This window comes from Dysidea avara, chromosome 14 (genome assembly GCF_963678975.1).
Source record: "Dysidea avara chromosome 14, odDysAvar1.4, whole genome shotgun sequence".
NCBI classification, from domain to species: domain Eukaryota; kingdom Metazoa; phylum Porifera; class Demospongiae; order Dictyoceratida; family Dysideidae; genus Dysidea; species Dysidea avara.
Genome location: NC_089285.1, coordinates 1,001,721 through 1,060,630, shown reverse-complemented (window position 1 = coordinate 1,060,630; position 58,910 = coordinate 1,001,721). Strand labels below are relative to the sequence as shown.

Sequence of the window (58,910 nt, the reverse complement as noted above, 5' to 3'; positions counted from 1 at the left end):
TTTCCGCTTCGCAAACTTGTATATATACCAGTATACGACTATATTTGCTTCGAAATCACCATCAGCCACTCTGGACATCAGTAGACAATCGTGCCCTGAGTGCAAATGAAGAACAGAGTCCACGTCCTGTATCCCTTGCAAGCGCACCGAAATTTATTTTAGTTGGATACGCGCTCCTCAACAATAAAATTCTGGTCCGGTCCGGTCCAGTCCGTTCCGGGTTTTAACGAAGGCCAGTAGTTCTTCCACATCCCTCTGCTTGTCAATTGAAAGATGAGCCAACTTTGACTGCGGGTTTGCTAGGATTTTTGAGTTAAGCAGCCTAGGGCTAGTCTCTATGGCCTCCGTGCACACAGCCATTGCCATGCATACAGTATTGTCTAAGGCTTCCTGTGGTTCAGGGTCCCTAGTTTGGTATAATTTAATCATGTTGATGTGACACAACCTTTTCTCCTTCCGTCTGTCAGGGGTGCACACCACATAATCCACATCATTGATTTTCTTCTCAATAGTGTAAGGTCCACTGTACTTGGCCTGTAAAGGGTGCCCCGGAATAGGTAAGAGAATCAGAACCTTGTCACCAACGTTGAAAGAGTGTTTCCGAGCTTTTTTATCATACCAGGTCTTCATCTTGGATTGGGAAGCCTTCAGATTATCTCTGGCCAGTTCCCCAGCCTTGCTCATTCGTTCACGAAGCTTAGACACTTGTTCCAAGAGGTTCACCTCATTATCTTCAAATAGCCAACTATCCTTAAGGAGTCTAAGGGGGCCACGCACTTCTCTGCCAAATACCAACTCGAAGGGGCTAAAACCTAATGATTCCTGCACGGCCTCTCGAGCTGCGAACAGAAGGAGGTGGATGCCTTCATCCCAGTCTTTCTCCTGATCATAACAATACGTCCGAATCATACTTTTTAGAGTTTGGTGAACCTCTCAAGAGCTCCTTGTGATTGAGGGTGATACGCACTGGAAGTACATTGTTTGATGTCCAACTCATACATTACCTGCTGAAAGATGCCGGATAGGAAGTTTGAGCCTTGATCAGACTGAATAGCTTTGGGGAGACCCACTAGAGTAAAAAATTTTATCAAGGCTTTGACTATGTTAGGTGTTTTGTTGTTTCTTAATGGTATGGCTTCTGGGAACCTCATTGAGGTACACATGATGGCCAACAGGTACTGGTTACCAGATCTGGTTTTGGGTAGTGGTCCCACACAATCAACTAAAACACGGTTAAAGGGTTCTTCCATTACAGGTATTGGAATTAACGGAGCCATTCGGTGGGATTGATTAGGTTTACCGGTCACCTGGCATGTGTGACAGGATTTACAAAATGTGACTACATCTTGCCGTAACCCTGGCCAATAGAAGTGCTGCAGCACCTTTTGGTATGTTTTGTTTATTCCTAGATGGCCAGCTAAAGGGCCTTCATGAGCAAGGTGTAGGATTTCACTTCGATACCGTTTTGGCACCACTATTTGGTATACCACCTTCCACTCCTCATTACCTGGGGAATCTAATGGTCTCCACCTCCGCATCAGCGCTTCAGACCTTTTGAAGTATCCTACCTGATTACGAGAGGCTTCAGACTCACTCACCACTTTCTCTCTAATATCCAGCAAATCTGTGTCGCTTTCCTGTAGTTTGACCAGTTGGTCCTCAGGAATTACATCACTTTTCACTGTGGGAAGATTAGAAGCCAGTGTAGCTGGTGCCTTAGGTCTGGGCTACTGTTGTCGATCATGGCCAACGAACGTCTCTGCCAGGTTCAGCGGGCATTCAGCCGCCCTACTTGCATTCTTTGTTCCTCCGAATTTACTTCTGCCCGGACTCGCATTCTCCGCAGCAGCTATCCTCCGTAAGCCCTTGTCTCGTCATAGTTCTGGTTACAGCACATGTAGGGTAAACACTCTGAACTTCAGCTGCAGTATGAGGCAATTCCTCAGGATCATTTAGCATATGAGGTGAGGCTATCACTTTCTCTCCAACAAGGTCGTTTCCCAAGATTAGGTTGATTCCTCGGACAGGTAAAGAGTGTCGAACTCCTACAACCACTGTATCAGACACAAGGTCTCTCTGTAGGGACACCTTGTGTAGAGGTATGCTTAGTGTCTCCAATTCCACCCCCTGTATGAGAACATTAGACCCGGTTGCAGTCTTGGCTGCACTTGGAAGTTTATCTTCTACCAGTAGGGACTGGTTGGCACCAGTGTCTCTCAATACTGTAATAGGCACTCGTGTAGCTGAGCCTGGTACTGATATGAAACCTTCAGAAATAAACGGTGTATATTATTCAACATCTCTGCTGAAACTAGCTTGCTGCATCTGGCCCACAGGAGGTGACAACGTAGAGAACAGCTGTGTCTGTGTGACCAGAAAATCAGATTTGAAAGTCTGCTGTTGGGCCTGAGAGTTGTTTTTTAACTGCCAACATTCGGCCATAACGTGTCCTCTCTTTCTACAGTAATGGCATTCTGGCCCTGGTGGGAAAATCCTGACTTGTTACCACCACCTAACGAGTTATACCTCTGATATCCTTTACGACCATTCACTTTGTGTGAGTTGGAGCCGGGCGTATCAACATCATTCCTAGGATGAAATTGAGAACTGCTTTGCCCGAATGAACTTTTGTGAGTGAGTATGTAGTCATCTGCTAACACTGCTGCTTGATTAAGCGTCACGGCTTTCCTCTCATCTAAGTAGGTCCTAACCTCGCCAGGTAAGCAGTTTTTAAATTCCTCTATCAAGAGCAACTGTCTGAGCTTGTCATAGCTTCCTCCAATTTCTTTGGACATGCACCACCTGTCAAAAAGTGTTTCTTTCTACCTTGCAAATTCCACATGTGTTTGATTACTATGTTTCTCTGAATTTCGAAATCTCTGCCTATAGGCCTCTGGCACTAACTCGTATGCCTTCAAGATGGCATTTTTAACCACAGAATATTGTGCACTTTCGTCAACTCACATATTTACTAACATCAAAGGTAGCACCCACTGCTTCAGGACGATCCTTAGACCTGACCTCTAACTCTTTTAACTTCACCTGTAAACTCAGCTCTTTTTCCTTAAACTCCAACTCCTTTAGTCGTAGGCGAGCCTCTCGTTCCTTTTCACGCTCTTCGATCCCTAACCGTTTCAACTGCAAAACTTCCTCACCAGTCAATCCTCTCTCACCTCGCACCATCTCGTCCGTGACCTCAGATGAAGGGATAATCTCTTCATCCACTAGATGTGTGAACGATTTTTTAATTTGGGATTTGGGCATCGACGATAGTGCCGTTAAATGATAGTGATTTATTAACTTTAACAGTTCGGCTTTCTTCAGAGTGTTTAACTCCTCGACACTTGGGGTGGATGTAAACTTTTCCACTTCGAAAGACATAATATTATCTAGTATCACTTACTTCCAATTACGTCGCGTAGTTAATGTTTTCGAAAACTGTAGCAGTTCCGGAGAATTACGGAGAACAACAGGATTCCACGTGGTCCTATAAAAATCACACCACAGCAACAAATTCTTAAAGAGATAAACATATAACCTTCTCAGGTACCGTTCGCGATAGAGATATGATTGAAGCTATCGCACCACGGTACCAGGTCGATCGTGTAGGGTTAAAAATCACTGACAACTTTGTTGAATCGGCCTTCGTCTCCTTCAGGTTTCTTATCTTCAACTGTTTAGCGTCTTCGGTAGTCTCTCTCCCGGACAAGCCCCCAGTTTGTTACGGTGGATAATCTCTTTACTAACACGCGGCTGTAATGTTCTAATTAAATCACACTCGGCCACACCCTCCCGCATGCGTATCTCAATGTACATAACAAACCGCAAAGGTAGGCTTTCAAGTTTCTAATGGAAGAGCTATAGGTACTAGTAGGGAAATGGGATTCAAGGCTTCTACTGGACGAAAACCTGGCACAACAAAAGAGGTTGGATATAATATTTCAAATGGGCGACCACTAATTTATAATGTTGATGGAGACAAAGATGGCAAAAGAATAGTATTATCAAACGATAATGAACAGTATGGTGTGTACAATGAATGGAATGCTGATGAAATATCATTAACTGAAGACGTTTTGGCCAGAGCAAGCAAAGGAATATCACAACAAAAATATTTCGACTCAAAACCATTAATAATAGGAATGTGCTATTGTTGTGGCTGTCATTGTTGGGCAAGTTACCTTTTAAAAGTAACTAGTTACATATTACTTGCAACTGAACTATTTAGTTACAGTTACATTTCTTATTAAAAAATGCAAGGGAGTTTCTCTATGTAATTTTTCAAACCGCAAGTACACTAATTGCAGTCAAGGGCACAGCGCTTGAATACGTAACTTAATTTACCAGATGGCACTAGACGGAAGAAACATAAAAACGAAGAGTTGTTGGACATGGAGGTGGATACGTGTGGTCCAGTGAGGTTATGGGGCCATAACAACGTCCACTCATCCTCACCCACTTATCCTCCAGCTACAGTTACGACTTCCTCTCATCCTCCTGCTATGGTTATCCCGCCACCTCCAGCTACAGTTATGCTTTCCTCTCATCCTCCTGCTATGGCTACACCGCCACCTCCAGCTTCAATTTCACCAGCCTCTTGCTACAGCACTGCTCAGTCAACCTCCACCTACAGCGTCTGCTCAAAGTGTAGCCCCTAGTCTTCCACAACCTACAGAAATACATGCACCAGCAAGACGTCGTCATCAAAGAGGCAGACGTGATCGTGGTGCATACCAAGGTAGTAGTACTCCCTACAGTTGTCAAGGCATAGCTATTTACTGAGGGTTATTATATTGTGTAGGTAATTTATACAGAGGTCACGGTGGTACTTGGTACAGAAGTCAAGGTGGTCGAAGTGGTGCTCCATTCAGAGGTCAAGATGGTGCTCCAGTCACAGGTCGTCGTGCAAGTGGTGCTTCAGTCAGAAGTCGAGCTAGTGCTCCAGACAGAAGACGAGGTGGTGCTCCGTTCAGAGATCATACTCCATTCAGATGTCGAGGTGCTGCTCCATTTAGAGGTCATGCTCCATTCAGTGGTTGAGATGGTGCTCCGTTCAGAGCTAGTGCTCAATTCAGAGGTCGAGATGGTGCTCCATTCAGAGGACGAGGTGGTGCTCCATTCAGAGGACAAGGTGGTACTCCATTCAGAGGACGAGGTGGTGCTCCATTCAGAGGACAGGGTGATAATGGATTTCCATTCAGAGGACAAGGTGGTAATGGATTTGGTGATCTTAGATTTCGATCTACTGTGATATATTGTAACAGCTGTAATTATTATGTGTAGACAACATGACTGATAAACTAACATATAGCTATCATGCATTAACAAGATGTACAATTATTCATGTAACTGCATGTATCAGTATATAATAACACACTGTTGTGTAACATATGCAACTTTATATGGACAACATGTGACACTAGTGTTAAATAAATCATTGAAAAAACAGTTTGATTCTGTGTACGGTTGGGATACCTAGTAGAGAAACGAGACGGAGGAAATGGCGATTTGTCACCTCAGAAGAAAGCCACTAGTGAGTCGACTGTTGACACCATAGCTCTACAATTTACCATTCGTACAGTTGCATGGAGTTAATGTTGTTCTATGAAACAGATAACATAAATTTCAAATGCCAAAGACTTGACATGGAAAATATCCATATAAGGTGTTACTGCTAAATCATGCACCACCATTAGAAAACAAAAGTTAATGCAAACTATTAGTAAAAATACAGTAGTTCTCAATTACACTCGCAATAGTAGATGCAACCTAATATATTTCATACACTATTACACAATACCAAGGAGTCCAACACGAATACCTATCTTTGCAAAATTTCAAATACTAACCTAGCAAAGGACTCTCCTGTTCACCACAAACATGATGGTGTAAGTTGCAATTCTGTACTGCATTGTGTTTGTAAGTTACAGCTGTTTTTGTAAGCATTATTTTTCCAATGCTTGTTGTACAAATCAATCTTTCTGTTGTTAACTACAAAAGTTGAAGTTGTTGGCATGAAACTTGGCCAAAGCATACACTTATTTAAGTAGGTTATAAATATTCAAGAATTTTACAAATGCGCCATTATGTCAGGTATTCACAGATCCAGTCACATATTGTTGTTTAATTTGCTAATATTTAATTGACATGACACAAAACCCGAAAATTGTTCCACAAGAATATGGCTCTCTACTAAACACAGCACAGTGGAGACAGCAAGGTGCTCTATTGACTGCAACCTTCTACTCCCAGTACAGCAGAGTGCAGTAGGGAAAATTATGAATATTCTATTAGAGTAGTTATGACTGCTGCAGTTGGCTGCTCAATTAGAGTATCTCGATCTTGAACAATAAATAAATGGAGAATTGAGGAACAGAATACCAGATTTTCAGTATTTAAAGATTTATGCAGTCTGAGGGATGTGAAGGATTTTATCCATGATTTAAGGTTTGAATCCTGCTTAATGCTAAATTCCATACGTGTCTGACCCCTCACTAGGTACTGTACTGTGAATAAAAGTGAGCTTAACGAGATAGTCCAAGAATGGTTGACAATACCCAAATATGGTAACAGAGGTGGCAGATTTAGAGTTATAACATATAATACTATCCAGGTGGTATGACTCACTTTCAGAGGTTGAGGCAGTACGCTTATTTGTGGGCTCCAGAAGGCATAATTCCAATTTCCTCATCACACATACAGTACTAAGTCGAAGTGGTAAAATGGTCAGGTTGCTAAATAAACACAGATTAAAACATGGAAGAAAAAAATTAAATAACATTGATGCAGAAATACAAGCACATGTATACTACATTAAAACCCTTGCTTAGTAGCCACTTTAAAAGACAACCTTATTACAAACAGCACCTTTGTACAATGACCATATTATAATCCAAACAGAATAAAGCAGCCAACTGCATAATTATTAAGGCCAAAAATTTGGCCTGGAGGTGAAAAGCTTAGACAGGTTCTACTGTACACAGTGTATTTTTGTTCTGGACACACCTCGCAAAATGACGCCATTGCTTCAACACATACTAGCTGGCTAGAAAAATTACCACCATGTCCCTCATACAACCAGGTAGCTAGGTGGAACAAATAAATGTGACCAGATCTGCAAAAACCTGACCTAATGGCAGATTTTTCAAATTCTTTATTATTGAATATTTATAATCTACTTAGCCAAGCGCATGCTCTGGCCAAGTTTTAGCCTTGTACGCCAACAACTTTTGGAGTTACAGCCCTACAAAGTAGCAGCAACAGAAAGATCGATTTGTACAGCAAGTATTGGGAAAATAAATTACAGGTGCTTACAGAAATGACTGAAACTTACAAACGCAATACTTGCACCATTGTGTTTGCCATAAACAGGGGAGTCCATTACATGGTGAGTGTTTTCTCCTACTACCTTTCTTCACTACATACAGAGATGAAATCAGTGAAGAAAAATCAATCGCATACCACCGCTTCGACATGACGCAAACAAATGCCCATAACTCACATATCCTTTAGGCTACTGCTACAAAACAAAGATTTTCAAACTCCTCATGAGTAGGCGAATAAGATGGTACCCATGTTTTTATCATTGCACCCTTTCTTCATAAAGAACAAAGCATTTAAAAAGTTTACAAAATTTTTTTTATTTACGTAAATATTTTAAGCATTGTAATCAATAAATTTAGGCTTGCGCCATTATGTCGGATTTTCACAGATCTAGTCACAAATTGCTACTATGTCCCTCACACAACCAGGTAGCTAGGTGGAACAAATATGGGTATTCCAATCTGACCCTTTTTTTCTTCCAAAATCAATAACAGTTCTGGCAAAGCGAGACTAGCATGCATGTGCAACATTATTAGCAATAATTAACACAATGGGATACATTTAAGATGCCATAAAAACTAACTTTACACAAGGTGTGAATGTAAAATCCCTTGGTAATAAAACAGAAATATTTAAATCACCGTCTGAAGTGCTAAATGATAACTAGTCACATGCGATTTCTTCTGCGAGTATAAAAGTTTGCTGCCCGACCTGGGGTAGGTGGGGCATGACACTGATAGGTGCATTATACACTAGTTGATACCTCCCCAGTACAGCACTTCTGTTTTCATTTCGTGTACATGTAGGAGTTGAATGGTAAAAAGGTAGCTATTGGAAACTTCGTACAATTAACTTCCTTTCCAAACAATTACAGTACCTGCAAATGGCTCCGTTTTCCACCATGTGAGCATGTGTTTCATTGTTCAATTTAGTAGTGTCCGCTGTTTCATTACGATTCATGATTGTTTGTATTAAATGATAATTACAAACCTACACACGAACTAGTTGCCAGGTGCTGAAGAGATGCTACTGTTACTATGGATAGCGTTTTATAGAAAACCTAACTTGGTATTGAAGAGTCGCAGAAACAAACCTGTCATTTTATTTAATGTTCAGATATACACAGTACGTGTTAGTTTCAATGCATTTCACTTCTATAACTGGTTTAAGTGTACGGCAACCAGTTTATATGCACTACATGCAACAGTAAACATTGAACTTGTATAACTGGTTCGAGAACCGATCGGAACCACTTGTTAGTTTATAGCAACCAGTTCATAGCTATGTGTTGCACGTTTAACTAGGCGTTGGATACTACTTCTGTACTTCGAACTTTATCAAGGCACTAAGATGAACCGCCATTGGCTAGAGTACCATTCTACCGAAAAACTTGGTATTTGAGATAGACTACTAGACCAGAAGGACTGAGCGGCAAAGGTGAATCAACTGAGCCGAAGATTTACAACTAAAGTACAAGTGTTGTAAGTTTCTGTAATTTAAGTAGGGGCAGGACTGAAAGGTAGCACCAGGCTTGCTGTGCCAGTTAACTTTGATGGAGAAAATAGGTCTACATTAGCTAACTAGCAGCATGAGCCAAATAACACAGTGGAACAGAGCCCATAGTATTCAAATAACTGAAAAATCCATTACTCTGAAGTTGTGTGGAAAGTCGCGTTATAGCTTAAAGCCACTATTATTATATAGCTTGTTTCTCGTCAACCAATGGAACAAAAGCTGATGCAGGTGGGAGGTGATTATTTATTATCATTTATACACTTGACTCTTGTTACTCTGTACTCTATTAGAGTATCTCGATCTTGAAGGCTGCCAGGACTGTACTCCCATGCTCCCTGATGAACAAGAGTGGAAGGACCTTCACCCTTCTATATGCACAGCTAATGCATTTGATACATGTGGTGAACAAGGAATATAATACTGATGGCCTAAAGCAATATATTATTACAAATTATTATATTCTAATAGAGGGGAAGTAGCTAATAAACATAAATGAGTATGATTAGTCAATTTATGTGTATATTATATAGGTTTTCAAATTTGTTGCTTTATCGAGTCATTCCTTTTTCACTGAATCACTACATAAACAAGCTTCTTCAATCAGCTCTCATGACTCATCCTATCAGGTATGTATATATGCATACTAGTTATTTGTGATTAAAAAATTTTAAATGACCAACAATCATGCTATCTCCATATGGAGATACTTGCTTGTTGTAGAGATACCTGCTACTTGTTACCTGCTTGTTGTAGAGATAAGCAATATAATAATGGTGGCCTTAAGCTATAACACGACTTCCACACAACTTCAGACCTTTTAGTTATTTGAATACTACAGGCTCTGTTCCACTGTGTTGTTTGACTCATGCTGCTAGTTAGCTATCATTTTAAGTTGCATAATTATGTAGTTATAATTTTTAATCTGCTATTGACAGCTTTAGCTACTAATTATGGAGATATCTACTTGTTGTAAACTCCCAACTGATGTACCGTCCATTGATCTGCACAATAAACAAACATTGCATTATTTCAGTTTACTTATACAGTGATTCTCGATGTTTGGTGCATCTAAGAAACAAGGACAAATGAATAAAATAGCTTTATGATGCTATCTCCATATATTGTAAATTATTTTCAACCTCCATATATTGTAAATTGTTTTAAATCAGCAAGATTTGATGAAACCAATGTTATTTTTGGGAGATCACTGAGAAACCAGGAAATTTTATTGCAATAATAGAAAAGTTTATTCAGAAGAAAATACACCACCAATCCAGGTCATAATCCTATCCCAGCAACCATGGTACTTGAATTTCCACCTGGACATAGACTTTGAAAAGGAAGTTTCTGCTCTATCTAACCTGTACAGTCTTGTGTCTATACCTGGTAAGTGGCAAGGGCGGTTTCACATTCAGCCTAATAAAAATTGCATTTGTTCAAGATACTGTTCATCTTGCTGCAAAATTGAAGAGTCGTTTGCTTAATTAAACCAGGAATTGCATTAACAATGGGAAGGTTTACTGCAACAGGTGACCATTTGGGTGCTCTGACTGCAAAATTCCAGATGGACGGTTACAACTGAAAGATATAAACCACAAAGACAAACAGAATATTCAAACAGGCATAAACATTACATCTGCTGCTTTCCAGAATACCTGGTGTCAATGCCACAAAGTGGTATGTTGAATTAATCCTGTGTGTTGTGGATGGGTACAAAAACCTATATCCACTTAAAAGTTGTGGTATGCAACATTTTTTGTGAGGTACTGGCGAAGGTGGCTAATGGTGAACAAGGAATGTACTTTGAAGGTGAATTTTATTTCATGTAATCTTGCAGAAAGAATTAAAGAAATTATGCTAGCTGCATCATGTTAAATATATCACCAGCAGGATGACACTCATCATGCCCAATGTCTCTGGTTTGGCGCACTTTCTTCTTGGTAAATTAAAAGGTGTTTCATCAATTTCAATTTGTGGAGTTGGTCACTTTCTGTTGTTTCCTGTTGCAGGATCAGTGGCTATAGTTGCCTGAACTCTTATTGACATGGTTTTCTTTAAAAATTGCTGTGATGTTGGATAGTCATTTCATCTGCCTCGTGCATGCTGTTTCCCAAAAAAAACTTCCAGGCGGTCCTGACAGAATCTTTCTGATAGTATATAATCAACTCCAGGTTGACTAAGTAAAAATTTTGCCATCTCCACAAATGATTTTACTGTAATGCATACAAAATGTTTATGTAAAGTAGCTAATCTGAATTGCTTTTTTAACCTGTTATCTGCAGTCCTTCTCTTGTCTCTAAACACAGGAGCATCATGTTCTTTGGTGCTGCAGTAAACTTGTGATCACTCCTTTCATTGACACTCCTTCAAGTAGTTTAAAAAATCCTTCTCAAGCCACTACATATATAACAATAAAGTTACAAGAGTAACAAAATTAATTCACCTCAAAACGATCATCTTTCTTTTTTTGTAGGGGTCTCTGTGTTCCTTCTTCTAAACATCTAGTATTCATCATATCAAAATATCTATCAAAACTTCTCACAAATTGTTCAGTCTCTTGGTGTCATTATCTCCACAGTAAGCAAATGCAGCAGCAACAGTGTTACTTTACAGTAATGCCAAAGTTAGGTTGAATTCTTTGCTTGGTCCACCTGAGCAGCTAAATTTACTCTCATCCTAGAATACGAGTTTAAATAAATGTGCTCCCACCACTACTAGTTCGACTCCCAGAAGTCCAATACTAACCAGATCTAGAACTGGTACTCAAACAAGACCTCCTACAAGATTTAGGAAGGGGGATGTGAGGGCACGGGAGGACACGTGACTGATTTAATATGGCTGACTGTAGTGTAGGCGCCTGGACGCACATGATGTATGATTATATGATTTATCTGTTGTTTCATTGATTGTTAATATTAGTATTATTGAATACCACACACGTTAGGACATTTAAAGAATGTGAGATCACGTTAAGGCACTACCACCACCTTAAGACAGTTTTGGGCTCCGTAATGTTCTCTACATTAATGACATTAGTGAAATCTCATTGACCAGCACACCTATTTATACTAACATCCTCCATGCGATTTTCAGTTCATATAAATAACATGTACCAAAGCATATAAAATGTTAAGGGCAATCACCATGACATCAGTTAATAAACAGACTAGCACTGCTGTTCTTGTGGCTATATTTCCAAGTACTGTTGCATTACCGTCAGACCATTACAATCTTCTACTTCATTTCACTAATAAAATGATTCCAAGTTGTTGTAGCAGGCTGTAAGGAAGTGAGTATTGTTGTTTACTACCCAAACACAGTTTCCAAGCAACCATGTCAAATGCTTGTCACACTTGTGTGGCTTCAGCACTTGTGTGACATGATGTACTGCCCTAAAATTCTAGGGTATATGGCAATGGATACCGATTATGATAAGCATTTTTTGTCCTTCTTGCATGACTGGACAGTTGCCTTGCCACAGCTGTTATGTGGTATAGTACCCAATGGTTAATTTCTGGTCACTTTTAACATCCGGACACCAGACAAAATCCAGTTGAATAGCGTAGATGTCTGACCATAATGCAATTTGTCCGGACACAGTGTCCCATCAAACACAAAGAAGGAGCCTAATGGCTGAGCTGGCATGCTATCAAAATAACAGTCACTTGGTTGCCAGGATAGTATACATTCTTACAACCCAAGGAAGTGACCACAAATGTACCATCGCCAACCCTCTCGTGTACTGTAACCACAAAGCAGCTGAAGTAAGGCATGTGATCTTACCACTATTATTTTCATTTGCTATGCTACAGTGGACATATTCGGCATTCATCTTCCACATGTCCAGTCAATTTTGGCAATTGTGTAGCCAATTTTGATTTACCAGGACATTGTTGCAGGACAACAGAGAATTCTTATCATAAGCTCTGCCTTTGTAGAAGTTTTGTAAGAATGTATATTATCTCACATATTAATTGTCATTATAAACTCAACTCAGCGCTTAGGCTCCCTGATGGGACCCTTTGTCTGGACAAATAAGATGCAATTTGACTGGATTTTGTTTGGTATCCAAATGTTATCATAAGCCCTGATATTATGTTTCTTTGCAGGGACAGAGATACAGTATTGGCCTGATAAAGTGTCTTTCACTTAAGAAAGTGCTATGTGATACTTCTTCACAATGGTTGAAAATGTGACCCCTGAGGAAAAACTGACCATTTCTGCACATTCCTGAAATTCCATTTTATTGCTTCTCTGTTATCTTTAGTACCAAAAAGTGGACAGCCAAAATTTCAGCCTTTTGTGATGAACAATCTTGGAGTTATAGTTGGAAAAGAAATAAACTTGATTTGTACAGCAACAACACAGCAAATAAATTACAGGTGCTTATTTAATCCATCATAAATCACAACTGAAGAAAACCAAAGATGAGGTTTGGCTCAGTCTGTTCACCATGATCTGGCACATCAATTAAGGTATTCTATTTTCCCTGTACATCTACATGTGGACAAAAACCATTTCAACATTTATATAATGCCAGTAAACTTTATTTTTACAGCATCGTAAATAAGCGTCCGTAACTTATGTACCTTATGCTGTACAATCATGTGACAAAGATTTTCTCATTCCCAATTAAGAGGAAATTTCCAGTAACAGCTGAGATGTTGCCTGCTGGTGTAGAGGTTGCTAAATTTGGAGGATCAGGCAAAAAAAGCAAGCTTGTATACTCCGAAAATACAGTGAATTGTGTCAATTACCACCACAACCACAGGTGACAATAACCAACCATAACTATGCACTATGTATAATATGTGACCACATTTTAGGAAATGACTAATTCCTCTCAAAGTAGTTCAGACCCCAGGCATCACTATGAGGCTAACAATTTTTTTGCAAATAATTATACCTTAAACTGATCATGTCTGCATTGTGGAACCTCACATATTTTAAAATGTGTAATAACCACCACTGCATGCCCATGGAACAAATTTGTTACTAATAGTTGTTTCAAAATATGGCACTACTATGGGGCTACAATTGAATATACTGGTTAACTCTGCAAGGATGTCTGGCTGGTCCCTAAACACCCCTTAGCATGTAAATGATGTAAACTTTTGACACTTATAACACTTGTATATACAAATCATACAACACTTGGCAAGGATAATACAGCACTATGCTTCATCTCATACTGCATTTGTCCATACACACATGTGGCAGTGCTTTAACAGTACTTTAACATTATTTAGACTACAACAAGTTTGATACTGAAATTTGATTGGCTGAAAACGTGGTCTCTAAATCTCGTAGAGCCACAGTCATGTCCAATAGAGACCACGCTCTGAGGCGATACGAAACACGATAATTACGCGCCTGTAACATTGGCAACGCATGGGCGTTTAAATGGCTAGTAACAGCCGTACTGAATTAGAGGGAGGTATAATGGGCTTGTTTGTACTAATCAACACTACATTACTTGCTTACAAGCAGCTGTCGAGGCACAACAACAGCAACAATGAGTTGTAGTCCAGTCGCTGAGTCCAGTACTTCGATACATAGCACGCGCCTGTAACATTGGCAACGCATGGGCGTTTAAACGGGTAGCAACAGCCACGCTGAGGTCCCGCCATGTAGGGAGGTGTAGAGGGCTTCTTTCTAGTAATTAGCCATACATTTCCCATTTACAAGCAACTGTCAACTCAAGGTACAATAACGAGTTGTAGTCTAATTAAGTTAGACGTCAAGAACCACTGGGTTCTACGGGATTTAGAAAACCCTCAGGCCCTTAGTAGCGCCCTCGCTGCGCTCGGGCGCTACAGCCCAGGGCCTTCGAGTTTTCTAAATCCCGTAGAACCCTGGTTCTTGACGTCTAACTATTATTTAAGTGTCCATGATATGTACTTAAAAGTATCGCAACACATTTTTAAATAGGCCAGTACACAATGGAGCCACCTTCATTTGCCCTCTGTCACCAGTGACAAACCTACAACCAATGACTTGACTTCATCAACAGGTAAGATATACGAGGTAATTTGAATAATACTTGTTATGTATTTCTACAGAAGGTGTATGTACTTTGGATACAACATTCAAGAAAGGTAACCATGCATGGCGTATTTCATGTAAGGACAAGTCCAAACATGCAGCTATAGTCACATGCTATATACGTACATATATAATATGTCCTTTTCAGAATAGCACTGTGTAACATAAAAACTTTAAAACTAGTTCCTTCAAGCAAAAGGCCTTAAAACTGTAAGCATTACAATTCACATTCAGACACAGTGGAGGACAAATATTAAGTCTATTGTGTGCATGTGTTGTATACATACTGTGGTATGCTAAAGCACCTGTGGGCCTGAAGTGCTTGTTTACATGCCAGGGAAAAACTCAAGCCCGGTTGCCTTAGCTGCTATCGATAGTTACGATTGTGCGTAAAGGAAAGTAGTAAGAAAGTCAGTCAGTCAGTCAGTAGAAATTACACTAAACAGTTTGTAGCAAGATAGCACCAAAGGCTAGTTTGATTATACATAACCATTACTACCATGGCACAATGGTCCGTGAATTTTCCCGCAACATGAAATCCTAAGACCAGAACAAATATGTAATACGCGCTTCGCGCGCTGTGCGCGCGAAGCGCGTATTACATATTTGTTCTGGTCTTAGGATTTTGTACTTTATAATTCACGAATTATGAAATTCGTAATCCTATGCTGTATGCTGATAGGAGTTTCTTCTTACCGCGCTGATGTGTGAGGAAAATGGATTAAGGCGATAGCAAGTAAGCAAAAGCAAAATACATAGTGGTTTTAAATAATGCGAGTGTCACGGAACCTGTTTATTCTAAATAATGATCACCGTTGTTAGAATGTTGTTTAAGCTCGTGTTTAAGGCCTAGGCTGGTTAGGCAGGTGGCGCAATCGCCTACTTATGTGTTTGTTTTTAAGTTCACCCAGCTGTAGTTCTGAATGTTACAATGCTCCTACGCCCCCACCTTCTCCATCCATCCTTCCGTCGCACTATATATTTATTTGATACAACCAAGTGTTCCATTGTTGTGCTAGTAAATCTAATCCTTATTCCAAGTACTGGTTGCAACAAGGGGACTCAATGCAGTGTAGTGAGGGGCAACTAAATTATGCTTATTTATGCTTGTCAATTGTCCCATAGTGGGACAACAGTTCCTAGTCTCACGTGGCCAGACCGCTATTTTTGTGCAGGGGCTTATCGATTGGAGATTATAAGTGCCTGCACGAAAAGGGTCTGGTCCAGTTTGCATTCACAGAGTCAACAACATGGTGTTGGATGTTTATTATTTATTTATTTATTTAATGCTTTATGGTGTAAACAGAAAACACCAAAGGACTGCTGATTGGGTCACGTCACTTAAAGTCACTACATTATTAACATACCCGTTTGATGTTATTAGATAATTAATAATTCTGAATGTAAAATGATGTATCCATGGTCAAATACACTCCAGGTGTTGACGAACGTGCTGAGACCTATACGAACTGGACCAGACCCTTTTCGGTGTGGACGCTTATAATCTCTAATCGATAAGCCCCTGCGCGAAAAAAGGTTTGGCCACACGAGACTAAACAGTTCATGTTGATTCACCTTAGCCAAAGAGTTTGGGGGTGCCCAGTGGAATTATTAACATTAATAATAATATTGCCTATTCATCAAAACATCACTATGTCTTGCGACAACATTCCATCATTAGTGTTATTACATGCTGTAGTATCCCATTGGTGAGTACCACAGGTACATGTGGGGGGAGGGGAGTGGGCGGCTGGGGAATGTAAGTGTGTGCACCTTCACATATGTAAACTAGTCCCCCTGAAATTTGTGCACCATTGTGCAATGCTTTAATTGTAAAATAATATGAAGGTATATATTATAATACACTGAAGTTCAGACCTGAGAGCAAAACAGAAAAAAAGAAAGGCCTTACCAATTTTAGAGCTAGTGGGGTAGCTTTCTTAACCGATTCTTCCCCCAATCAATTTAGTACTGCTCTACCGAAAGAGCACAGAATGATTAGTGAATACTCGAATATTTCTTTGTGATGAATGCTCTAGTGAATGTTCTAGTATAGTACATTAATCTTGAAGCTAACAAGGTACACTATTCCCAGAAATAATTCTAACAAGGTATACTTTGTGTACTCCTGTATACCCTCAATTTGAGCTCTGCCGTTATGCTAGTATGTTCACATTGGAGCTGTGTTACACATTGTTATTCACATGTAAACAGTTAAGTTTTAGTGAGTCTATCTAAACATTGATGCGATGGTGACAAAAAGGAAATAAAGAATAGAATAATGGTGGCCTTACAGGGGAGCCTTATGCAATTACTTATCGAAACTTCAATTCAGACAATTCCAAAAATGATTGCTCTATTAGAGTAGTGAGTGTTCTATTGAGGAAGTTGAAAAATTAATTTTTTTTGCTGTTCGTAATACACTGATTTGAGCTGATATTGTGCAAATTTTCAGAGCTATGATATCCAACACACCTGCTGGTCCCCAAGGGCTTGGATAATCGATATTCTGCCGTGTACATGTTTGCAATTCTGTTTTTATTGGATGTAAATTATATATGACAGCATTTGTATGGCATAGTATACTTTTTAACAATACAAAAAAAAATTGATGTATATGTCACTGTGATCATGTAACAAAGTTTCACACCTCAGTGTACACACGGTCATGAGATACTGAGAAGTTTTGTTGGTTTCTTTGCTTCATGTTAAATATTCAAAAGAGCTCGGTAATGGGTGTGTGCCACCTGTGTTAATACCAGTGTTGTGAGTAATTCATTGCGTGAGTATCTCATTACGTAGTAATATTACTTTTTGTGGTAACTAGCAATACAATGAAATGTGCTGTAAAACAAAGTCTTGTTACTGACTGACAAGTAACACCTCGCCAAGACGAAGCAATGAATCCATCATGTTGCTACATCATAGTAAATCATGGTAGTTGCACACGTGAGCCATGGTCATAACGCCTCGCCAAGACGAAGCGATGAATCCATCTTGTTACTTATAAACGTTTACACAGCACAATTATATCATGGTAGTTGCACACGTGAGCCAAGTAATATCAGTGGAACCTGTCTTAACGGCCACTTATGTAGACTGGCCACGTCACCTCTCTATAAAGACCACCTAAAATTTCTCAAATGAGATGTCTAAAGCAGCCACCTGCCAAGAAATTGTGGCCCTTATAGACAGGTTCCACTGTTATACAATTCAGTTGCAAGCAATATGTAAAATGTGATGAAGCTTATTTTTGAGCTATTATATAAAGGGAAAGTAAATGACAAAGACACTCTAATAGAATGGTCATTGCAGCACTCAGAACAGGCGAGTACAACACCTCTAAGTTATCGTTATCGTAAAAAGTTCATTATCACGTTAGCTATCCTTCACACATCCCTAATTGCAATAGTACTATTTGCAATGTGGTGAGCATTAAATAAAAGCATTGAGCAAAGTATGGGGAAATCCCTACCTTTATACTTCAATGACATTCTACAAAGTCGTTTAGCTCTATCATTCATGTTTCTCTTGTTTTACTAACTTTTGTTGCTCTGGTCCCTTCTATGTAACATACACACCTACTTTAATCCAGTTTGAGTGATCATCAGAGGGAGTGATCAGAGGAGGTTGGTCATGTGTCATTGTTCATCTTGTGATCTCAAGGGACGTGTTGGACTAATCCAACTTTCACAATTCTTAATATTTTAAAAGATCGATTGTATATCTCATGCCAGGGCAGCCTACCACTATTGCAAACTTTCTCAGTACAATGCACTGCTTTCCTAGCTAGCTGCTAAACAAGTCTTAACACCGAGAACAGAGCTTGATTGGTGTGTTTGACATCATAGGCTGATGAAGCATGACCAACCTCTGCTGAGGTGCTGAGTGATCATTGTGTAGTCATTTAAAAGTGTGGTTGTTTCATATAGGAATCGATGCAGCAACGTACTAGTGTGATTGGAGATGAAGAACTTTAAAGCAAAGATTTCATGCCAGGTGTGTGTGTGTGTGTGTGTGTGTGTGTGTGTGTGTGTGTGTGTGTGTGTGTGTACGTGTGTACGTGTGTGTGTACGTGTAGTGTTTGTACATGTAGTGTGTATGTGTAATGTGTGTGTGCATGCGTGTGTGTGTGGTGTAGTTCTGCAAGAGTATCCATTCTAAGAACCTATAGCTACTTTAGGCTTTGTTATCACAGGTTATGTTGTGGACGACTTAAGGCTTTAGGCTTAAGGTGTGTGTAGTGTGTGGGCATGTGTGTGTGGTAATCACTCCGAAAGTGATCAATAGCTCTGTATGGTCCCTTCTATGTATTTTAGCATACACCGCCCACTTCAATCTCTGAGCATCAAGTCTGAGTGATCATTGTATAGCTGTGGTTGTTTTCTATAGGAACAGATGCAGCTAAGAGATAGTGTGATTGGAGATGAAAGAGCATTAAAGCAAAGATTTCACTCCTCTGGTGAGTTTTTGTGTGACTTGCATTCTGTATAGTCTCTGTGTGTGTGGTTGGGAAAACGCAGGGAAGGTAGGACACGACCACGTGCACCATAAAGCGCTAACAAAAATATTTTTATTCAATGCAGTTGTACTATCTGTCAAAAGTAATAAATAGCAATACAAGGATTGCAATATGATCACTGATGCTTACTGCTGCTGTTGATGTGGAATTCGTCCCCACTATACATCGTTATCACTGTAGGCCTAATTACTTCGCAACGGTAGCGTTTGTAGCATTGTGACTCACACCATTGTAAACAGTATACAAAGTAGAATCAAAATAAGTGATGAGCCCCAACGCGCCCCGACTTCTACTTTTGTACAGAGACTATGCGCTCACGTGAAATATTTCAAGGACTTGTGCAATACTGATTACGTCATGCACGCGTCATGTCCTACCCCCCTGGGGAAAACGGATGGCACTCTAGTGTTTGTACATTCTATTAGCTAGGAGAGGTACACAAATACATCCAAACTTTCTAATTGCATGAGTGCACCCATATAAACATTAGTCGTTTACATGTATGTACCGAGCTCTTGTTTACTTGTTTCAGCTTTACAGTGACCAGCACTGAAGGTCTGACAGCAACATGTGCTGCAGCCTTAAGAGTAACCTAACTCTTGATAGTAACCTAACTCTTGATAGTACTGTTTAATCTAATCTTAAGTTTTTTTTTAATTTCCCAGGGTCTTTTGCAAGAGTTTGGTAGGCTTTATTTGGGCCTGTAAGTGTGTTCCGTAATCGTGTGTGAGTGTGTATAGAGAGGGTGGGGGTACTACAATGTGAAGCAAGGTAACTGACAGTGTCGATTGAGGTGGTACTGTTGTTTGTTTTCTTTGTTGTTTATAACGTATTAGTCTACCCTCAACTGTGAAAAGTTACCTAATAAGTAGACTAGATTATTACCTACCCTATAATATACAGCATGAACTAAGTCTAAATACTGTACATAGAAATGGCTTAAAAACTTACCCTTGTCATTCAGGTACATGTAGATTGGGATATAAGAACACCCCCCTACCAGTTGGTTAAATTTCTATATTACATACTTGTTAACACCTGTTATCATACACTACACCCAAAGTACAACGGGATGGTTTATTTAGTGGAAATGGCAGAAACGGCTAAAAATAGGTAAAGTTGTGTGCTGCTGCTTCTGAAAGCCAGGTGCCCAGGTGCATGTGCAGCAACAAATACTAACCACAGGCGTACAGGCGTGATGTGATGCATTTCGCGGACTCACAGATTGTACACGTGGACTAACACTTGCCAACTGAGCTGGAAACAGTGATCCAGTAATTATCCATTTCTTTCAGTACTGAAAACACTATTATCAAGCTACAGATGGTGATACGGCTATGTTTACAAAAAGTGATGTGTGCACTAATCAATTCAGGGCCGTAGCCAGCCCATTACCTGGGTGGGTACTTTTTCCAGAAAAGGTGGACCTTCCTGTGTGTGCGGGGCATGCGAGGGGGTGTGCTTTGCACACCCAAGGCTAGGGGGGTCTGGGGGCATGCCCTCCCCCCCCCCCCCCCAGGAAAATTTTGAAAATAGATGCTAAAATACTGAATTTGGTGATGTTTCAGCCACTAAAACTGCACAAAATTTTACTACTGAAATGATATTGCAGAAGGAAATTTCATAGGGAAAATACACAAATTCTATACATAAACAATAAAAGTTTAGCTACAGTGTATGCGTTAGTAAGTTATTGACAATCCAACCCTATGGTGATGGTCTACACATTGTACAAAAGAAGTGATATACGTAATTTATATTGTATTTGTATTACAAATATTGTGTGTCATAATTTCTAAATATATTTCAGTTCAGGGTAGCAATTCAAGTTCAAGTCTACGTGGATGCTGCCTGGCAAAAGTATCTACTACTTTATCTAAATCTATTGGAGTGTCCTTTCATGTTCTTTTTGTTTTGCATGTCCCATCACGTTGTTTGACAGTACGGATCACGTGCAAAATAATATAAACCCACAATCATAAGATCAGCATATAGGCTACGTAGTATCGCCAATACTATTATTACTGAATAATGGTGAGTTAGTATGACTGTTGTGGACCTTTTTACTGAAACTGTGGACCTTTTTACTGAAATTGTGGAGCTTCTTTTTTTTTGAAGAGGAGGGTGCGTCTGCACCCACCGCACCCCCCTTGCCTACGGGCCTGCAATTAGAATACGCTTATGAGAGGTGTTAACGTTCCTCTTTGCTGCTGTAACAATAGTGCTAGGGCTAGTGATGAACCAGCTATAGGTGCTTCCAGTACTGAAAGAAATGGATAATCACTGGATCACTGTTTGCAGCTCAGTTGGCGAGTGTTAGTCCACGAGTACAATCCGTGAGTCCGCGAAATGCATCTCGCCCATGGTTAGTATTCATTGCAGCACACTTGGGCACCTGGCTTTTAGAAGCAGCAGCACACTACTTTACCTATTTTTAGCTGTTTCCGCCATTTCCACTAAATATTCCATCCCAAGTACAACCTATGTGTTTAGTAGTTATAACATGGGCATGAGGGTCTGCCTGATATGTACACCCAATGCCCGAGGGCAGAGGGAGTGCCCATATTGCAACTGTTATGTAACACTTAAGTTACTTAAGAGCGTTTCCTCGAGCACCATGCAACAATACAGAACATGGTGTGCGCCCCGGATGGTTACATGCACCACACAAATTATAAGTAGCACAAACTAATTAAACAAAGTAATTCAAGAGTAGTTTCACATAGTAGACGTTCATAGTGTGTATTTCAAAGTTTAAATTACAAACCCACAATTGAACTGATTTGGTAAAAGAGAAAGAATTTTCATGACATTTTCACCTCCGTGCACATAACAGCAAAGTTGGGTTTTCCAGACCCATCATCGAAATGGTTTGGTAAACCTATAAAAGAAATCCAGTGGTGTGTCATTCTGTTAGCTAGGAATGATTAGTCACTTTGTGCAGCCAGCGTGGGCTATCAGCCTGCACCAAAGCCGGCCTATGTTTGGGGTATACAAATACAAAAAGAAGTGAAATCTAATCCAAAACAGCCAAGCTGTAAAAAAAGAGTGCGGCCCTCAAAAAGATGTGAAATCCAAGGTTGCAGCCATGATGGTAGGTTAATGGTAAAAATTTTAATAACAACAATTCAGGTGAATTTTGTGCCAATTGACTAAGCGGCACCAAAATTCACCTGAATTGTCGTTATTAAAATTTTTACCATTAACCTACCATCACAGCCATTTCTTGGCCGCCACCTTGGATTTCACATCTTTTTCACCATAGCCTTTTTGAGGGCCGCACTCTTTTTACAACTTGGCTGTTTTGGATTAGATGTATGTTAAAGGCCTGCTAACATACAAATATACTACTTATTATAGGAGATTCATGATATTGGATAGTCACACAGGACTGACATTTGTGTTCATGAGAGAAAAGGACTGTTACAGGCTTGTAACCTATTTTATTAAATGTGTAAGTGTTTACAACAGGCTTGTTGCACATTTAGGTGATCCATACAGGCCTGTAATCATATCAAAGACATCAAATGAAATCAAACACCAGAACAACACAGGAAGTGACAATAGAAAGATTTAGAGACTGGCATACTGTGGGTTGCATGGGGTCTTACTGCTGACGTGAAGGGGATGCTGAGAATTGTTTTGGATAGTACTGCTATTGAACAGTAGAATGAAGGGATGACACTAAAGAGGGAGTCTTTGACTGGGAGTTGGTGACACTTTGAAATGGACTTGAATTGCACAATACTGTACCTATGGCCTTAAGGACCTCAAAATCTACAGTGGCATAATCCTTCAACCTTTGTTAATTGCAATAACCTGTTATTGCTGCTATTTTTGTCATGTGAGATACCATCTTGTAATTTGCGAACTGTGGTTTTTGCATGTTATGACTTGTAATTTTTCTCATGTATGTGTCAATTGTACAAACTCACTCTGGTTGCAGAAAACACCAAGTATCCTGTTGGCATGAATCGAGTGGTCTTAAGTATGAGGGACCACAACCGTTCAAAATATCTGGTCTTAGATATATCATTAGATGAAGAATCAACAGGACACCATTCCCTCCTTGACTGAATTGCCTTTGTGGATTCTTATGATCTGTTTTGACAAGTCCTACTGGCTGTATTTTGCAGATATGTCACAAACAAGTCCTTCACCTATAATTCAAAGTCTTGGGACCGTGGCTTCCTAACACCATTCTGCCAAAGCTGCTCTTCCTCCTGTGGGGTTAATGCTTCAGACTTTTAAATTCCATGTTCCTCCAGTTCTATGGCTTTAACCGTTCAATACTCGTCTACTTTTTTAAATTTTTTCTTTCAAGATACTGTAGGTGTTGCCCTTAACATGAAGAAAGCGTTCTAGTGATGATAACATTGCTTTTAAGTTCTCTGGTTCACACACATTACCATCCCATAGTTCTGCAAAGAATTGCTGTAATATATACAATGTCTAGTTCCTGCTCAGGTATATCTTCCAGAATGTGCAAATTTTTTCTTACAGTTTGCCTCTTATCAAATCTGTTCAACTATGTAACTGTGTTTGTCATTGTGCTGTTGTTGTACTTCTTTTCCTGTAGTCACTTTAAATTAATTAAATCGCTGCTTGCAACAATTTTCTACCACCTGACAAGTATGGCAGAAAGTGATGAATTTGTGAATGCTGTGGCCTATTTTTGTGATAAATGTGACCCGCTGAGCAAAAACCGGCGGTTTTCACAAAATTCTGTTTTGCTATAAAAGTACTGGGGTAAAAAAATGCGTGCTCCATAAAATTTTTATGCATGTTTTAATTGCTTTGGTGATTAAATAAGTTGTCCGTAATTTATTTGCCATATTGTTGCTGTACAAATCGAGTTAAACTGTCTAACTCCAAGACTATTCACTATTCATCTCAAAAGGCTGAAACTTTGGCAGTGTTACTAGTTAGAGAAGCAATAAAATGGAATTCGAGGAATGTGCGGGTCACAAAATGCTAACATGGCAGCTTTTAAGCCAAATTCAAAAGGGGATTATGGAGAGACATTAGAATTTAAGAAACTGACTATGTGGAATAGTACAAAGGTGTGGTCACTACTGGCAGCCAGTGAAAAGCCTAGAAAACTGGCATGTATTGATTTACTTGCAGTATTCTATTTTCTAATTGTCTCAAATAGTAGGCAAGAAGAAATCGCAATCATGTATTTCTTCATGCTTTTACAAGAATGTGTAGGTATGCATGTGTATTATAGATGTGGCATTAACACAGAATTGAGTGTGAGTTTATCATATATTATCATTACAAAAAAAAATTACATTCTATTGAATGTAATCATATGACTAATTCAGGCCGTTTGTATATGTGCATTTGTTTTATATAATATACCGTATACAGCAAAACTTTCGAGGGGGAAATCTTTCGTGGATGCACAAAAGCATTGTAATTCGTGGGAAAATATTCGCAGTTCCATAGAAATGTTGCTATGCGTGGGAAAACATTCACAGTTGGATCTACAAGTTAACTGCCTGGCATACTGCCATGTTACGTGTGAACACACGTGGCAATTGATTGGTCCAGAATCCTAAGATAGAATATCATGAAGAGGAGTTTACTACTGAAGGTGAAATACATGGTTATCATGTATATCAGATGATATGGACTCCTGTAGTCGATGAAGTGTTAGAATGTGTAAGGGAGGAGCATAATGATGAAGATAGATATGCAGTTGCAGTGAAGAAGAACAGGACAACAGTTGGGCATTGCCCCAAAGAATATCTACCTTATGTTCCACGTTCATGAGAAAGGGTGGCACTATTCGCCGCTGTGTCACAGGACCTCGACACTTTTGTAGGCACCTTATGCAAGGAGGAATGGAGGTGCCATGCCAGCTAACCTTTATAGGAATAGGAAAGGAACTGAATAAAATCGTTGCAATCTGATGGGGGATTTGTGTAAATTGGCTGCATTAAAAACAACTTCACGTGTAGAAGAGCACTAACAGTTCCAACAAGGTTGCTTATAATGCCATGGCTGTAATGTGGCGAACTACCATAGCTGAGTTGACAAGTGGTAACTCCAAATTTTCAACATTAAACTTCTCAGATAAAACTGCTTGAAAATCCTGGAGAAGATGTTTCAAAAAATCATCCTGGTGGCAAAGGGAGAAAGAATAAGCAAAAGATTGTTTCACATCATGCAAACTTATCCAATCCAGATAGGTGAACACAATGAGCACACCATAGCAGTGTGCTGGGCCTACTTGACGTATGGCAGCTGCTAACCCTAAGATAAGCATTAATTGGAATAAAACTAGGTTTTTTGTTCAAGTATTCGTAGGTCACAATTACCATTTTTGATGAATAATGTATATTTCATTATTGCTAATTTATTGATTGTTACTGCATGTGAATGTAGATCATGCATGTGCATACTACGTTATATAAAAAGTTCTCACCTTGCAATTTGCACTAGGTGTCACGAGTATGTATGGAAACAATTGTATGTGAATCAGTGATTAAATCGTTACATGGTGACAGGAGTAAACGCGATAGTGTCCTACAAGTACTCGCGGACATTTTCGTAACCACCAACCTGTAATCCTTGGTACCGGGCTTGGAACCCGAAGAGGCGAGTAATTTTCTGTCAGATCAGACGTTTTTGTGCTTTTATTGTTGTGTAGTGTCACCATCGTTTCCTACTATCAACATAGAGACAATGACTGCATCCAGACAGATGATGCCACTTTCACTGCCGCCCCCAGCTTCTCTAGAAATACATGGCCCACAAGCGGCCGAAAATTGGAAACGATTTAAGCGGGCATGGACTAACTACGCACTGGCAACGGAACTTAACAAGATGAACAAGTTCAAGTTGCAACTTTACTAACAGTAATCGGCGAGGAAGCACGCGAAGTGTTTGCTACTTTTAGTAACTGGACCAACGAAGGTGATGATGCAAAGATCGAACCAGTACTAACCAAGTTTGCTACTTACTGTCAGCCAAGGAAAAGTATACCTTTTGAACGCTATTGCTTCAACCGCCGTACTCAACAGCCTGGTGAGACCTATGAACAGTACCAAACAGCCTTGCGCAAGTTAGCTGACAGCTGTAATTTTTGTAGTATCACCCCAGACGAGATTTTGAGGGACCGGCTTGTATTTGGAATAGCAGATGATAAAGTACGGAAGACTCTTCTTCGAGAGCCCAAACTCACACTTACTAGAACGGATGAAATATGCCGTGCTTCGGAAGCCATGAATGAGCAAATGAAGACCATTTGCAGTCCAACTGTCCGGCCACTGTTAGGTCATAAAGCATGCCTGACCATGAAAGTGATTGCATACTTGGACAATGACAAATTGAACAAGCCAGATACAAGCCAGACAACAGTATTGTGTACCATTGACTGTACAGGCCTCTCATCTATTGAGCAGGTGGTTAAGAACTTCCCAACAGTTTTTGGCAGTGGCATTGGCAAGCTAAATGGAGAGTATCATATTAAGCTGGCGGCACAAGTCACACCAGTACAGCATGCACCCCGGCGTGTTCCCATGGCAATAAGAGATCACCTTAAGAGAGCAGACATAATCGTTCCTATAACAGAACCAACCCAGTGGATTAGTTCAATGGTGGTTGTTCCCAAAAAGAATGGAACTTTGCGCATCTGCCTTGATCCCAAAAATCTTAATGCTGCAATTCAAAGGGAGCACTACCCACTACCGGCAATAGAAGATACTGCTACCTGTCTATATGGTGCGAAGGTGTTCACAGTGCTTGATGTGTATAATGTATGCATTAACCACTGACACATCAATTAAGTGAAAAAACAGTTTTCCAATACTTTTTGGTTTGTCGTATCACTTCATTATACTTGATCATCTGGTCAGAGCGATCGACCCCACCCATAAATTTGTTATAGTTGTATATGGCAATGGGAATAGGAACATCTTTTTTCTGCCTTATTCCCTTTTCCTTCCAGTTATGTTGAACTGTTGTATTGGAATGCCCAGGATGGTGGTTTGTCCCAACAGTTACGCATTTTGTATCTTTCCAAACTGTATAGACCACTTCACTGTCTGTCATATAGATTCCTGCTCCTCTTGGTTTACTGCTATACTGTTTAGATAATTCATTGGCTTGCTCTAGAAATCCTTTACGGTTTGATGCCATGGTTCCAGTTGCGTGAGTCTTTTGCAAAAACAAATCTTTCAACAGTTGCGGGGATGTATAAAAATTGTCCATATATATTCTATATCCCTGATTTAGAAATGGAGTAGCTAGCCTAACTACAACATCATAGCTTAGTCCATTGCAGGAAAGTGTTTCTCCTTCCTTTCCGCAATACACTGTAAAATTCACTGTATAGCTACTTTGTGAATCACACAAACACCACAACTTAAATCCCCACTTTGTGGGTTTGTTTTTAATGTATTGTTTAAAAGAAAACCGAGCCTTAGACTTTACCATTCTTTCATCCACGCTCAATTCCATATTAGGCTGATACAACTAAGTTAATTTTAACATAATATATAGTTACTTTGAGTAGTTTGTCTCCTTCATCCTTCAATCTCTCCTCAGTCGACTTATCAGTAATATGCAGAGAACACATAAGACTCTCAAATTTATTACAACCCATAACTGATGCTATGAATGGGTCATAGCACAAACTCAATCTCTTCCAGGCCAGTCTGTACCTTGGGATTTTGCGATATCCAAAGTGTGTAAGCATTCCAACTAATTTTAAAAAATCTTCGCTATTCATAAGCTTGTATGTGCCATACATACGACGTCGTCTGTCTGATCAGTTCTGCATATTCATCACTACATCTACAGATATCATTCACCATACTATCCGTAAACAATAACTTAAAAGACCTAGTGGTGATGTATCATTTGTTCCTGGAGGTAAATGAACACCAACGTTCTGGTTTACTGATATTATGAGTTGGAAGAACTGGCTCTTTTTCTTTGGAGCCAGTTTTTCTACGCTTTGATGCTGGTGCTTTCCTTGATCTGGATGTGGCTAGTTTGTTTGTAGATTTTTTACTTGATTTTTGGATTTACGAACTGGTTCGTCAGTTGACATATAACTATCACTACCATCATGTAGGACCGGGTGTCCTACAGACCTTCAGCACTTGTGCTGTAATGCATTAATAAATAAATAAAAAATAAATAAAAATCATCACTGCCATTAGGATGAAACTGGTCAACAGGACTTACTTCAACAATTGCAGTTTTTTGTGTAATTGAATCTTTTGTTAACTTTGATGCTAGTGCTTCTCTTGATGTAGATGTGGCTTTGCTTCTAGATGCCTTGCTTCACTTGCTGTATTCAGCCTCTTTGCTTAAATGCATAAGTGTATGTAGGCCAAACACCACATCTTGTTAAATGCCCCAATTCATTGTGAAGAGAATGAGCCAAGTCCCATCTCCATTGCTTGTTTCCTTCTTGCTCAATAGTTAACACATGGTAGGATTAACCCAGCATTAAGAATTGTGTTATAGTCTGTAAATGAAACTCTGTGTTTTATTATCTTTCTTATGAACTTGGTTATACTGCAGTGTACAATATAAGGGAAAATTATTGCTCGGACAGAATGGCCAATCAAAAGTTAAATTTGATTGGTGAAATGGCCATCTTGTACTTAATATCGTACCTGCACTTCGCAAAGATTACTTTTTCTTCTCTTGCAAAGGCGCCACTCGTGTAGTCAGTGTAGTGATTGCTTCTTCACAACATCGACAGTAACCCACAATTGATAATTTGGGTAAATAATAGGTGCAGAGCTCTAGCTTATGCATGCGCATCGAGTCGATGCTTCGACGGGATCGAGACTTCACGTAGTGATTAAATACAATCTCGTTATGTACAGACTTGCTCAACCACAAAATTACGTAATACAGGAAACTGGGTTGTCACGTGATCACCGCACAAGCCGTTTTGTGGTCAACAAGTTTTCTGTGTAACAATGATGATTGAGTGACCTTTATTTAAAGATTTGTTTACAGTGGAGTGGATATGTATAACAGGTGACCTCAAGCTACCGTATGTCTTGGCTTCTGCTTCATGGAAGGTATTATAAAACTCAAATTGTGTGGCTATGCTAACTAACTGAGTAGTGAGTTAAATACTTAGAGTAATAAGTAGTCAGTATAGTGTACTGGTAATTGTGTATGCCAAGTAGCACTTTCATTACATGGACTCTAAGTAGTGATTGAGCCTTGAGCTAATAATGTATGGCATTGTTATCAGGTGGTTACAAATCAACCAAGCTTACCAACCAATGTCTGTTACCTTACCAGTTATCGCTGCACATGGGACAATGTTGGGATTTAAACTTTGATTAGTACAAATGCCTGCTTTGTGCCGTATAGTATAGGTGAAGTGACATAGCCAACCTGGCCGATTAGAACATTGGCTTGGTAATTGCAGGTTCCAGATTCGATCCCCCCACTCCAACTGTAAGTTACAGTTTCCTTGAGCAAGAGACCTACCTACTATGACTGTATAACTGGGACTTGGGGAAGCTAGTGTCACTTAGTGGTGTTGGGGTTATGAGTTCCATGGGAGTTTACTGGTTGCTTGCAAAATGTAAAAACAAAATCACGTGCACATTTCACTTGAAGAAATTCTGATGAAAATTTGTGTTCTGCCTATCATATGACAATCAGAATACATATACATCATGTTTTGCTGGCAAACTGTTAACTACAATCCTTGCTATATAGTTCAAGATATTCGTATCACAGGTCACATGTTTGATCATGTATTTGTTCTTATACATTTTTGCAATTAACCTGAAAAATCAGTAGAAACATTATCAGTATCCCAACTTCATGGCTTGTGTTGTACTCTTCTTGATGTTTTCCACGAACTCTATACAGCGTTCTTCACTTCGTCATTTTATAGCACTGTTGCACAGAATGTTCAGAAATTATGACTGGCATTCATTTGATACTTGACGTTTGTTTAGTAGAACAATTACTTGTATCCTCCCAATTGTGTTGTGCATATCAATCTTATACGGATTGTTGTATTTTGCAGAGTATTAAAACAAGATGTCACAGAATTCACCAGCTTGGGCAATCCTGATGTAAGTGTTTGTGATTTTACTATAAACTATATGCAATCATGAACATGGTTATGTAAAAAAAGTTGTAGGTGTTGATCGATCCAACTATTCTAAATGTCATTACTACCGTACAGTATTTCTTTATATAAAAGCCTGGTCTTGTATCTCCTTCTTAGCTGTACTGACACAGCCTGTAAATGTATCAGGCAGGCCCCAGTATTTATTTTCAAAGTGTGATGGAAACTCCCTGGCTTATAATCGAGACAGACGTTTATTTGTATGTGGCTTTTATACGAAATATGGTATACATGTACTGTGGAATTTGTTAATCAGGGTACTTGAAAATAAGGACACCTGCATAATCTGGACTTTGTAATGGTTAACAGTTAAACTTATCTTCACTATAAGCATTAAAAATCTCCCCAGCATAGAGTGATAAAGAATTTCTTGCTCTCAAAATAATGGAGTATGTGTTGTGCATATTAAGAGGACCATGTTCTAGATTACACATACTCCATAACAAGGAATACCCATCTACTCTAAGTTACATGGAACTGAATTGGGTGTCCTTAGTAGGGAGCTTGATTTAAGTGATGGTTATTTGCATTACCTACATAGGTTTGTAGTTGTAGATAAAGTAACCTCAGTGTCTATCCAGTGCTTTTTTTACAAAAGTTGTCAGTAGTATGATCAGAGAAGGAAGGAAACAATTTAGGACTATTAAAAATACAAATAGTTGTTTTCTGGGACAAACTAAAATGAGTGAACAATGTGAAGTGTGATCAGACACTTGTTTAAAGTATATACCTAGTTAGTGTTACCAAAACACTATTTTATAGATTTCATTTTGGAAAACTAATTAGTGTTTTAACAAAAGAAATGCTGACACAAAGTGCAATCTGAATACAACAACCCCTGCTTGCTAGTGTTGTATTGTGACTATTGAGGTGCTTATGTGGTAAAATTCCAGATACACTTTGCAATTAACGAAATAGTTTTGAGTGGGGCTTTTATATAGTGTTACCGACCTCTGTATAATGATAATTAAAGTAGGGTGGGCACCAACTAGGCTTTAAAATAAAGGAAGAAAACAACAAGACTGAAGGGGGCTGTGTTGGCTCTTTAGAAAATGTAATGCATTAAAATTTGGTAAAGAAAATCATACATCTATCCTCCTCACCCCATACACACAGACTAACACAACGATATTTACATCATTCTTTCCTGCTGAGCCAGAAGGATGCCAAGGCCCAAACTGTCATTTGAATGGCACCTCTCAAAACTATCTTTACAGTAGCAAGGAACATTATATTTATTAATTTGTGGTCATACAGTACATGGAGATATATTTGTTTATATAACTTTGGTTGTAAATATTGTTATTATTTTGTTTTATACGTAGCTACTTTCAGTTATATTAACATAAGCAGAAATGGGTGATACTAATTACAAACCAGCACTATCCCCACCCAAGGTGTATATTATGTGCTGAACCCTGGCCCGGACCAAGGACCTGGGGATCCAACTTTTCTTGGAATTTTATACATTTCCCTGTGTTTACGATCACTACTGGCTATACAGGCAGTTAGGCTTGTGTACTTCTGCATGAAGGCAAAATGTTTAGGTTTTATAAAGGTCACTATGTGGCTGGATTCGCTGGAAGTGTGAAAATCAGCATCCATCAGGCCTGTACTAACAAGTCTTTCAGAGTAGGCAGTAAATGCTAGGCATCATGTGAAGCATTGTGATGGAGAGTAAGTGGTCTGGCCATGCAAGTCTGGACGCTGGCGTGTGACTTGGAGGTACCAATAAATTTTGTGAGTCATGGTTGGTCCCCACTGAGGACCCACTCAACTTTTCTGAGGACTCCTCAGTACTGCTTGTATTATGTACACTAGTAATCACTATTGTTATTTATATTCCAGGAGGTGCCACAGGCTGACAGGGTCATCGATGAATTACAATATACGGACGATGACTTCATTAGGGACCCACATGAACAACTGAAATACTACTCTTCAGGTATCCACCTATAAAAAAAAAAATATGAATGTAATTGCGATTATTAATTACAGAGTCTGAGAATGGTAGTGTGATATGTGACAACAGCAATAAGAACAACCATAATCACAATAATTATGGCAGTGACATCACCAATAACACTGGCACCTTGCAATTCTTGGAAGAGTCAATCAAACAAATGCTGGGGGCCCATACAAAACAATTGTTGGAATCCCAAAGATCCTTCATTACCAGGCTTGAAGCTCTTGAACACAAGGCCAATGGTATGATCAGCATCCAGTTTAACTTGTACACAATGATTTTATTTTTCACACAGAACAGCAAGTTGAAATAAGAAACAGCCATCCAGCCAGGTGCCATGCCACCACCTCCAGCAGCCCACCATCCACCCCTCACTGGATATCAGTAACACCATCAGTAACATCATCAGCACACGGAGCATCACAAACACCAGGAGCATCACAAACACCAGTATCATCACAAACACCAGTATCAGCAACATCATCAGCACATCACTGTAATCCGATACAACAATCTAAGAAGTCACTCAAATATGGAATGTTGTCATTGAGTGACATCGACAGAACAAAACTTGTGAATCCAGACATCGGGATAGCAAAGTACAAGCATTACCATGAGACAGATAAGATCTCAGATCTTGCCCAAAATCTAGCCCAAAAGTCTTATTTTGGAGACAATGTATTAGTCAGAAAGTTAGTTCCGCTACCATTCTTTTCGTCACCAATATATTCATAGGAAGCCACAACCTGTTTGTGGTAACCTCGTTATCGGGTAGCTACCACCTTAAGTAGATGAGGGTTAGTCTCGTGCCCAGACCGCTTTTTTTCTTTTGTGTGGGGGCAGGAAAAAAAGGGTCTGGTGGATCTCCAATAGCGGTTTTGTGCAACCGAACTCCCAAAATCCGGGAGTGTTAAATTGGTGTTGAATTGGAACAAAGGCCAACTAACGAAGTGAGAATGAAGCGAAGCGGCGCACGTACGAACCGCGTTCGGCTAGTGAGGCACTGTCTGTGCCGGACTGAACAGTGGCCGAACAGTAACACTCTCAGTATAGACTCTTCTGGTGGCGCGGGTGTGGGTTAACCGTTCAGTTATCTTTCAGAGACTCAATAGTCTAGATGGAGAAATGTTGCTGCTTATGCCTTGCAAGTTTAGTGAATGCAAAAGGAAAATCTCGTCAGAAGAAAGTGTTTGGTGGAAAGTGCCAAGCAGAAGTACAAAAGTTAAAAGAATGCTTTGCACAAGAAGGCTGTGGGGGACTGGAGAATTTTAGTATGGATTCAACCATCACTTGCTGTAAGTTTGATTAAATGTAGATACATAAAGTAAGATTAACTTTATGTTCTTTAGCCGACAACAGTTCCAACGACAGTTACTGGTTCACCTGTAATGTTTACTTTCCCAGCAATGTACAGTGGGCTTCCGTCATTTAATGTGAGTTTTTTTTTTAATAAATCAAAACATCAAATGAGACCTTTTTAGCCCATGACAGTTACTGATTCTTCTGTGATGTCACGTTTTCCTGCAGTCTGTAGTGTTTCTCCATCACTTGCTGTAAGTTCAATCAAATGTAGATACATAAAGCAAGATGAACTATATGTTCTTTAGCCAACAACAGTTCCAACGACAGTTACTGGTTCACCAGTAATGCTTACTTTCCCTGCGTTGTGCAGTGGGTTTCCGTCATTTAATGTGAGTTTTTTTAAATAAATCAAAACATCAAATGGGACCTTTTTAGCCCACGACAGTTACTGGTTCTTCTGTGATGTCACGTTTTCCCACAGCCTGTAGTGTTTCTACATCACTTGCTGTAAGTTCAATCAAATGTAGATACATAAAGTAAGATGAACTATATGTTCTTTAGCCAACAACAGTTCCAACGACAGTTACTGGTTTACCTCTGTTGTTTAGCTTCCCAGCAGTGTACAATGGGTTTTCATCATTTGCTGTGAGTTTTTATTTCATACATGAAGTGACATCATAACATTAAATGCTTTTTTTCTAGCTAACTACAGTTACTAGCTCATCAGTGATGTCAAGTTTACCTGCAGTGTACAGTGGATTTACTGTGAGTATTTATTTAATAGCATTAATACATGAAGTGAGATTTATTTTGTAGACAACAACAGTTACCAGTCAACCTATGATGTCCATTGTCTCTACAACATCTGAGGAAGTTTCTGTAAGCTTACACGTACTATATATTGTATATGCATTATAATAACTGATTATGTGTAGATAAATGTTGGTGATAGGAAATACAAGATTAAAACTCCAAAGAGGAAATTGGCTGCAAAGCGGTATGCTAGACAGAGTTATCCATCCTTTACCAAATCTGTTGTAGATTCTCATCCTGATAATATCTTGTCTGTAATAGGGAGTGGTATTAAGAATGAATTTAGCCATATCAGGGGTTAATCTAGGGGGGGGCACAGGCCCCCTCTGGGTTAGCTATTGCCCCCCCTAGGTTTATACCTAAAGCCTTGAGAAATGGAAAGGTTTAATTGATCCCAAAGTTGTATAATCCAATGGTCAATATTCAATGGCATCACAGTAAAATTTCACCAAAATTGAGTATATTTACACCTAAATTTTCAAAATTTTCCTGGGGGAGCATGCCCCCAGACCCCCCTAGAATCCGAAGCGACTTACTTCGCCCCCTCTAGGTTAATATTCTGGGTTGAGCCCTGCATATGAGTTCTACCAATCTCAAAACTATAATAAAATGTGACGGAGAAACTATTCAGATGTTTTCTTGGGATGCTATCTGGGGTGATTTAAAACTACACATGCCTATGTTCACATCATTTTTGGAGTCTTTTCAAACTAAAGAAGATATCCTTGTGAACTGTGTAGTTGGATGCATGCTTTTGAAGAAACGAAATCAATCATTGGCAAAGAACGTTATCCACTTTTTTCTATGCTAATGGAGCTTCAAAGAAGGTGTGTACTTACCATGAATGTGCTAGTACAATAATATGTTTGTAATTGTATATATAGGTATACAGGTGTTTGCAACCATTAATGCTGTGTCAGTCATATGAGGCCACCCTTGATACCATAGACAGAATTGTAGCACATTATGATAAAATACCATTGTTGTGGAAAAATCAGTTAATGCAATACGTTCCTTCAACACAGGTAATTAATAATTTCATTCTTTAATATTTTATTATTAATGTCTTTCATAGAATTGCATTAGTGCAGACCAATTTTTCCCCAACTTGTCTGATTCAGTTTCCAGTAGTGAGACCTCTTTTGCCAGTCCATCATATAGCCCTATTAATACATCTAATGATTCTGAAGCAGATCGACCAATTTGTAACCCTTTGTTGTTGACAACCAGTATCATTATTGTCAGCTCGCCATTGTTTCCATTTATACTATACACTTTCACCTTACAAGTGTTCAATACAATATTTGTACTGTAAAATAGGTTTCATGGAAGGGAGATAATGAGAAATTTACTTGGGAACCAGCGTCTAACATCAGCAAAGAAATGGTTGATCACTATAAAAGGCAATCAGACAGAAAAAATGATATGCCAGGTGAACTTGAGTTGAAGAGAAGGCGGATTGATTCAGAGAGTGACACTGCTATGCTACAAAGGTATGATGACATGCTGTGAAGTTTTCAATGTATATATTACTATTGAATTGTACTATATAGATACAAAGGCTATAATGTTGAATAACCTGTGAATAACATGGGTGAATACTATGCATACATGAATATCGTTATTACTCTCAATTTTACATTGATTCAAACAAAAAAACTGTCCCACCAATGCTCTCAATTATCCCAAGCTGGCAACAGATTAGTTCATTACTACATGGTGTACAGGTCCAAAATGCTTTATGGAGTACAAACCTGATGAAATAATATTAAATTATTACTATACATAACATAGATGTTGTTCAAAGTATTTGTGTGGTAACATACAGTAGTAGACTACTCGCCATTTCAATGTGGTAGTTTATTATTCACGAAATAAAGACATCAAACAGTTAACATACAATAGTAAAGTGTAACCATTGCTCTCTGTGTAATACATGTGTATGTATACACACTATATAGATCAGGTTGGTGAGGCAGCTAGCCTAGTTGATAGAGCCTCAGCCTGGTAATTGAAAGGTTCCAGGTTCGATGCCCAGTCAAGCCAACTTGGTGATGTTGTCTCCTTGAGTAAGAAACTTTACTCACATCACTCTGGTCTACCCAGCTGTTAAATGGGAACCTGGTGGCTAGGTGTCAACTGGGCCCACCCAGCTGTAACATCAATGGGTACCTGGTATTAACTGTGGAAGCAAATGCTCAACTATCCTTGTCTTACTGACTGTTGTGAGACATTGGCTTCCGCAGTCCCTCTCCTTGAGACCTGGATAGTCCTCCTGCGGGTTACTAGTCCTGCCCCAGGAGGATTTACCTGCATAGACTCAAGCACTTGAGTGGTGCACAGGCATCCCAGTACTGGTTCGCAGGGTGGCAATAGCTGTGTTTCCCATGGCTGCCGTAATCTTTGCTTTTTTACTGTATAGATCATTGTTGGATGATGCTGTGGTAGATAGTCTGAAGTGTAACACTGAAAAAGACAAGAATGTACGTCTGAATCACAGAACTGCAGGTATGGAAACAATATATGCACAATATAAATTACTACAATGTTTAACATGCATGGTTCTAAAACATGCAAGCATTAAAAGCACAAAATCCAGTGTATGGCTATTTCAGCAAATTCTAATTATAGCACAAAGACTGATATTTTAGAACTACAAAAACCAATGTATTCAGAGGACTTTAAAATAATGCATATCCTCTGATGCAATCAATGAATGCAGAGCTTTTTATGGTACCTTGAAAGCATAAAGGCTTTTGCATGGTGATGGACAAAATCATCAGGTATGAAAATGATTACTTTATTAGTATACAATACAGAAAACTTTCCTGGCCATCATTTTGTTCCTTGCAAACTGGTGATTAAGCTGATATATAATTGGTAAACAAAAATCGCTGATAAAAAATAGCAATGTTGCAAGATGCAAATGCACTCAAACCGACACAGCTTAACTTGGTACCAATACAGACCTAGACGAACTCTGTCATTGGCCAAATACTGCCCCGTCATAGTCTGTCTTGGGACCATTTAGTCCGTCATGGAACAATTGGTCCCAAGACGGACCTAAGACAGGGCAGTAGGTAATGACGGAGTTTGTCTAGTAGGTCTGTATTTTTAGCAAGTTAAGCTGTGCAAGCATCAAGTTTTAATGCTGTCATAATCATTATTTTGAAGCTCTAATATATATTTAGTTTGGAAGTTTAATAATGAGCAATAAATTTTATGTTTTTAAGCGAGTAGTTATGCATGCCAAGAGATAGACATTAGACATTAAAAGCCACAGCAAATTTGTGCTATCTCGTTATGGTTTTGTTCAAATACACAATTTACCGCTGTACATAAGGTTAACAGGCAAGGAAACCAGATGGGGGCAGTAGGGACCTAAACCTGTTGATAGAACTGGAACCCACAATCACAATTAATTAAATACTATGGCTGCGCAATCGTGCGATCTCTACTTGTGGCAGGAGTGTGTTATTTGAACTTGTTGGTGCTGAATCACTTGGCAAAAAGCAGATTCGCCACTATCATCTACCCACCCACCGGTCAGATAAGATTGTCATCCTTATGCACTACTAATGATATACACACTAGCACAACCTCCTATAGATTCACAACATTTTGACAACCTAGGTCATGGGTCCAGTTTAGCTGGTTGGTATGACTAACTTCTTGCTGTAGCATTACATAATACAGCTGCCATCCTCCTTATCAAAACAAGTGAAAGTGCTTTAGCACCTGGCATCAGACCATGTCCTGGGCTGCCCAATTTTAACTCAAGCTATGCATACCTTAGCGAGACTGCTCTAGGGCATGTAATAACCATGGTGGAAAAAACGCAAGAGGGCCGATGCAAATATAGGGTTTTAGCCAGTTTTCTGGTTAAAGATTAAAAGTGGATGCAATTGTGATTATGAATACATAATATCAGTATGCCTGACTGATATGACCAACTGATACATTAACAATGTATAATATTAGCTCTATAAAACTGTCTTTGTAGGTGTCTTGGCAACAATGTGGCCCTGTGGCATCATTACATCCCTCAGTGAATTGTACTACTCGGAGTCAAAAAGTTTGGTGTATGGCTATTTGCACGACATGTACAATGCGTTGCCCGAAGTCAGCTCAACAATCAGTAAGTTTTTATGCATTACTCTCTCATTACTTATGTTTTCATTACTCATAATACTTCATAAAACCATAACAGTATTTGTAAAAACAGGTAGTGTGATATGGTACAGTAGTTATAAAGTTTTGGTAGTGGTAATTAGTTTTATTTTGCCTACCTAAGATCTAGTTATGTATATCATTTTGTATGCAATCAAGTGTAACACACCAGTGAATACCAATCATATTTTAAGTTTATGAGTGTCCTGGGGTGCTGTAGTACCTGCTGCCTGGTCTAAAAAACATCAACATCCCAAAGCATACCTGTCCCAAAGCCCCACACCTACATGGTTTCATGCAAATCTGACTCAATGAAATTCTCTGTAGTTCAGAAAAGGAGATTTCTATAGTACAAAAGGTTACTGTTTGTAAGCTATACTAAAATGTCTAAAACAATGAATGTCGTGTCTTTTTTGTCCCATTAACCTTACATTACTAGTAATTCTTAAAATCATGCATGCAACCCTCTTGCCATGTAACTTAACAATGATACACTCTGTAAACATAAGATTGTTTAGCATGAAAGCCATACTGATTTTAGGGAATGTTATTTGGACTATTTGCTTTGTGTAAAGAGTGCACAGAAGTTAACACTCTGATGTCGTGTGTTTTATATGCATTATACAAACAATCTTTCCTAACTGAACATCTTACTTATTTGTATTAGAATTCATCTGTTATGATGATGGTTGGCACCTGCGGAAGTATGCAAGAAACTTCAAGCGCAATAATGCATCTACTGCTGCTGCTGCACTTGCTCTACAGAAATAGTTATTGACAAGTTGCATATGCGAGGGCATACTGATAAGTGGTGTGCTGAAAATTGCGACCCTCACAATTTTGCAGAGCTTAATGATGTGAGTATATTGTATTTGCACAATGATATCAAAACCAAGTGTTAAATTTCACAGGCATCTTTTTCATTAATTAGCTGCTTATTAAACGAGTGTAAGTTTTATTTAAAGCAATGCTTTGGCTATAGTATAGGATTGTAAATCACAAGGTTGTACATGATGCATGCATCATCACCTCTATTACGGCAATAAAATTCTTAGTGGCACACTGAAATGAAGAGTTGAAAAGGCTTAATTTATTGTAATGTGTGATGGTAAACAAACCTTATAAAGTGTAACCTCATGTAATTTAGAAGGAACACTTCAGCAAAACTGTACCCACTGATCTGGCAATTTTATCTACATCAGTAATTATTGATTGAGAATGGTTTGAGAACCAATTATAGGTACTGATATATAAACAGTATCTCTTTCATAGATGTAGGTTTCTACATTTACACATGGCATCTGACGCCTGTGGCAAAACAGGCACTGATAGTAGTTTAGTGTTCACAACCCGTAAAGAGTATGCTCCACAACTTTCCTATACTCTTAGTACTTACTAGAACTCTTAGTACTTACTAGACTCAATGAAATGTGAATGTTCTAATAAATTGAAACAGTCCTAGATTGTATCTTGTAATTGTATACAGTTCTACATTAATGGTAGTATATTATTTCATTAATTGCGCCGAGAGTTCTCTTGAAGAAACTATTGCTTAGAACTAAAGGCATGTGTTCAATGAAGAACAGAGATACTCAAAACTTTGTCTATTGTATCCAATATAGAGTGTCCATTGCACATTTCATAAACGTTACCACTGTGCTGATGTGGTGGACAATGAGTATTGTATAGTCAATTGCACATATGATTGAATATTGCATATCATGTATGTGAGATATATTATACACAATTGTCATGGTAATAGTTTTTTAAGGAGAAGTTTCAGTGCTTGTAATGCTCCCACCACATACCTGCACAACCAACAACTTTGACCACCCATTTTTGGCATAGCCATCAATGATTGTGATATTTCAGTGATTTGTTGTATAGATAAGCATCGATATCATTAGGTTAAGGCATGTACATCGTGTGTGGGTGTGGGTGTATGTGTGTGGGTGTGTGGGTGTGGGTGGGTGTGTGTGTGTGTGTGACTTTTCACTTACAAAGTCTATGAAGTCACGCAATCATATCCGACTCTTTATGGGTAGGGAGCCTAAAACTAAACAGCACACTTCACTTCGAGAAGTGACAAAATTTAAAGTTGAAAATTTATTGAAGCCTTTAAAAAGAAGCAGTCATAAAAGGCACCTTTACAATCAACAAAAGTGTTACTTGATAACTTAGGATACTTACTACAGTACAGCATACATCACAACAGCATTAAAACATAGAGACATGCAAAGTAATCTGTGTAAGTCTTCGTGAGAGTAAACATTAAAATTTTCATTCTAGCCTGAATTATTCATATTCAAGTTACACAGTAGAACTTTATAGCACTAGAGGCTTAGAATAACAATCAAGCTGAAATTCTCTCTGGTTTGTTCAAATGCTCTCTAATTTGTAAATGGTCCTATGAAAAATCCAGATCAACCATCAGATATTGTTTTCTTTTAGTAACATTTATACTAGATAGCCAAAAAATGCATAATATCGGTGTAGCTCTATGTACACTTTAATAGCACAAAAGTATTGACATGTTGCACATCCATGACTTTATAAAACACCTTAAGTCACGACTTGAAAAGTATACTTCTTTCATTGTCTTCCCTCAGTAAATTAACTACTGTAACAATGAACATGAACCATTTCACTACTTCACTGTTCATTACTTTTTGATTTATTTTACTTGCCCTCATAAGATTTGTTTGACATTCTTCATAGCACTGTTAAATAATTAAGTTACGGCAATAGATACAGCTTTAGTAACTTGGTAAAAGTCACTGAGTACTAGCATCTTACAACCTGTTAAAATATTAAAATAATACTCATCCACTCTAGTTGTATTTCTACCAGCTGTGATGCATCTACTCTGAGCATATAAAGGTGTTTGCTGTGTGTAATTCAGTTCTAATAATCTGGCATCACGAAAAAGTTTTCTGCTTATGCCTGTATGATATTTGTTTTTTTGTTTCATTTGCCTTGTGTAGCAATTTTATTCTAATAATAGTCTATTATGTATTTATTTACAGGTGGACACTGAAGTATGTGAACAAACTTTCTTGTGGCTCTCAGGCTTTGGAAAGATGACAAAAAGGATGAACCAACACATGTATGTCTTCTTCCTACATTACATCTGTCACCTGCACAATGAAAAAGATTATTAAGCTAAAATCTTCAGGTTACATGTAGACTGACCAGATATGAACCAAGTATAGTAATATGAGTAATACAGCACTCACTTACAGGTACAAAGCACAAGCAGCTGTGCATCAGTACTTTTAATTCCTTTTCATTGTATGCAAATCTTATAAGCTGTATATTGAGTCTTGTGATGTAATTTCTTGAAAGCTCATTAAGTGTAATGGGATATTTTATGTGAAAAAAAATATTATCACAGAGATATGCAGTACACCAAAGGAATAGAGAATTGCTTACAAAATTACTACACTGCATGTCTAGAAGTTAAACATAGTGATTTAAGGACTAAAACATTAAAGAGGATGACTAAAGGATTATACTACTGGTAGTTGAACCTAGGAACGTCACCACTATATAGAAGATTTGGACTCTCCGACCATTGGCATAGACTTAAGAACAACTGCATGATAATAACATGGTTTTGTAGTTTAACTTGGGAACTAAAAGAATAAAGGATTTGAGGCCTGCAACCTTGGGACCACAATATGACTAAAAAAAATATACTATAATCCAGTAGTTGAACTTAGGGACTTATGGACTAATGGATTTGGGGTCTCCAACATTGGGACTAAAGGATTATACTATAATCCAGTAGTTGAACGTAGGGACTTACGGACCAAGGGATTTGGGGTCTCCAAAGTTGGGAGTAGGGGAAGACTAAAGGATTATACTATAATCCAGTAGTTGAACCTAGGGACTTAAGGACCAAAGGATTTGTGGTCTCCAACGTTGGGACTAGGGGAAGACTAAAGGATTATACTATAATCCAGTAGTTGAACCTAAGGACTAATGGACTTAAGGATTAGAGGCTCCAACCTTGGGACTTGGGGATGGCTAAGGAATTATTCTATAGTCCAGTAGTTGAACCTAAGGACTTATGGACTTAAGGATTTGAGGCCTCAACCTTGGGACCTGGGGATGGCTAAGGAATTATTCTATAGTCCAGTAGTTGAACCTATGGACTTAAGGATTTGAGGCCTCAACCTTGGGACCTGGGGATGGCTAAGGAATTATTCTATAGTCCAGTAGTTGAACCCAAGGACTAATGGACTTAAGGATTTGAGGCTCCAACCTTGGGACTTGGGGATGGCTAAGGAATTATTCTGTAGTCCAGTAGTTGAACCTAAGGACTTATGGATTTAAGGTTTTAAGGCCCCAAACTTGGGACCTGGGGATGGGTAAAAGGTTATACTTTAGTCCATTGGTAGAACCTAGGTCTCCAACCTTGGGACGTGAAGATACTACAGTCCAATGGTGGAACCTAGGGACATAGGTACAAGCTGTACTTAAGGACTGAGGCTTACACAACATTGGGACCTGGGGATGACCAAAGGGTTATGCTACATCCCTGTAATGGACCTTGGGACAAAGATTTAGAGGTCACAGCAGCACCTCACTTAAAACTAAGACTTCAGACACCTTAGGGGTGTTTTACGGCGAACCTGGCCCTACCTGAAGACTACAAGAGGAAGATGATACAATCTCTGAGTTACCGGTTAAAAAAAGAGGGAGGCCACTCCTTCTGGGGAAGAAGCTTGACAAAGCAGTGCAGGAATACATACTGAAGCTCAGAGATCATGGGTGTGCCATAAACACCACAGTTGTTATTGCTGTGGCAAAAGGTTTGGGAACAGTGTTGGAGCGAACAAGACTTGCTAATATGGTGGACCTGCAATGTTATCAATACCTTGGGCTAAATCTAGGGCTGAGCAATAGTATCGATAGTGCGATATATCGCGATAGTAAATCACTATCGTTATCGCGATAGTAGGGATATCATTATTGTGATAGTTATGATAAGTTCAGATCTGCATTAAAATGGTATTAACAACCCTTCTATACTGTTTTACAGCAGCTTTCTTAAAAAGGAGTGGCTTTATCAAAAGTCCATATTCATCAGCCGCCCACGCAGTTAATTAACAAATGTCCTGTACATGCAAAATAACTCTCTATATGACTGCAAATCATAGCTATACAATTAAGACTTTGTTAAGAGCAAATTTTTTCATAAAATATCGGGATAGTATTCACTATCGCGATATTTAATGAGTAACTATCGTGATAGTAAAATTTTTACTATCGCTCAGCTCTAGCTAAATCCTTGTTAAAAAGGATGGATTTTACTAAACGAAGAGCCACAACAAAGAGCAATCCACCCCAAGATGATTTGGAAGAGGTCAAGCATTCCTTTCGTACTGAAGTAGTGGAAACTGTTGATATGAATGATATTCTGCCAGAGCTCATACTCAATTGGGACCAGACTGGTATCAATCTGGTTTCAACTGCTTTTTGGACGATGGATAAAAGAGGAAAGAAAAGAATTGCAATTGAAGGCTACCAAGATAAGCGACAGATTACAGCTGTCATGTGCGGTAGCCTTGTGGGGGAGCTCCTGCCAATGCAGCTGATTTATGCTCGGAAACGAGTCGTTGCCATCCTGCTTATCAGTTTCCACAAGATTGGCTGATTTCTCATACAGAAAATCATTGGGCCAATGAAATCGCCATGCTAAAATACATAGACGAGGTGATAGTTCCTTTTGTGCAGAAAAAAAGAGAAACACTTGAACTAGATGAAAATCATCCGGCATTGGCTGTCTTTGATCACTTTAAAGGACAGCTAACAAAGAAAGTAACTGATGCACTTGAAAAAAAACCACATCCATTCTGTACTAATCCCAGCTGCATACACTGGGCTTCTACAATCGATGGACATCTCTGTCAATAAAGTTGTGAAATCATTTCTGCGAAGCAAGTTTTCAGAGTGGTATTCTGATGAACTGACTGAGCTGTTTACTAATGATGAATAGACGATTGTCGACCTTTCAACTGCAAGAATGAAATGTATGGGAGGAAGTGGATTGTAGAGATGTTGAGTACTTGCAAGATAATACGCAGATAATTGTACATGGCTTCAGGCATGCCGGAGTATTCGATGCTCTAGGAATTCTGGATGATGATGAGTTACCAGATTACATGAATGATGAGGATTCTGACCTAGATGAAGATAGTGTTGACGAATACAGAGATGATGATAATGATGATGGTAATACGTATATGTAATAGGATGGATGGCTGTGGTATTCGGGATTAATAGTGCGAGCATTATAAACAGGAAGGAGTAAAGTAGTGCGAGGCGAAGCCGAGCACTATTTCCTTCCTGTTTGCAATGCGAGAACTATTAATCCTGAGTACCACAGCCATCCGTCCTATTGCAAATTAATCCGACAACCATAGCAACTGTTACTAAGCAACAGAAATTCAAAAAATAACTACTGCAAAAAAAGAATCACGCCTAGCAACCGTTGCTATGGTCTCAAAAGGAGTTTTGCCTTAGCAACGGTTATCTAGCAACCGTTGCTAAGCACCCACATTGTTTTATACCTTGGAGCATCCTTCACTATGGTAACAATAGTTGTCAAGTCGGACATTTACTTCTAATAGAAACAACCACACTATTCTAGCCAATCAAAGTACTATTATAGATTTTTGTCAGGGGACCTCGACAAACAAGTGTAATACTAATTCTATTGGCTAATCGCTTGACGTATATCAATATAATACGTCAAGCTGCTATTGAGAGTATTATACAGTAACACATTCTGTTGTTGGATTTATCAGCTTATCCGATTCTGATATCAGATTCTGAAGATGAGGACTGACTACACAGAAGTTTGATTTAAACAATTTGATCATTTTTACACAAAATACAATCATGTCTACAGTATACTGTTGTTCTAATTGATGTCAATGGTATGTTATACTGCCATGGCTTATACAGTCAATAGCGAACTTGCATGTTTACGTCACACGTAAGGGTACACGCCCATTTATGGTATCACGTAAAAAAAAATCCGTATGAAACGTATTGAAAACTGTTACAGGCACGCACTTTTGTACCTATTACAGCTACATTCTACCGTATATTTCTATGAAATTTCGTGTGGTTAAAGCCAAATCATAACGTTATCTTGTCGCGAAAACCGCTTGTTAATACCTGTTTCAGAACGAGAGTTATGGAAGGTGATAATAGAATAGACAGTACCGCTGCTTTAGAACTCACTGAAGAAACCAGTTCGAAACAAACAAGAGTTAGGGGCGGATATACGTGTTGTGTTCCTGGTTGCTACTCAAACAATAAGAGAGATACGGCGCTTTCTTTTCACAAGTTTCCCCAAGATGAACCATACAGAAGTAAATGGATTAATAACATAAAGAGGAAAGATTTTACTCCAGGTGAACACCATCGTGTATGCTCTTTGCACTTCAGAAATGGAAAGAAAATGGGAACGACCGATGTTCCAGTGTTGTTTCCTTTATACCCATGCCTTCTTTCAGAAAGCCTCCCACAACACGACCACTCCTGCCCAAAAGCAGAAATCAACGTTAAGTAGTAGTACCTCAAGTACTACTGCAGATTCTGACAGCACAGAAAACTCCCAATGCCAGACATCTGAGTCTGTTGTTGAAAAGCTGCAGCATGAGATTGCAGAGCTTAAGGTAAAGGTTAAAGTCCTAAGCATGGTCCGAGCCGAAAGGTACAGCCTATTGATGAATTATTTATTACTCTGTACCGACTTCGTTGCAATCCTTTGGAGAAGGACATTGGTGATAGATTTACTTTACATCCAAGCACTGTTTCACGTATTGTGATAACATGGATTAATTTTCTCTATTTTAAGTTGAAGCAGTTGCCAATATGGGCCTCCAAACAGACAGTTAAGGACACAATGCCAGCTTGTTTCAAAGCTCACTACCCACAAACTCGAGTTGTTATTGATTGCACTGAAATTTTTATACAGATGCCTTCATCATTTAGAGCTCAGTCTCAAACATATTCTCAATATAAAAGTCACAACACCGCTAAAGGTTTAGTGGGAATATCTCCTAATGGAATGGTCACCCTTGTATCACATTTATATGGTGGACATGCATCAGATAAAGCTGTAACCCAAAGTTGTGGTATAATTGAACTTCTTGAGGAAGGCGATGTTGTAATGGCAGATAAAGGTTTTGACATACAGGATTTACTGGTAGAAAAGAGTCATTCTGAATATTCCTCCATTTCTAAGAGATAGAGACCAGCTAACAGTTGAAGAAGAGGCCGAAACAAGACAAATTGCCTCTGTGCGGATCCATGTGGAGAGGGCCATAGAACGGGTGAAAAATTTTTGTATCCTTCAGGGTGTTGTCCCTTTGTCTTTACATGAACAGTTGGACCACATTTGGTTTATATGTTGTGTACTTACAAATTTCTTGCCTCAACTTGTTGAATAATATTTCATCTGTAATAAAGTATGTAATAGTCAGTTACAATAATAATGATGGAAACTATAGTTGTGTGATAAATAATACTGTGAATATGATAATAATACAGTTTACATTGTATGTATTTTTTTCTCCAATATAGGTACCATTCTCTTAGTAAAGAAGTCCTTAAGCTTGGGTAACATCTTCATCCAGTGAGATTCCTCAAAACTGATGCGTTTGACTGACACTTTCTTGTTTGTGTATACTACAAAGTCACACCACTTCCTACAGCTGATGGCCATTTGTTCCTGAATTTGATAATAATAATTGTGTTTCTGTTTGAGTGTAAGAGTGTCACCTGTCAGTTCGCAACAAAAATCTTTATTTTCAGCAGCTTCACAAGGGTCCACATCACGGTATTTCTAAGGACATTTTATTTCTAATATGCCATTTGGATCAGTGCTACTCAGTCTGTTATCAACCCATCTGGAGATGCACCCAGATAAGGAAAGTTTGGATTGATCATCAGACCTGTTTGGGTAACTATAACAGTTCTTTGTTGCATTGCCATATGCTGAATATAAGCCTCTACAGCAAGTGGCTCGTTTTCTTTTCCCCAAACACATGGTGTTGGTGTATATTGTTTTTGACACTGACTCGTAATGCTATTTGCTAATCTAATTTAATACCAGGGTTTGATGGGAGCTTTTTACACACTCGGCCAAAGTATGAGGCTGTTATCCTACACTGTCGTGCCTTAAACCATGCTGAAGATTTTGATTGCTCTTTTGTTTCTAACTGAATCTTTTCAGCTTCTTCTTGGCTCACTCTAACATACGCAAACACTGCTTCCTCTGGATTTGTGCTATGTGTTTCTGTAGCCATTTCTTCAATAATACATGAATCTTGTTCAGTAGGATCACATGTTGATGAGCTAGGCAAACAGACTTCTCTTTCTACAAGTGGTCTGCATTCATTTCCTCTTAGAACAATAGGAAATGGAGGGTTATCTGTATGTGATTCTAGGCTTGTGCACAGAGCACGGATTTGATCTTCTGACACAGCTTGAAGTGATGCTGGGCAGGCACGGTCTTCTTTACGTTTACTACTTCTAGTACACTCTTCTTCAGCTTTGTGTTTACCATATGTATGGTGCACAATTAGGATATCTGAGAAGAAAATAGGACCATCTGTAGATTTCTTAGCTACATTCCATTGCTGAGGCTTGTTGGTGCAGGTTTTATGGTCTAGAATTACTTTGAGCTGGCTTTCAGAATAGTTTAATACAGTGGATCCTCACTAATCCGAACAGCTCTGTACTCAAGTTTTCAAAAGTCTGTTCAGATTAGTGAATTTGTTCGGATTATTGAAATATTAATAAATTATCCAGATACTTTTAGAACTAGAGTACACCAATATTATATAACATTATATCATACTGTAATTGTATTATTTTCTCCACATATAGTTATAATACAGTACACTGTAATTATAATACACCATACACTGTTATATACCTGTACAAGTGTACTGTACATGTACTGTAATCCTGTACAATACAGTATAGATCTAACTACAATATTGTTCTGTAAATTTGTATTTAATCCTTATTACCTGTAAATGAAGTTATTAAAGTTTGTTTCATTGAACTGAATCGATTCTTGGCTGCAATATCACGTAAACCTTGGAGTACATTAAAGTTGTATGTATTACATTCATCCTGTTTCTGTAGCCAGATAAGCAGCTTGTCTGCACACACAGCTGCTTCTGCATGAGACACTCGGCATGGCTGTACTTGCACTTCATCATCATTATCATCATCATCATTGTTGCATGTATCATCACCATGTTCTGTAGCAACAAACTCAACAATCTCTTGATCATCCAAGTGAGCGTAACCTTGGTCATTTTCATCAGCTTGGAGCCATTCAGTTATATCCATCTCCTCTGCATCAGACACCATAAGTTGCAGTGTTTCACAAAAATCAGCATCACTTGGTTCATCATCATTAGCAGGTGGGGATGCCAAAGGCAGCGATGTCTCAGACGAGGACAAAGGCAGCGATTCTTCAATAGGAAAAATTTTCCTCCATGACTTTCGCAAAGTTGTTGAAGAAATTTCATTCCAACAAGATGAAATGAGACCTATCACACGAAGCACATTAATGCTTTTCAAGAAATCTAGGACAGGCTTTCCATCAGCATCTTGTAAAACTAGATCCTCAAGAATTTTCCTCCTATATCGTCGTTTGATGCTGGACAAAACACCTTGGTCCATTGGCTGGATAAATGCTGTAACATTTGGAGGAAGAAATTTGGCAACTACTTTCTTGTCATTTGAAACCAATTCTTCTTCATCAGGATGAGCTGAACAATTATCTAAGAGTAACATGGCTCTAGGAGCAATACCTTCTTTCTTCAAAGCTTCTTGGACAAATGGTACAAAGTGACTATGAAACCAGTCAGAAAATAGCTCACAGTTCATCCATGCATTGCTTTGGTTCTTGTATACAACAGGTAGAGAATCAACATCAATATGCTTAAAGCAACGAGGCTTCCTTGCCTTACCAATAAACATTAGAGGTAACTTTATTGTACCTGTGATGTTAGAGCAAGCATTTATAGTGACACGTTCCTTTTGTGTCTTCCTTCCTGCTGCTGATTTCTCAAAATGGGCTGCCAGGGTTTTTGTAGGAAGAAGCTTGTAATAGAGACCAGTTTCATCACAGTTGAAAACTTGCTCAAGCCTGTACCCTCCATCATTAACAGCCTATTTAAATTCTGGGATAAATCTATCAGCAGCTGGTTTATCAGCAGACAGTTTTTCACCTTGCAAAGACAATTGTCTGATATTGTGACGCTGACAGAATCTTGAAAACCAACCTTGAGAAGCATTAAATTCAATTCTTACAGTTCCACTACTCCGCAGTTCTTGAAGCCGCTTGTGTAACTCTAATGCCTTCGCTTTCAAAATAGAGCCGCTGATAGGAATTCCATCCTCCCGTTTTTGCTTAAACCATATGAATAGAGCCTTCTCCAATTCTACATCCTTCCCACACTTCATAACTTTCGCTGGCCTTACCATCCCCATCTCTTTCATATTGCGGTTGTATTCTCTCAGTTCCGCTTCTTTACGCTTGATGTCGCAAATTGTTGAACGTCCTACGCCATACTCCTCCGACAATACGGTGTATGATTTTGTCCCTATTTTGTCTAGTATCTTCATTTTATCTACAATCGTTAGTGTCTTATGAGTGCGCTTCGCCATTCTTTAAATAAAATTAATTACTGTAGCACTAAATTAAAATTACATTCGATTGTGGGTTTCGCATTAATCATGTTCGGATTACTGGAGTTCGGATTAGTGAGGATCCACTGTACACAATACAATAGAGCTGCAACATGTTTACAACAGCCTCCACCTCCTGCCTTACATTTACAATGAGCACCACACACTGCACCATTTGATCTGTACAAACAAACTGATGTTGAATAGTTTACTGATGTTTTGAAAGAGGCTTGTACTAATGCATTAAAATAGCATTGATTCTGATCAGCACTTCCTGGGTGGAATTTGACTCTTTTCACATGATCATCTTGGAAAAGCCTATATCCAGCCTCTTTGTGTTTCATAGCTCCTGTCGTCTTATATGTCTTCTTGGCTGATGATTTTTGGTTATTTGCAACTGTTTTTGAGTTAGACACCAAGTGTGCAAATAGGTGATCATATGAAAACTTTGGTAGATCATCTAAATTATTAGTCCAACCATCAGTTGGTAATACCCAACTTGTCACTGACAATTGCTGGTCAGCTTTCTCTCCAGTATGCTGGCCTCTATCTGGATCTACTAAATGAGTGGCTATGCCAGTTGCTATATAACCGCGTACTCTACACAAGTAATAAATATATTATAATAATGATTTACTTGAGTGTATGAATCAAAATCTATACAGTGTATGAAGTAAAAGAAATACTAATTTCTACAGTAAGTATAATTTTAAAAACACTGAGCAATATAACGATAAAATGCATATGAAACTTAAAGTACACTGCATCATGATTAGCTACTTGTAGTTTACCTCTTAACAAGGTCAGCTTTACGTCCAGAGAGATTAGCTCCTCTGCATTTCAACCATCGCTTAAGCTCCACCACATGCAGCTCGCTGGGATCCCGACCAGATAAAGAGGCACCTGGTATATCGTCTTCTGTTAGCTCTGTGGGAGTGGATTAATAGTTCACTATCTACTCAGGTAACGTACCGATAGTTGACACAGTGACCGCAGCTTCTGTCTTATCATCACCTTCCATAACTCTCATTCTGAAACAGGTATTAACAAGCGGTTTTCGCAACAACATAACGTTATGATTTGGCTTTAATCACACGAAATTTCATAGAAATATACGGTAGAATGTAGCTGTAATAGGTACAAAAGCGCGCGCCTGTAACAGTTTTCAATACGTTTCATACGGATTTTTATTTACGTGATACCATAAATGGGCGTGTACCCTTACGCGTGACGTAAACATGCAAGTTCGCTATTATGTAACTGTTGCAGACGGTTCTTGTGACGCCACACTCTTCAACTTCAAAAGTTCCTTTGCTTTCCCACAAAATTTCAATTTAAATGGAATTTCTAGTCCTCCTTGTGCCAAATCAGAGGAATACTGTCGTCGTCCAGTTACTGTGGCTATAATGTCTCCGCCTCTCAGGATAAACATACTACAAAGCCTGGAAATTTTCTTGGGAAGGTGACCCACTATCACGCCTGAACCATGCTTTTTTACTGCCACAGCGTATCGATCTACCACGTTGCTAGGTTCCCTTTCACAAAGCAGCTCTTCTCCCAAAACTGCTGTCCACACCGTTCTGTAGACGTGATAGCCTCTAACGCACGAGGAAACAACAAATTCCATTATCGCGTGCACGCTTACGTATTCTTAATATTCGCGAAAACTAAATTGCTACGAGTAATTTAATATCGCGAATTTGCGACGTCGCGACATTAAGTGTCGCATAATTATATTTCCGCATGGTATTCTGTCCGCGAGTAATACCCATTATACGGTATTAGTTTTTACGCCTACTAGGCAAACCACTTAGAGCAATGAGTTGAAAATCAGTGTATAGCTAGAATAATCTTCATAGAAAGTCCTTGCAGTAGTATAGAAGAATTGGATTACAAACCACTGAGTTATGATTCGAAAGCCAACTGAGTTCAACTACAACCAAATCACCCTGTAGAGTGATCAGCTAGAAGAAGTTACCTTGTAGATAGTTCTGCTGCAAACAATTCACCCTGTAGAGAGATCAGCTAGAAGAAGTCACCTTGTAGAGTGTTAAGTTACAAAGAAACCACCATGTATATATATAATCTAATCCAAAACAGCCAAGCTGTAAAAAAAAGTGTGCGGCCCTCAGAAAGGCTATGGTGAAAAAAGATGTGAAATCCAAGGTGGCGGCCAAGAAATGGCTGTGATGGTAGGTTAATGGAATAACGACAATTCAGGTGAATTTTTGTGCCGCTTCACAAAATTTACCTGAATTGTCATTATTAAAATGTTTACCATTAACCTACCATCACAGCCATTTCTTGGCCGCCACCTTGGATTTCACATCTTTTTTCACCATAGCCTTTCTGAGGGCCGCACACTTTTTTTACAGCTTGGCTGTTGTGGATTAGATTTCATTTCTTTTTGTATTTGTATACCCCAAAGCCAGCTTTGGGACTTTTTAAACCTATGTTTTTTTTCTTTACTACAGGAAGAAGTAAAGATGAAGTAGATATACTTTAAATATTTTATCAGTAAATGTACAAATTATATATATAATACATATGTGACCGGATTTGCAAAAAGGGGCCTTCCACACACATCCAATTTGCCAACTTTGACAATTGATAACTTCAGATTGGAAAGAGCTATTGCCTTGAAATTTGGGCAGTGGTGATTTCTTTGCAGCTGAACTCTCCACATGATGGTTTCTTTGTAGCTGAACTCTCTACAAGGCAATTTCTTCTAGCTGATCTCTCTACAGGGAGATTTGTTTGTAGCTGAACTATCTACAAGGTAACTTCTTCTAGCTGATCTCTCTACAGGGTGATTTGTTCGTAGCTGAATTCTGTACAGGCGATGTGTTTGCAGCTGAGCTCTTTACAAAATGGTTTCTTTGTAGCTGAACTCTCTACAAAGTAACTTCTTCTAACTGATCTTTCTACAGCGTGATTTGTTTGTAGCTGAACTATCTACAAGGTAATTTCTTCTAGCTGACTCTCTACAGGGTGATTTGTTTGTAGCTGAATTCTGTACAGGTGATTTGTTTGCAGCTGAGCTCTTTACAAAATGGTTTCTTTGTAGCTGAATTCTCTAAAAGGTAACTTCTTCTAACTAATCTTTCTACAGGGTGATTTGTTTGTAGCTGAACCATCTACAAGGTAATATCTTCTAGCTGATCTCTCTACAGGGTGATTTGTTTGTAGCTGAATTCTGTACAGGTGATTTGTTTGCAGCTGAGCTCTTTACAAAATGGTTTCTTTGTAGCTGAACTCTCTACAAAGTAACTTCTTCTAACTGATCTTTCTACAGCGTGATTTGTTTGTAGCTGAACTATCTACAAGGTAATTTCTTCTAGCTGATCTCTCTACAGGGTGATTTGTTTGTAGCTGAATTCTGTACAGGTGATTTGTTTGCAGCTGAGCTCTTTACAAAATGGTTTCTTTGTAGCTGAACTCTCTAAAAGGTAACTTCTTCTAACTGATCTTTCTACAGGGTGATTTGTTTGTAGCTGAACTATCTACAAGGTACTTCTTCTAGCTGATCTCTCTACAGGGTGATTTGTTTGTAGCTGAATTCTGTACAGGTGATTTGTTTGCAGCTGAGCTCTTTACAAAATGGTTTCTTTGTAGCTGAACTCTCTACAAGGTAATTTCTTCTAGCTGATCTCTCTACAGGGAGATTTGTTTGTAGCTGAACTATCTACAAGGTAATTTCTTCTAGCTGATCTCTCTACAGGGTGATTTGTTTGTAGCTGAATTCTGTACAGGTGATTTGTTTGCAGCTGAGCTCTTTACAGAATGGTTTCTTTGTAGCTGAACTCTCTACAAGGTAACTTTTCTAGCTGATGTCTCTACAAGGTGGCTAGTTTGTAGCTGAACTCTCTACATGGTGGTTTCTTTGTAACTGAACTTTCTACAAGTTGACTTCTTTTAGCTGATCTTTCAATATGGTGATTTGTTTGTAGCTTCACTCTCTACAAGGTAACTTCTTCTAGCTGATCTCTCTACAGGGAGATTTGTTTGTAACTGAACTCTCTTCTTTGTAGCTGAACTCTCTACAAGTTAACTTCTTCTAGCTGATCTCTCTACAGGGTGATTTGTTTGTAGATGAATTCTGTACAGGTGATTTGTTTGCAGCTGAGCTCTTTACAGAATGGTTTCTTTGTAGCTGAACTCTCTGAAAGGTAACTGATCTTTCTATGGGGCGATTTGTTTTTGGCAGAATTTTCTACAGGGTGATTTCTTTGCAGCTGAACTCTCTACATGGTGGTTTGTTTGTAGCTGAACGATCTACAAGGTAACTTCTTCTAGCTAATCTCTCTACAGGGTGGTTTCTTTGTAGCTGAACTCTCTAAAAGGTAACTTCTTCTAACTGATCTTTCTACAGGGCAATTTGTTTGTGGCTGTATTTTCTACAGAGTGATTTGTTTGCAGCTGAACTCTCTACATGGTGGTTTCTTTGTAGCTGAACTCTCTACAAAGTAATTTCTTCTAGCTGATCTCTCTACAGGGTGATTTGTTTGTAGCTGAATTCTGTACAGGTGATTTGTTTGCAGCTGAGCTCTTTACAAAATGGTTTCTTTGTAGCTGAACTCTCTAAAAGGTAACTTCTTCTAACTGATCTTTCTACAGGGTGATTTGTTTGTAGCTGAACTATCTACAAGGTACTTCTTCTAGCTGATCTCTCTACAGGGTGATTTGTTTGTAGCTGAATTCTGTACAGGTGATTTGTTTGCAGCTGAGCTCTTTACAAAATGGTTTCTTTGTAGCTGAACTCTCTACAAGGTAATTTCTTCTAGCTGATCTCTCTACAGGGAGATTTGTTTGTAGCTGAACTATCTACAAGGTAATTTCTTCTAGCTGATCTCTCTACAGGGTGATTTGTTTGTAGCTGAATTCTGTACAGGTGATTTGTTTGCAGCTGAGCTCTTTACAGAATGGTTTCTTTGTAGCTGAACTCTCTACAAGGTAACTTTTCTAGCTGATGTCTCTACAAGGTGGCTAGTTTGTAGCTGAACTCTCTACATGGTGGTTTCTTTGTAACTGAACTTTCTACAAGTTGACTTCTTCTAGCTGATCTTTCAATAGGGTGATTTGTTTGTAGCTTCACTCTCTACAAGGTAACTTCTTCTAGCTGATCTCTCTACAGGGAGATTTGTTTGTAACTGAACTCTCTACAGGTGATTTGTTTGAAGCTGAACTTTCTAAATGATGGTTTCTTTGTAGCTGAACTCTCTACAAGTTAACTTCTTCTAGCTGATCTCTCTACAGGGTGATTTGTTTGTAGATGAATTCTGTACAGGTGATTTGTTTGCAGCTGAGCTCTTTACAGAATGGTTTCTTTGTAGCTGAACTCTCTGAAAGGTAACTGATCTTTCTATGGGGCGATTTGTTTTTGGCAGAATTTTCTACAGGGTGATTTCTTTGCAGCTGAACTCTCTACATGGTGGTTTGTTTGTAGCTGAACGATCTACAAGGTAACTTCTTCTAGCTGATCTCTCTACAGGGTGGTTTCTTTGTAGCTGAACTCTCTAAAAGGTAACTTCTTCTAACTGATCTTTCTACAGGGCAATTTGTTTGTGGCTGTATTTTCTACAGGGTGATTTGTTTGCAGCTGAACTCTCTACATGGTGGTTTCTTTGTAGCTGAACTCTCTACAAAGTAATTTCTTCTAGCTGATCTCTCTACAGGGTGATTTATTTGTAGCTGAATTCTGTACAGGTGATTTGTTTGCAGCTGAGCTCTTTACAGAATGGTTTCTTTGTAGCTGAACTCTCTACAAGGTAACTTCTTCTAACTGATCTTTCTACAGGGCAATTAGTTCGTGGCAGAATTATATACAGGGTGATTTCTTTGCAGCTGAACTCTCTACATGGCGGTTTCTTTGTAGCTGAACTCTCTACAAGGTAACTTCTTCTAGCTGATCTCTCTACAGGGTGATTTGTTTGTAGCTGAACGATCTACAAGGTAACTTCTTCTAGCTGATCTCTCTACAGGGAGATTTGTTTGTAGCTGAACTCTCTACAGGTGATTTGTTTGAAGCTGAACTCTCTAAATGATGGTTTCTTTGTAGCTGAACTCTCTACAAGTTAACTTCTTCTAGCTGATCTCTCTACATGGTGATTTGTTTGTAGCTGAATTCTGTATAGGTGATTTGTTTGCAGCTGAGCTTTGCAAGGTAACTTCTTCTATTGATCTCTCCACAGGGCGATTTGTTTGTAGCTGAACTCTCTACATGGTGGTTTCTTTGTAGCTGAACTCTACAAGGTGATTTTTTCTAGCTGAACTATCTCTTTCCATAGTTGCATGAACTCCCTACAAGGTAACTTCTTCTAGCTGATCTCTCTACAGGGTGACTTGTGTGTAGCTGATCTCTATACAGGTTTCTTATTTCTAGCTGATCTCTTGAATTCTCTTCAGGGTGACTGCTCTATTAGGATGACTGCTCTATTAGAGTATCTCGATCTCGCACTTGCCGCACCAAGTTGGATTTCGTGTTATAACTCCGTGGTTTTAAGTCTGATTCTTCTACACCATTGATGAGCCTTTCTAAGATGATTACTCCATCTGTACAACGATTTTCAAAGCATTACCCTAAGCGGTTTATCTGGTAGGCGTGGCAAGCAATCGTTTTTTTATTAGCTGATCTCGATTGCATAATTGTTACACACTGTTGGTTTTTTCGTTGTATCTTCCTGGTTTTTAGCTCGATTTCTTTCAAACCACAAAAGGTTTGAGGTTCAATAGTTAACCTATTCACCTACCGATTTTCAGCTTCTTCCCATACGCGGTTTACCCTGTAGGCGTGACAACATATTGGTGTTATTTTTCGTTAATAATCGCTCATAACTCTTGCCTGTTTATCGTATTCCAGCCAAAGTTGGTACCGAGATGCGCCTTTATATCCCCCTTCTGTGTGCCAAATTTCAAGGCAATCGGATAACGCGTTCGCGTTTTATAGCAGTTTTTGTAAGTGTGCGACAAGAAAAAGAAAAATAATAAGAAAAAAAAAAACGAAAAAACTGAGCCAATTTTTGAAGTCGCATATCTCGGGAACGCGCGAAGCGATTTCGCTCAAATTTGGAATGTGGAGTGCTGCAGTTGGAGGGAATGTCCACAGCAAAAATCGTCTTGTTTCATCAAGGAAGCACAGAGCTACGGAGGTGCGAAAATTGCATTTTCTTTCTTCCTGTCAATATACTCACGGGTGTTACGCGCCGGCTTCTTGGGCCGCACGACACACTACCATGTGTCTTGATTTGTACATTTACTGATAAATTCAGAAATATTTAAAGTATTTAACGGTTGCTTCATTTTTCTTCTTCCGGTGGTAAAGAAAAAGATAGGTTAAAAAGGGTATACAAATACAAAAAGAAGTGAAATCTAATCCAAAACAGCCAAGCTGTATAAAAAGTGCGCGGCCCTCAAAAAGGCTATAGTGAAAAAAGATGTGAAATCCAAGGTGGCGGCCTAGAAATAGCTGTAATGGTAGATTAATGGTAAAAAATTTAATAACGATGATTCAAGTGAATTTAATGCCAAGACCAAAAGGCACCAAAATTCACCTGAATTGTCATTATTAAAATTTCTACCATTAACCTATCATCACAGCCATTTCTAGGCCGCCACCTTGGATTTCACATCTTTTTTCACCATAGCCTTTTTGAGGACCGCGCACTTTTTTACAGCTTTGCTGTTTTGGATTAGATAATAAACACTCTGTGAAAAGTGTGGCCAGATCTGTAAAATCTATTATAGTATATGTGACCGAATGTTAGAAAATCGTCGATATACGCACAACAGTACTTTTGTAATAAAACGCATGCAAACTTCAGAAAAAAAATTATGCAAGTTTTATTGCCTTCCTGGTGGGCGAACTAAGCCACCTATAGATAAATCCTGGGCATCATCGTGTCCGCCTGTCCTTAGGGAGTACAAAAATCTTTGTTTCATCTCCATACACAAAAAGATTCCAAAGTTACAGACGTTTGTTTACGTTGCGGTGACGAAAGAATTGACTGACGATCATTTTTCAGTGAATTTGCCTTCCTTCTCGAACAAAGAAGCATGCCTCGGGAAAAACCTATACCTTGGTGGATACACAAATTCATGGCGAACACAATGAGCCAAGATTCAATTCCATACGTCGTTGTATGGTTTTCTAAATTTAGGTCACATATAATTGCGTATGTGTGGAAAAATGCTTGCTTGAGGTGGAGTTTCCAAATCACTATTATCTGGTAGTTGTATGCTCAATAAACTGGATCAGTTGATGCATGTGAGATGTGTCACAATCCTGCAAAAGTTTGCTTGACATCAGGAACATTACGTAGCCAAGCAACACCATGTACATGAGGACTCCCTTGATATTGCCACTCAAAGTGGTACCAGAAATCTACAGCATC

General features: G+C 38.9%; 1 protein-coding gene, 4 long non-coding RNA genes and 1 pseudogene across 5 annotated transcripts; 4 read left to right on the top strand and 2 right to left on the bottom strand.

Annotated features, from left to right (window-relative positions):
• The first annotated feature begins 15,513 nt into the window (after positions 1–15,513).
• LOC136244841 (uncharacterized) lies at positions 15,514–19,354 on the top strand. Its single transcript, XR_010695580.1, has 3 exons — positions 15,514–15,619; positions 18,816–18,882; positions 19,276–19,354. It is a non-coding gene; the product is annotated as an uncharacterized lncRNA (long non-coding RNA).
• A 7,775-nt stretch (positions 19,355–27,129) lies between these two features.
• Positions 27,130–27,874, bottom strand: LOC136244846 (piggyBac transposable element-derived protein 4-like; annotated as a pseudogene).
• Positions 27,875–33,851: 5,977 nt separating this feature from the next.
• LOC136244232 (uncharacterized) lies at positions 33,852–34,311 on the top strand. The gene is made up of 4 exons (XR_010695109.1): positions 33,852–33,935; positions 33,984–34,055; positions 34,110–34,193; positions 34,240–34,311. It is a non-coding gene; the product is annotated as an uncharacterized lncRNA (long non-coding RNA).
• Positions 34,312–34,557: 246 nt separating this feature from the next.
• Positions 34,558–34,899, top strand: LOC136244904 (uncharacterized). Its single transcript, XR_010695637.1, has 3 exons — positions 34,558–34,569; positions 34,621–34,683; positions 34,740–34,899. It is a non-coding gene; the product is annotated as an uncharacterized lncRNA (long non-coding RNA).
• A 500-nt stretch (positions 34,900–35,399) lies between these two features.
• LOC136244903 (uncharacterized) lies at positions 35,400–35,823 on the top strand. The gene is made up of 3 exons (XR_010695636.1): positions 35,400–35,444; positions 35,502–35,642; positions 35,693–35,823. It is a non-coding gene; the product is annotated as an uncharacterized lncRNA (long non-coding RNA).
• A 12,080-nt stretch (positions 35,824–47,903) lies between these two features.
• On the bottom strand, positions 47,904–50,499 carry LOC136244845 (tigger transposable element-derived protein 2-like). The gene is made up of 3 exons (XM_066036391.1): positions 50,143–50,499; positions 48,945–50,001; positions 47,904–48,361 (listed from the first exon to the last, which is right to left on the bottom strand). The coding sequence occupies exons 1-3, from the start codon at positions 50,497–50,499 to the stop codon at positions 47,904–47,906; spliced, it is 1,872 nt and encodes a 623-aa protein (XP_065892463.1).
• Between the last annotated feature and the right edge of the window lie 8,411 nt (positions 50,500–58,910).

Coding starts and splice junctions, on each gene's coding strand:
- LOC136244845 (XM_066036391.1), bottom strand. CDS start 50,499: ATGGCGAAGCGCACTCATAAGACACTAACGATTGTAGATAAAATGAAG. Junction 50,002..50,142: donor AACTGCGGAGTAGTGGAACT/GTAAGAATTGAA, acceptor GAATTTAAATAG/GCTGTTAATGATGGAGGGTA. Junction 48,362..48,944: donor GCTACAGAAACAGGATGAAT/GTAATACATACA, acceptor GTAAACACAAAG/CTGAAGAAGAGTGTACTAGA.